Raw genomic sequence first — 72,089 nt, forward strand, 5'->3', positions numbered from 1 at the left:
ATATGTCAATCCCAATCTCCCAATTTATTCCTCTCCCCTTTCCCCCCTGGTAAGCATAAGAGTGTTTCCTACATATGTATAATACATTACTTTTGGGAATGCAAAATGATTCAATGCCTATAGAGGGGAATTTAGCAGCAGCTACCAAAATTACAAAGGTTTTGCTTGTTGATTCAGGATTCTTATTTCAGGGAATTTATCCTGTTGGTATGCCTACACAAGCAAGAAATGCCATATGTATAAGGCTATTCTTTGAAGCATTATTCATCATAACCAAATACTGAGAACAATTAGTATTCATCACTAGGTGTAGTACAACCACACGATCGAATATTATGCAGGTTAAAAAGTGAGGAAGATTTCTCTGTATTGATATTAAATGATTCCCATTACTTATTAAATAACAAAAATAATCATTTTAAGCCGTACAGATGCTACCTTTTGTGTAAGAAGTGGTGGAAATTAGAATACATATTTGTATTTGAGTGTATTTGCATAAAGGAACACTGAACACATTCATAAAACAGATGTATCTATCTAGAGGGTCTGCAGGGTGCAGTAGGAAAGGAATAGATAGGGACAGGCTGATAGTGAGACTTCTTAATGTTGCCTTTCTGTATAATTTTGCTCTATGGAACATATTAATGAATAACCTATTCAGAAGAACATAATTTAAATGAAAAATTGCACTATTAGAGTATAGTACATGATGGTAAGCTTCCAAATTTATTTAATGCAGCTAACATAGCCTTAATACCAGCACATCATAAAGGTAGTCTAAAAAATGCAGAACTTATTATATGGAAAATACATATATAATATTCATGTATAACATATATAAATATATATTTTATGCACATATATCAGTATATGCACACACATATATGTATATATACACATGTATGTGCGTGTGTGTATATATGTGCACATATGCATATGTAAATATATTGCATATATAATGTCTATGTATATATATAAATATTAGTATCATAGTGAAAGTAAACCATTGGAGTTATTTGCACTTCACTCAAGAAAGGGGCAAGAATGTGCATCGTCATCATTGCTATTTAATATTTTTAACATTATATTTAAAGTATTAGCCAATGTGGCAAAAAGGAAAAAGAAATTACAGGTATAAAAATTTAGAAGGAGAAAGCAAAAGTATCACTATCTGCGGTTGATATACTGTATAACTGAAAACCCCGTAAGACTTTACTGTAAACTATAAACAATAAGAGAATCATTTTTTAAAAATGCAGACCTATCTGACTTTTTAAAGCAGTTGCAAAAATTATAAACAAAATGTTAAAAATCAAAGCTATCAGTGCATCAAAGAATATATCACGACCAAAGGTTTGTTTCTAGAATGCAAAAACTAGTCAATGTGTCTAAATGCTTTACTTACTAGGACATTAAAATATCCCAACACTGGCCCCATGCCTGCAAAATTATAGATAAATCAGCTGATTTCCCAATAAAAGAAGATCTTTCAATAAATTTACAACCTAAGGGTCAAATCCCACGGTTTCCCAAGATAAATTGGTAATCTCAGAACCCAACAAACATCACAGTATGGTCCCTTCTTGCTGTTACTAGCCACGAACGAAAGTATAAATTAATGATATTTGAGGGAAGGGAGCAGGCAGAGAAAATTATTTCATGGGTGTTCAGCTTTTACGAGAAATGATGTTGTGCAAATATGCTGATCCTACCCTGTTCCCTCTAAGATTTCTTTCCACGTGGCAATAGCAACGCACAGAACACATGAGGCAGTGTGGATTCACAATAACTGGTTTATTTATGGCAGCTATGGTCACACCAGCTAGATAAATATCAGATAAATATCATACTCAAAGACACTCTTGAGTATGCAAGCTCAATATGTGGGCACAAAAATAGAAACAATTTTGAATCCTCCTTCTTATTTGTATCTTCATGTATTTCACTGACCAAGAAATCTTAAATCCACTAATTTATAACATTTCCTTCCTATCAATATAACATACAGAATACTTTAAAGCCTTTACAAACTCTCTAATTCAACAGAATCTCAAATTCTAAAACTAAATTCTAAATTGTTATTCTGAAGAGTATCAGTCCTACTTGTTGTATATGTCCTTCTATATCTCCTTACAAAGTGAAGCTCGCCTTTGCAGTCCACCACATCTTTCTCTCTCCAAGTTGAAACTAATACTTTTTATATATTAATTAGTCATAGAGTCCATGTCTCCACCGCTTGTATTAACTTCTTCGCTGACAAAAAAGTTGAGTGTAGGAGTTGCATAAGCTGGATTCATCAATATATAGCATTTCAATAGACTATATTAGACATTCTTGTATGCCTTACAAGCATCTTTTAGCATGCGTCACATTACTTGTACATTTTTAGTATCATTATGGATTTATCATTTTTTTAATGGACTCAACTGTTCCAATTGGCCGCAACTCTTGCTAGTTTTCTTTTTTTGATGCTCAATTTTCACTCTTTGCCCAGTGAGAGGCTTCTTCAGGCAAGCCTGTTTTTTAATACTCAGTATGTCACTCTGCCTGATAAGAGCCTTCCTCAGGTCTCTTTGTCCTTTGTACCCCCAGTCAGCATTCTCACTTTCTGTAAATGGCAAGATGTTCCAGGCTCATCTTGCTTTCTCCTGCCCCAAGATTTGGTGCCAGCTACCCTCCAAGGAGCCCTGGTTCCTTTTAGTGGAGAATAGTTTAAGGAGCCAAAATCTGGGCGCTAGGGTACAGCACAGCTTTTTCCACAACGCTACTACTGGTAACGGGTAAGGCGATTTTAGAGACCATTTAGGCTATTGCAGTGACAGAGCAAGAGACTTCCAGGGCAAAAGCACGTATTTCCAATTTATCTCTAGCTTTTCCAAATCTCTTTTCACCAATCATGATTGGCATACCATGCTATATATTGTCATACCCAGCTCAGTGCGTTCAGATTTTGTTGACGAATCTTTAGAAGCTTCCGTTTCCTTTTTCTTCTTTTTGGCTCTTCATCCGTGGATCCTGGAATTTCCTCCAAATTGTAAAGGTCCAAATCCTCCTCTCTACAAGAATAATCTATACGATTTTTACTTGAAAAGGAAAATAAATGCCAATCTTTCTCCAAGTAATGTTGTCAGACTTAGCAAATACAAATACACGCAATATTTAGCACATAACTTTTACTAAAACAAAACCTGTTGTTTATCTGAAATTCAAATTTAACTGAACATCCTGTATTTTACCTGGAAATCCTACCTCCAAGGGAAGAGTAGGGAATCTAAAAGCATAGATCATCTAACATCACAGATTCCCCTAACACTCTTTAATACATATGAATTGAAAGGACAATATGAAAACTACTGGCTTTCAAGGATCTTTTAAAAATGTTCTTCATTTTCATTTTCATGGGCCAAAATGCAGACTTGTATCACTTTATTTAAGTACTTAATTTTGAAAATAGGCCTTTTCCACATCACAACTGTTTTATTAATGCTATTCTATTCTAATTATTGTCCTCCAATGAAATTTTGAGTAGGGAATGTTAACGTTTCAGTGGCTTTTAGATATATAGAGATTTGATCCATTACCAGAGTGTTTCATTATCTTAAAATTCCTCAAAGCAACCTAAAATGCCAGAAAACACAATGACATTCACATCAAGAATCAATACAAGAAAGTTTTTACTATTACATCTTTTAAACTCCCCAAGCAGTAAGTTCATGTGGATTCATTTCTATAGGTTCTTATATATTTTCATAACATTGATGTCTGAAAATGCACAAATTGGATTACAGTATATTCTAGTTATTTTACATATTCACCTTACATTAAGTACTCCCTAAAAATCATTTAAACAACAATTGGAGCATTTTTATGTATTGCAAAAGGTTTTGTTCCTTATTAAAATAAACACAGAAGACTCCGAAAATTATTGCCATAGAAAAATTTTGTGCAAATGTCCTAATCTTTGCATGGATTTAAAAATACCATGCTTGTTCTCCCAATTTTGCCATCTGTGGTAATTGCACAACCACCAAAGGTTGAAATGTAGTCACAAAACATGGTTTAAAAATTTACCAAATAAAATTTCCCCCTCCCAATTTTTACCATTTTAATTAGGAGCATCAGATTACAATCCCAGAGTAGGGGGGAAAGAAAAAAAAAATATATATATATATACACATATACATATATATATATATGTATATGTATATATATATACACACACACACACACATATACATGTGCACTTAAAAATATATACAAATATATGTATATGTATATACATATACATGTATATGTATAGATACACAAAAATACACATTTTATGGTACAAAGACCAAAAGATCAAGTTGCAGAAATTTCTCATTTTTAAACATTACAAAAACCAAAGAAAATAAATGAACTGAGCATAAAATCAAGAACTTAGAATGCAAACAAAAATAACAACAAATCCTCAAGAAAGCAGAAGGAATGGGAGAAGAATGAAAGAAGTTGATAGTACATAAGTAATAGAACTGATAAATAAAATCAGGAGCAGATTCTTTGAATGGACCAAAAAGAGAAAAACAACAGCAAAAACTAACCTCCAGCAAACCCATTTAAGGAATGAATAGCCAAATCTAATAAATAGTACCCCCCAAAAAAAGATAGGGAATAATGTTAAGCACCCCAATGTTCATAGTAGCATTATTTACAATTGCCAAGGAATGGAAGCAACCTAAATGTCCATCGACAGATTAATAAAGAAGATGTGGATATATACACAATGGAATATTAGCCATAAAAAGAATGAAATTTTGTCATTTGTAGCAATATGGATAGATTTGGAGGGTATTATGATAAGTGAAACAAGTCAAAGACAAATACCATATGATATCAGTTATACCGTAGAATCTAAAAAATAAAACAAAATAGTGAATAAAACAAAAAAGAAGCAGACTTACAGATACAGAGAGCAAACTAGTGGTTACCAATGGGGAGAGGGAAGGGGGGAGGGGCAATATAGGGGTGGGGGGGAGAAAAGGGTTATTATGGGATTATATGAAATTATGTGTGTGAAACTTTTGAAAATTGTGAAGCACTGTAGAATTTAAACTCTTTCATTCAATTAAAAAAAAAACCCAAAAAAACAAAAAACAAGAGCATTTTCATCAAAATAATGACAATAGTTATATCTGAGTGAAAAGTTCACAAGGGAATTTTGTTTTTCCTTAGTGCCTTTCACACACTATAAAAATTTTTAAAACAAAACCATATTAGTTTTATAAACAGGAAAAATGTTTTTTAATTAAACGAATTGGAGCATTAAAAGTAAATCTATTTGTTATTTTTAATTTTTATATATACTACACACATATCAAAAACTTTAAATAATATGTACATACTTAGCTTAACATTATTATTAACATGTCATTGATGTTAAAATATACAAAATAAAAAAAAATTTGTTTATAGATAAAAATGATGGTTTTCTGAATAATGAAATTATGCATAAAACATATCTTCTTCTTTTTGCTTCTCTGCTGTTTCTAACCTTCAGTTTTTTACTTTAGAAATAAGAAAAAAGAGTTGAGTTTAATAATAGCAACATACGTGTGTGTGTGTATATATATATATATATGTATATATACACACAACACAACTAAAAATGGTTGAAAATATATGCAACTAAATATTGGAAGATACTTTCTCCAGGTGGTTGGATTAGCATTTTATGTGTACATGTGTGTGTCGCTGAATTTTCCAAATTTAAATGAATGTAATTTTTTAAAGCAGATTCTCAAAATATATAGTCAGTTTGATCTCATTTTAGAAATAAAAGTCACATGTTTCTGCATGCATGTACGTGTGCGTTTGGGTGTGTATGTCTGTCTTCCCAACAGCAGACGGGCAAAATTGAGTTCAGGATTGTTTCTAGGAGACGGCCTTTTGTGTGATTTTTATTCTCTTATTTGTACTTTTTTCCTGTATTTTCCACCTTTTGGAAAATCAAGTAAAGAACATTTTAAAGCAAATTGTAAACTTAATTTTCAAAATGATTCTATTTTGATCAGAAAATTATTGACTACAATGATGAGAACTCGTATATGTAGTTATAGTCAGAGCTGGAAGTAAATAGGTAAAATGTTAGCTGTTTCATGATATCTTATTCCTTTTTGCTTGTCTGTACATAATATCTAATCAAGAACATGCTCTTGTTCCCTTTCTAATCAGAAGAGGATGTCAGGAAATGAATTTGTTAGAATTCAGCGAGGTCCCTGATTGGGGGCAGAGCCTCTATTTCCCTTGTGTGACAGGATTTTTTACATTTAAAACACATCTTTCGCCATAAGAAATTCATCGAATGACACCAAGCACAGTCCCAGTCTCCCATTCTGCGCCTGATGGTACGTCTTGAAAAGTGAGAGAAGCCAGGTGAGAACTTCCTGGTATGGCTCTGCCTTACGTCCCACCTAGTTCTAGAATTTCTCACAGGAGGGGCTGCTGCAGCGTCAGCTCTTGCTCCTGCGAGAGGAACTGTAGGCGGGGATGAATTAGAGAACTGAGAGACATTAAGGGGTAGCAGTTGACGATCCTGGGCCCTGGCACCCAAGAACGGAGGGCAAGAAAAATTAGCTACCCCCTCGTCGTTCCCCCATCGAGAAATCACTTTCTCCTTCTTTGCCTCTCCCCCTACGGCAGCCATCTCAGAAAGAGCAGCGGTCTCTTGGTCTGATCCCTTCCCTGCCTTCCCCCTCAGCCAGCAATCTGCTGTGCCATGAGAATACGTAGGCATCCCTGACGTCTGTGCCTCCTTTTCCTTCTCCTCTCCCCGAGTTCCGACCTGCTGCCGAGACTGAGTGCTTAACACCCTAATAAGCTCACTCCTGAGTAAGTTCCGCTCTTCCTCTATTTCATGAAGCATTGTGAGACTTTGTTGAAGTTGGGACTGGGCTTTCTCCTTTTCCCTCTTTTGCATCCCCCTGAGTTTACTCACCGTCCCCCTCAAGGCTTTTGTGAGAAGCTTCTGCTCCTCGAGCTGATCCTGGAGCTTTTTTACCTTTTCTGCATCCTCCGACTTCTGCCTCTTAGCAAACCGCACTGCTAGGGCCAGGGAGCTCCAGGCACACGCCTCCTTGAGGCGTCCCGATATAGCTGAGTTAGTCACAATGTCCCTCAACTTCTTCTCCATATCCCCCCAAGACTTGCTCTTGCACAACGAGTAGAAGTAGGAACTGACTTCATTTTGAAGTATTTGCTGATTTAAGAAATCTACAACCTCCCTCTGATAGAAGCCACAGGCTGGGTCATTAAAATTTACAGCCATTCTAAGTAAAGCACTCTGTGACGTATCTTACCTCGGAAAGCACATGGTAACAGGATGTGACCTCTGACCTTGACCTTTCCACTCAACAGTCATCCTGTCTTTACGGGAAGTAGAGCTCCCCCTTGTGCTGTGAGGGTTACCAACCGTCAGTAGAGTCAGCTACTTAAGAGCTAGGTTAGCGTAAAGCTTGAGGAAGTCAGTGGAGTTCACCATTAAGAAGTGGATACGGAGGTTATAGGGCTGCCCTGGTGGCGCAATGGTTGAGAGTCTGCCTGCCATTGCAGGGAAGACGCGTTCGATCCCTGGTCTGGGAAGATCCCTCATTCCAAGGAGCAACTAAGCCCGTGCACCACAGCTACTACTGAGCATGTGCGTCTGGAGCTCGTGCTCCGCAACGAGAGGCGGCGAAGACCCACAACACAGCCGAAAAAAAAAAGTAACAATCTGTTTTATCCCAGGCTGGTCAGTCTCCCAGTGAATACAGACGCATACTAAGTATTTGGTAAGTATGTTGTGTTACATCATGCTGCAACCAGTTTTCAAAATATTTGAGAGCAGGCATAGCCTTTTACCATTGGTACCTATTACACACAGCAGAAACACAGTAACTATTTTTTTTTTTTTTTTTGGTTTTTGTTGCTGCGTTCGGGCTTTCTTTATGTTTTATTTATTTATTTTAACATGTTTATGGGAGTTTAATTGCTTTACAATGGTGTGTTAGTTTCTGCTTTATAACAAAGTGAATCAGTTATACATATACATATATCCCCATAGCTCTTCCCTCTTGCGTCTCCCTCCCTCCCACAGTAACTATTTTTTTTTTCACAGTAACTGTTTTTGATTGATGTATATCATAGTTTACGTAAACTTGCTCACACTGTACAAATCCCCGTTTTACCAATTAGGATTTCATTCATGTAGTATAAAATTTGAACTTTATAACTTATAATAATAAAAAAACCTTTTATTAACTATTTTTTTTTAGAGCCAGGCATTGTGTTGCGTGGTAAGGAGATACAAACATCAATAAGACATAATCCCCAAACTGCAGAGGCCGATTTTCTAGCGTCATTTTGAGCACTCGAGTTCAGATAAGCCCGTGGAAAATAAAATTCAGAACTCAGAAAAGAGCTGCTCAGCTGTCTTATTAAGGCTTCTAACATGCTCTTGTTCACCCAGCGTGAACAGCGTAATAGCATCAATGTAATGGATCTATATAATGTTCTTATGGGATATCCATATTATCCAGAACTTTTCAAAAACTATGTATGACTATGCATGTTGATGTACTATGATTAAATATATAAAGGTACATTGTTTCCATTGGAGGGGAACATAGACAGTTTGTAATTGAGAGAGAAAAGAATGCATTCTCCAAAATCATACCATGTAAACGAGGTATTATTGATCTGCTCTAGAAAAATACCACATGCCACATGGCAGCTAGGATTGGAACTATTACTTGGTCACCTGTGGTTGTTTACTGTCATTATCAAGGATCTATCCAGTCTTGAGAAGAAATTGAAACAGGTGAGCTGGAGATGTCTAATTGTGCCAGACCAGGAAATTATCAAGGTCTAGCGGGGTCATGTCAAAGAATACATAAGGCCAATTAAAGGGGCTCTGACTAGCTAAAGATGGAAAAATGTCTGAAAATGATTAAAACATATCAGGTTTTTTTAAGTGTGCTTAGAGCAATATTTAAAAAGTAAAAACTTCATTGGTCAGCAATGTATGTTACTACAATATCAACCCATTATTCTGAACATTAGTAAAGTTTTAAAAATCTATCGCTTAGCCTATCTTTCTTGTGTAAACTGTATTTTAGAGTAATCAAATAGTCAAAGGGGGAAATTCCCCTTATACGAGAATTCCAGCTAATAAATACAGAAGGAATAAGATTAGAAAATCACCAATTTGCAACCTCGAATGAAATAATAGATTCAGGCTATTACCCAACATATGCCAGAACCAGTAGGTGAAAGTTGGATGAGGGAAGTTTATACTGCGAAGACCAGATTGACACCATCTAAACACACTGATCAAACTCCACATCATTAAAAATGAGAAATGCAGATGTTATGTACCTCATAATATTATGTAATAAGAAGCACACAACAGCACCTGTGTTGTGCCACAGAAAATTGAAATTGATTTGAAATTGAATCTAATCATAACTAGGAGATTATAGGAAACAGAGAAGGATGAAGTTAAGCACTAAGATGAGGAAGCAGTCAAATGCTGAATATAAGTTATTTCATAGGTAAACTGCCCAGTTTTCCAACAAATCAATGGCATAAAAATAAAATTGGGAAGAGTGACTTGGACAAATAACAGACAAATGCATATGTGGACCTTGACCTCATTTGAATCCTAACCTGAATAAATATAAAATAAGAAGCAATTTTGAGATAATTGGGAAATTTAAATACATAGGATTCAATACACAGGATTGAATATGGATTCAGTATTAGATGATATTAAAGATTTTTTAAACATAGCAACAATGCTGTTGTTTATTCATCTACAATGCTATTGTTGCTATGTTTTAAAAATGTCTTCAGCTAGAGATGCATGAAATGACATGATGTCTGGAATTTGCTTTAAAATATTCCAGCCTTCTCCCCCAAATTTTGGGGGTATATGTTAAAAAGCATTGGCCAGCTATTGATAACTGTGGATACTATGTGATGAGTACATATATGTTCACTTAGGTTTCTTTACATTTTAAAAATTAGATCCCTACCTTACACTCATACCTGACATAGAGATGAATGTCAAAATCAAGACTCTGAAAGGTATCAAAGAAAACAGACAAATAAAATAATTGTAACATTGAGTAAGAACTCCTTAAACAAGACACAAAAAGCAAGAGCCATGAAGGAAAAGTTTCATAAATTTACTAGGTCGTATGTTTTAAAAATCTGTATAAAAAACAGCAAATCAAGCTAGAAATTACAAGGTGATATTTGCAACCAGCCAAACTTACAACAAATTAGTATACCAAATATATAATATATTCTTACAAGTTTGTAATAAAAAGATAAACATAAATAATAACACAGCAATAGGAAATAAAAGTGTCTTTATAAATGACCAATAGGCATTTGAGAAGATGCTCAATTTTAGTAGTATTCAGGGAACAGTACTATGGTATCATTTCAATGCAAGTAGATTGACAATATTAAAGAAGTATGACTATATCAAATATTGGTAAAGATCAGGGGAAAGGAAAATGTTCATATGTTGCTAGATGTAGTATAAACTGGTAAACAATTAAGAAAAGTAATTCAGATATAACCAGTAAAATTGTAAATGTGCATACCACTTCTAGATATATCAACTATTTACCTATAAGTATTCTCACCTGTGCAAAATGAAAGATGCACCTATAGGTTTATTTCAACATTTTTTGGTTATAGATAAAACTGGAAGCAATCTAAACACGTATCAATGGAATTCATGTATAATAATAAGATATATGCATACCATGAAATACTAAAGAACAATAATAGGTAACTAACGTGATGAAAATCCACATAGATCTCAAATAATGTAATTTGGAGGGAAATCAAAGACTTTTCAGAGCTTCAGATCATGATACCACATATATCAAATTAAAGAAAATACATACATAATTATGTATGTATATATGTGGTCAAAGAATACAAACCTAACGCACGAGAGTATTTTTAAATGGGTGTGAAGGATACATAATAATTCTTGATAATTTCTTCTTCTGTGTAGGAAGGAGGGAATTAGAACTGGAGGTGGCAAAGGGGATCTCAAGTCTATGTTCTGTCATTAAAATTATGTTTAAGTGAATATGAAAATATGTGATAATTATCAAATCTTGATGATAGGCACATGGATGTTTTGATATTTTTTGTAGAGCTTTGCTTTTTTTTCATTTATAAAAATAGGTAGAAGAAGAGAAAAGAAGACTGATTGACAGACCACCTATGGGAAATTGAATAATAAAATTAATAGGTTAAACTTTAAAAAACATATTAAACTTTGCATATTACCATTGAGAATACATATTCAGTTCAAATGCAAATATGGTATTTTTAACTGTACTTTTTAAATAGATAGCTCAAACTCCTCAGTGTAGCTGAAATTATAATAGTTGAGTGCTATGACTAAAGTACAAAAAAACTGGAAGTTGAATGTTAAAAAAAACAAACTTTGAAAAAATTGTAAATTGATCTTTAGAAAATATGGAGTCAAAAAGCAAATCAAAACTGAAAGTGTATGTTATTAGAAAATAGGGACAATTAATTTTGTGATACAACAAAACTCTATTCAGAAGGTTTTGGTATAATTAAAGGCCTTTGTTATAAAACAAGAAAATGTAAATAAATTAGCTAATCTTTAAGCTAAAGAAACTAGAAAAACAGCAAAATAAAGCTAAGGAAAATATTTTAAAAAATTTAGTCACCAAAGCAGAAATCCATGAATCAAAATAAAGAAAAATAGTAGAATTAATGAATAAATGGAAACTGAGGCTAAGGGTGTCAATAACAACATTTTATAAAATACTCATACTTTCTGCAACATGGATAAAACGCAAAAACATTAGGTGCAAGAAGCCAGTCACAAAGGGCCACATGTTGTATGATTCCATTTATAAGAATCGTTAATATCAGAAAGTAGATCAGTGATGGGCAGCCATTGGAGTGTTTGAGCAGGATCATGTTATGATTGATTTACATTTTAACTGGATCACTTGGGTAGCTGTTTAGCAGTTAATCTGTAGGAAGATGTGGTAGACGGCCTCTACAGTGGTTCCCAACAATTCCTGCCTCCTCCTGTGCATGCCTGTGATATTGTGATTTATAATAAAAAATATACTTTTGGTCTTCATCCAAAAAAAGAAAAAGAAAAAGAAAGTAGACCAGTGTTGCCTGGGGTTGAGACTGGAAACAGGAACTGACTACAAATAGCACAAAGGATCTTACTGGGATGAGGAGAAAGTTCTAAAACTGGATTTTAGTGATGGTTAAACAACTCAGTATATTTACGAAAAATTGTTGAACTGTACACTGAAAATGGGTAAATTTTATATGCAAATTATATCTCAGTAAAGTATTTTTTAAGTCTAACTTTTCAGTCTTGAAAGATTAACTTTCTTTAAGAATGAGCAATATCTCTACTGGAATCATATAGTTCCTATGTTTTATCAGTATTAATAAAGTTTAAATAGTTAATTCAGGACAGCTATATGAGGGAGAAGTATTCATTGTAGAGAAGAGAAAATGCAAATGCTCTTAGTCAAGTATATGCTTGGTATGTTCAGGAACTTTATAGATCAAAGGGCGCAAACTTTCAGTTGTAAGAAGAATAACTTTTGAGGGTAACGTACAGCATGGTGACTATAGTTAATAATACAGTATTGTATACTTGAAAATTGCTGAGACTGGATCTTAAGCATTCTCACCACACACACACAAAAAAAGACTTAAGTCTGTGAGGTGATGGATATGTTAAAATTATCTTGATCTTAGTGATCATTTGTATAAATATACACAATAAAAATACAAATATATAAATATAAATATATAAAATCATCATGTTGTATCCTTTAAAAATATACAATTATATTTGTCAATTATTTCTCAATAAAGTTGAGGGGAAAAAAATAACTGAAATACAATATGGTTGAAGTGGAATGAGAGTAAAAGTGTATTAGCAAATGTGGTAAGAAAGATGGCAGGGATCAGATCATGTAGGGACTTTTTAGGTCATTGTTAGGATTTTGTCTTATTATCAGGAGACGAAAAGACATTGTATGGCTTTTAACAAAGGAGTGACATCATTTGATTTAAATCTTAAATCAATCACACGTTGCTGTTTGGAGAATAGATGGTAGGTGGCAAGGGCAGAATTTAGGAGGCCAGTTACAAGAGGCTATGGCAATATTCCAGATGAGAGATCATGGTGGCCTAATCCCGTTCTTCTTCCTTTTTGGGGAACCCGTATTTTCTCCCTGTCAACCATTGTATCGAGTCCAAATTCCTCTGTCTTAGAATTTCAAATCAATTCAATATTTATAAAACAATTAACAGGCAAACTAATAAGCAGCAAGTGTTGTATTGTGAAGGGTTTGGTGTGCCTTTCCATAAACAGTTCATGGCTATGGCTGGCTTCACTGTCATCAGTAAATCCTAGAAATATTGGATTAAGTGTAGCAAACATCCTTTTATATAAATAGCTAAAGGTTGCAAGAAAGTAAGTGAGGTGGGAGCAGGGGCTGGCAATACAAAGAGAAAACGTGAAAAAAAAAAAATGATGCAAGCAGAGCTCAAGCTTTGGCTGCTCAGAGTGGGATATTGCAAGGAGGAAGGTCCATCTGGTTTTTTTTAAAGTGGCTTGGATTTCAAAAATTACTACTTGGAGGCAGGAGAGAAAACTTTGGAACTGAGGAACACAGGATTTAGAACTAAAATTTGTAGAATCTTCTGAAGAAAGCCAGAACAATTGAAGGGCTACCTTGTTTTGAGAGAGCAGAAGAGAAAAAATCCACCTGCAAATAATACATCTGAATGTAAAGTATGTGTATCCAGAGTATATAAAAACTCTCAAAATTCAGTAATAAAAAATAAACACCTCAATTAACAAATGGAAAAATATTTGAACACTTTACCAAATAAGATATTTGGAAGACAAATAAGCGTATGAAATGATGTTTAACATCATTATCATTAGGGAAATGCAAATCAAAACCAGAATGAGATTCTACTTCACACGTATTAAAATGGATAAAATTCAAAAGACTAACCATACAAATTATTGGAGAGACTTGGAGGGACAAGAACTCTCACACACTCTTTGTGGGAAAGCAGTTTGGTAGTTTCTTAAAAGTTAAACATACACCTATTAAATGATCCAGCCATTCTATTCCCAGATATCTATGTAAGAACTAGTTAGGAAGATATATGCCTATGCAAAGATTTGTCCACGAATATTTATAATAGCTTTATTTGTGATAGCCCAAACTGGAAACAACCCAAATATCCATCAACAGGTGAACAGATTAACTGTAGTCCATCCATACCACGGAATACTACTGAATAATAAAAGGGAATGAAGACACACTACAATATGATATATACAATAACATGGGTGGATCTCAAAATAATTATGCTCAATGAAAGAAGCCAGACAAAAAAGAGAGTTAATGCTGAATTATTCCATTTATATAAAATTCTAGAAAATGAAAACTAATCTATAGTAGCAGAAGGCAGATAAGTGGAAGTAAGAACAGGGAAGTACTGGAGGGAGGTATTACAAAAACATACAAAATATTTGGGGGTAAAGAAATGTTCATTATCTTGACTGCGGTGATGGTTTCTTGAATGTAAACATATGCCATATGTTTTGACTAAATGAATATTATTTAGGGATACATACATTGGTAACCAAACTATAAAGGAAAGCAAGGAAACTATTATTATAAAAGTCAGAAGAGTTTGTCAGGGGAAGAGATGGAGTTCTGATGAGAGTAGAACATGCAGAGGACTTCAGGGGTGCTGGAAATTTTCTATTTCTTGACCTGCGGTGGTTTCTTGGATGTTCATTTTATAATTATTCATTAAACTGTAAATGTATATTTCATGTACTTTTCTAGATTTATGTTTTATTTCACAATAAAAAAGGAATAAGCAATGATTAATAAAACTTGGGAGGTGTTATGATAAATTTAAATAACTATTGAGAATATAAAAAACTTGTGAAGGTTTAAAAACAGATTAGGATAAAAATAGCTAACAGTTATCTAAACCTTGGAATGCTTCAAGATTTTTCTTCTCTATTTATACTTATTACCTAGGGAATCTCATTAAGGCCCATGGCTTCCCATACCTCTAGTTTATTTCTCCCTTAATTTCCAGGCTCATATCCAAATGCCACTCACATTTTTACTTGAAAGTCAAAAAGACATCTAAAAATAGCATCCTAACATCATATTGGCAAAATTGTAGAAACATTCTTATTAAATGATGAAAAATACAAAATTACCTATTTTCAGTGCTATTATTTAACATCATCCTGGAGCTTCTAGTTAATGCAATAAAGTGAGAAAGAAATGAGAAGGGAGGCAAGAAGGGGGAAGAGTGGAGAGAGAGGAGAGAAGGCATAAAGGAATGGGAATGAGGGGAAAGACAATTATTGGAGATAAATTGATTACGTAAAAATGTAACTGAGCAGGACTCGACAGGGCCTTCCCTGAACAGACCCCTATACTGCATGTCCTCCGCCTGCCTCTTGTCTGCAGAAAAACTCTAGCCTCTTAGGCCTTCCCCAAGTTCCAAAGAGTAACTTTAATCAGAGAAGTGAGAAAACGCAGAAAGAAAGGAAAACAGTCAAGCAAGACAACATAATAATAGTTTGGCCATTAAACAAAGTCAAGGACCTTTAGCTCCTCCTCAAGGGCTAGAGATAATATTCTGAGCCTTGTCCTTTGAGCGGTTTTGCAGATATGGAAACCCCCACCAGGTGGAAGAAGTTAACTGTACGCCACCCACAAGCACGGAGACCCTAGACTGGCTGGAACCAGAAGGCTGATGATGCTGACTCCCGATGACCTCACCGCCAACCAATCAGAAGAATGTTCACGAGCTGATCACGCACCCCACATCTCCCCTCCCCCACCCTGTCTTTAAAAACCTTTCCCTGAGAGCCATCAGGGAGTTTGGGCCTTTTAAGCACTGGCTACCTGGATTCCTTGCTTGGTGCCCTGCAATAAACACTGCACTTTCCTTCACCACAACCCAGTGTCAGTAGATTATCTCAACAAACAAAAATCAAGTTCCCATTCATTAAAATTTACCAGTGGTATAACATAGAGAGCTATAATTCAAAATAGCAACAAAAAATTAGAGACTTACATATAAATCTAGAAAAAGCTGTCAACACACTTTAAAGATAAAATTATGTAGCATTATGTATATGTGTGTGTGTATATATATATATATATATATATATATATATATACACACACACACAAAATGGACTATTACTCAGCCATAAAAATGAATGAAATTCTGCCATTTGCAACATGGATGGACCTCAAAAGTATTACACTTAGTGACATAAGTCACATGGAGAAAGACAAATACTCTATGTTATTACTTATATGTGGAATCTAAAAAAATAAAACAAATGAATATATAACAAAACAGAGATTCACAGATATGGAGAATAAACTAGTGTTTACCAGTGGGGAGGGGGCTGAGGGAAGGGGCGAGATAGGGGTAGGGGATTAAGAGACACAAACTACTAGGCATCAAATAAGTAAGCAACAAAGATATATTGTACAGCACAGGGAAATATAGCCATCATTTTGCAATAACTTTAAATGGAATATAATCTATAGAAATAGAATCATTATTTTGCACACTTGAAACTAATATAATATTGTAAATCAACTATACTTCGATTTTTTAAAAAATGGATCTTTAACACAGAAGGCAATTTCATATAAAAGAATAGAAATATCTGAATAAAGCTCAACTCAAGGGACCTAGACTTCCAAGAACTTTTCAAAAATACTAGATAAATTTTTGCATTTATCAAATCTAAAAATTAACATTTATACAATACTATTAAATAAACTACAGACTTTCAGATTTCATTGCTTTTCCACTAATACCCTTTTCGTGTTCTAGGATCCAATCCTGGATACCATGCTGTGCTGAGTTATCATATTTCCTTAGGTTCCCCTGAGCTTTGAAAATTCTTCAGCCTTTCCTTGTCTTTCATGTCCTAATACTTTTGAAGTGTACTGGTCAGTTATTTTCTAGAATGCTCCTCAACTTGGGTTTCTCTGATGGTTTCTGATGATCAGATTGAAGTTATGCATTTTTTGGAAGATTACTACAGAGGTGGGGTTGCACCCTTCTCAGTGCATCATATCAGGGGTACATGATGTGTATATGTCTTCCTACCAGTGACATTAACCTTGATCACATGGTTAAGGGTAGTGTCTGCCAGCTTTCTCTACTATATAAGGTTACTATTATTCTCTATGTAAGTAATAAACATCTTGGAGAAGGTACTTTGAGACTATACAGATCTGCTGTTTCTCTGCTAAATTTTGCCCACTAATGTTAGCATCCTTCAGCAGATCTTTCCAGCAACAATTATTACCGGGATGTTTTAATGGTAATTTTTCTATTATCTTCTTTTCTTTTACATTTGCTAAAGTAGATCTTTTCTGTAAGGAAGGGTTATTTCTTATCCTATTATTTATTTAGCTCAGTATGAACTCATGGATATTTATTTTATTCTATGGGTTGTAATCCAATATTGTTATTTATTTTATTGTTCAACTTAATCCATTCGTGATGTAAGGCCTAAAATGAAAGCCTATTATTATGTGTTGCCTTGACATCTGGTGAGATCAGGAGGGCTTCAAATGGCCTAATCACAAGTTGCCCTCCTCATTCTGCTCCTGCAGGTAAGTCCCCTAGCCAAACAATTCTCCTTATCCAGGGGTCCAGGCACAGTGCCTGCTTATCCCTGAGTAGTGGGTTTCAGTTCTCTGCCAAATGACACAATTATTCAAACAAGCCAATTGCATCCTCTGTAGGAACCAGGGGGAATCCACCCTCCTTTTTTTTTTTTTGGCCACGCCGCACGGCATGCGGATCAAACCCCTGCATGCGCCCTACATTGAAAGCAAGGAGTCTTAACCACTGGACCACCAGGGAAGTCCCCACCCTCTTGATACTACAAGCTTGCCTCCTGCAGACCCTGCTTGGTCACTATGTTCCCAAGTGCAACACCCTGTGTCCTTATGTGGCATGTGATGCCCTAGTCCCCTGGGCTGTGAGTATATGTGACCAATAAACTTTTATCAGTCTCATCTGTCTAGTGTTGGGTGTCATGTGTTTGGCCATTCTCATAATCCTAGGATAGGAATCCTTCCCTCGCTAATAGGGTGAAGAGAAGGAGATTAAAACAGCACCTTAAGCCACTGGGAGTTATTCCATGTTCTTCCCGTACTCTTTTGAGTTGCAGAAGTGGTTGATTCTTTGGCTGGGCAGAGAAAATACAAGTCAAACCTGGAGCAACTTGTGGTACCAGTAAGAAAGTGTTCTTTTGCATTTTAAGGTTTTTTGTTGTTGTTTTTGTTTTGTTGTTGTTTTTGTTTCTCCCCACAGAGTGTTGCACAGTTTCCAAAGTTGTAGCTCTAGTAATTTTCCGTCTACCATAATCATTTTCATACACCTTAGTTTACTTATAATTCTGAAAATAATTTTATAACTGTAATACGAAGTTCTAGGTTCCAAGAACGTACCAGACTTTTTCATTGCATGGAGTCTACTAACAATTGTGTTTACAGCACAACGTTAGGAATTTTCTGTGTGTGTTCCATTAAACTGCCAGATCTTCTACATTTGTTGCTTCCCCATGGAGAGAGCTGTCATGCTCCTTGGTAAGTCATATGAAATTATATACAGTAATCCTCATTTAACTAGCTACAGACTCCTCAAGCAGCAGTCACTTCTGGGAAGCTGGAACTCATAGCAGGAAACAAAAGAGAGCCAGAACATTGCTACTTCAAAGTTGCATGTCTGAAACTTTCAAACCAGAGAAGGTACACAAAATACTTTGAGCAACTTTGCATTTGTTAATTGTATCCAAAAGGTCAGCAAATCATGGATAGTCTTTCCAGCCTAAAACAAACTTTTTATTTTATTTTATTTTACTTTATTTTATTTTATTTATTTTTGTTTGTCTATTTTTTTATCTGGGGCTTCAGATGACTGAGATGTATATCTCAAAATGAAATTCCACCTTATAAATGAATAATAACACATAATGAAAAGTGACAGTTATGTAACAAAACAATATAAAAGAACATTAACTTTGTGAGGATGATGGGGTCACAGGCATTATTTTTCTCTAACTAGTTTTAATAATGGGCTTATAAGTTATTAAAAAATGTGATTGAAAAACACAAACATAAAAACATAAAAAAGTGTACTTTCAATGAAAGTTCTTCCCTTAAAGCTGTCATCTTAGAAAAATACACACTTTCCAGCAATTATGCTATACCTCCAAGACCCTTTTAGAATTCTGTTCTGAAAAATATCTTCGGAGTAAGTTTATAAGCCACATAAGAAAAATGTGATCACTATTTTAATAGTCATCTTAGAAAAATACACACTTTCCAGCAATTATGCTATACCTCCAAGACCCTTTTAGAATTTCGTTCTGAAAAATATCTTCGGAGTAAGTTTATAAGCCACATAAGAAAAATGTGATCAACATTTTAATAGTCACAACCTATTTCTTTAAATGAAAATCTTGCTCCCTAGTTTAATCACCAACTTTATTCACAGCTTTGGCTCCAAATTTTGGCTGCTTCTAAAAAAAACTGAACTTCCAAACAAATTGCGTTACCACTCAGACTATTCAAATAACCTGGCTCAGACTTGTTAAGTAATTTCACCTAGCTTCTAAGATCATCCAAGTTTCCCTTATCATCTGGTATCTAAAAATTTGCATACCATTGTCCCCTTAATCGTCACTACTTAATCCAGGATTAGACCACTTTCCTTCCTAATGTAAAAAGGTAACAAAGAAGCTCACCTTCACTTTCCCAGAATATGAATTCATTAAAACTGAAATAGTAATTGATTTCCTTACCAGTTATCAATGTTTCCTCAACCTTCAGCACAGTGCTTGACTCATAGAATATGTTGATTAAATGTTTATCTAAAAGGCAATAATTGTGTGAAGAAATGATAATATCCCCCTAGATGCTGATTTCCACCATTATCAAGAGCTCAAAATGTCAAAATGTCAAAACACAGTCTGCTATTTTGTTACCCAGTGGCCTGACGGTCACTTACCCAAGCTAAATGAAAATTTTTAGTATGTTTTACAATGTAAAATTTCACTTGCATTATTTAATTTTATTTTCCTCACAGCCCTCTGAGGTAGTTACTTTGACTATTCTGTACAAAAGATAATGAAACTAAAACATGGGATGATCACACAAACCTCATTGTTAAGAAGGGGTAGAATCAGGCTTCAACCAAGCCTCACTGTGTGTGTACAAAAGAGATCTCTTCTGCTATTCCAACTACCCAAAACAATGAGCAATCACCTTCTAAGCAAACTGACCACCCTCTGTTAGCAAGAGAGATTTCAGTTCATGGCCCTGAATCCAAAATGTCAGTAAAGACCCTTACTCACTAGTTTTCTCTGGAAAACTTCAGAGTAGAGGGATCTCTTTATTTTAGGTCCTCCTTTCCCCTTCTACTTTCATCCCTGAAAGGCACTGTGAGGACACAATTCATATCAGTAGTATTCACATTCAAATTGTGATTGCCCTTGTTCTGGTTTATATTAGGGATAAGGAAGAAAGAAGATACACTGAGTATCTCCTAGTGGGACCAAAAGTGGGGTCTGGCTGCTCGCTGCTCAAAAGCCTATAAAGAGGCAAGGTTGGTGGAAAGGAAAGTTTGCTTTATTTTGGAAGCTGGCAACCTGGGGGGATGGGGAGGGCGGACGCCCGTCCAAAGGCCGACTCCCCCCACTGCCCCCCCGGCCGACAATCGGGGCAAGAGCTTTTATAGGTGGAGGGAGGGGCCTACATGCAGAAGCAGCACAGTCAGCTCTGACCGTCACCTTGAATTTGGTCATGCGATGGTCTGATCAGCATCTCTTGATTGTTTTAAGTACAGTTAATCTTCAGTTCCAGGGTCAGTTTGTTCCCATTTCCTTGAGGCCAGTTCTCGGAATTATGGCAGCTTATGTCACGGCTATAGCCTGGTCATCATGTAGTTAACTTCTTCCACCTGGTGTGGGTTTCAGTATCTACAAGGCAGCTCAAACGATACGGTTCAGAATATTATCTATAGCTCTTGCAGAGGAACTAAAAGTCCTTGACTTTGTTTAATGCCTAAACTATCATTATTTAGTCTTGTTGGACTGTTTTCCTTTGTTTTTGCATTTTCTCACTTCTCTGATTAAACTTATTCTTTGGCTAAAGTTTTCCCACAGACAAAAGGCAGGCTGAGGACATGGGGGGCAAGGACCATAGGATCCTGCTGTGTTTCACTAGGATGACTGACCATCTGGTTTGCCTGGGACTGAGGGGTTTCCCAGGACATGGGACTTTCAGTGCTAAAACTGGGACAATCCCAGGCCATCCGGATGGTTGATAACCATGGTCCATATACAAACCCAGGAATCTGAACCAGATTGCAAATTCCTCAAAGGCTGCAGCCATGACTTATAGGCCTGCTTTAGCACCCAGTACATACTGTTTGATCAACAGATTGAAGAGTTTAAAAGGTTTTGGAAAGAAGAAACTATCCAGCAATTGTCTAAAGAAAAGTCTTGCAGTCTAAGTGATCACCTGGGAGGATGGGTCTGAAAACAAACAAGCCATAGAAGATGCTGCTCAGATTCTATCTTCTTATAGCTCTTGGAGTCATTAAGAACCACAATGATCTATCCCACATTGACCACGCATGCACTGAATATTTATTATATACTAAATCTCTGATAACCAAAGAAGAAGTCTCTAGCCTCAAGGAACTTGCGGTCTATGATGGAAAGCATATAAGTAAATAATTTCCAATGCATTGTAATGAATGCAGCAATAAAAATATGCACAAGTAACAGTGGCAGCACAGGGAAATATTCCTCCATGAGGTTGGAGGAAATCTCAGAGAGAGTGAAAAGCTATTGGATCATGGTAGAGGAAGTGGGAGTTATCCAGGCAGAATAGTGCAGAAACGGCATTCCAGAGAAGGATCAGGATGTGCAAAGATATAGGAACGTGCCATTAATAGAGTATGTGCAGGAAATTAGAAGCTTTCTGATATTTATGGAGCATACATGAGTGGGGACAGTTTCAGAGAGAGAAAAAGCTGGGGATATTCGTGGGATCCGATCACAAAGTATCTGCTAAGATTATTGTGCTCTTTCCTATTGGTATTAGAGAGTCATTGAAGGTTTTCAAGTAGGGGAGAGACATGCTCAGATTTACTTTTAAGAAAAGCCATGGTGGAGGATGGAAAGGGCCAGGTTAAGACAAGTGAGGGGAATCAGGATAGAGCTGCATTAATGAATGAGACAGCACAATGTTCTACATTTTTCACATTATACTATCAGCTGTTTTTATTTCACATGAATTTGAGAAATAACTGAGTGCCAGTCCCACTTTCTCTCTTCCCACTTTGGTCCCAATTTTTCATAAGTGCACATCAGAATAAAATGCAACTCTCTACTCCTCCACACGAAGGCATCTAGTGTGCTGTCCTTGTTCTTTGGCATTTATGGCATTATACTAGCTCAATTTCCATCATCCCCGGAGCTCAGCAGGCAGAAACCAAGCAAACCAAGGCCCCATTTGGTTAGTCAGGATTGCAATAAGGTGACTGTAATACAGAAGTAATATTTTACTTCACTGGCTCCACTGGATCCTTTACATTGTCTCCATTTTGAAAAGCTTTACATTTAGAGATTCTTCCCTTTTTCTTTTTCCAGGTCTCATCCCGCAGGGGCAGATTCACCATAGGGTGTTGCTAGCGGCTTGCAGATAGAAACAAAGCACAGCTGGAGTCTCCAAATGCAGCGGTTCCCTGAAGATTTGCTGAGGCTTAACATCACTTTGGGAAACAAATAATGGGGGGTATGAGAAAAGATGAAGCTCTCTGAATTTAATCCCAGGTGTCTTCAGTCCTATGGCTGCTACAGAACTCACCTTGAATTTTGCAGGTTCCAAAGGGCTTTGTTACCTAACAGGAGTTGGCAGCTTCTTTTCACCCCAGCCTGCGCCCCACCATCACGCCACTACCAAGTCAAAATGGCACCAAGATTGATTTTCTTGGGCACAGATACCATTGCTGGATCCATGAGAGTTAACAAACAAGAAACTTCCATCTTTTGTTTTATAAACTAGAAATCTTTAGCCTTGCTCTTTTTGTGTGTGTAACTTGAACTACCTCAGGGATTTATGATTTATCATCTTATACATCAGTCTTGGTTCACATCCATATCTACCCCCTTTCTAATTTCACCCTGATCCTACACACACACACACACACACACACACACCTCTTCCCACCCCCCTCCCCTTCTAAGAATATCCTCTCTGCTCTGGTCATCCTGGTCATCCAACAAGGCTACAAATGGGTCCAACCTTGTCTATGAGCAAACCTTGGCCAATCCTGATCACTTCAATTTCAAATACTCCTACAGGGTATTCCATTCAATATACACTGAGCCTACTAGCATCCTACAATGTGCCAATAGTTGCACTAAACATCTGAAAACATTTGGTGTGTGTGTGTGTACCCCTTGTTCTATGTTTCTTTTCCCCTCTTTCTATGTGATCTGGGTTTAATTGAGCATTTTTATGATTCTGTTTCATCTCCACTAATTGTGTATTACTCATACCTCTTTTTCTAATGTTTTTAGTAGTGAAGATAAGGACTACTATATGCATTTTAAAGTAAGTCCCAGGAATTCCCTGGTGGTCCAGTAGTTAGGACTCCACACTTTCACTGCCAAGGGCCTGGGTTCTATCCCTTGTCAGGGAACTAAGATCCGGCAAGGCAATAAATAAATAAATAAATAAAAGTAAGTCCTCTTTCTCCCTTCAGAGACCTGTTTTTTCCAGATTTTTAGTTACTCGTTTGGCCTGAAAACTTAGTTCTCTGGAAGGTTCAAGAAAGTTCGTTCATTTTCAGTTTGTCTAGCTTTTTCTCTGTTTTTAAAGTGACAGCAATGCTCATTCAAGTTCTCTACATCTCTGGGGTGAAAACAGAAGCTCCAAAACATTTTACAAAATAAATATGTTTCTGGTTGGCAGAAAGACAAAAGTACATTTTATCCTTAAATGTACATTTATAAATAACATAATCAAAAATATTGACAAATATGAACTCTGTAGTTTTAAAAATATTTTCTAAATTAAACTGGAAAAATGTATACATCTTCATGCTCCACTGCTAAAATTGATGTCTAATTTATGAAGATATTTAATAAAAGCTTATATAATTTTGGTTGCATTTTAAATTTGCTTCATATTTTGAAAAAAATGCCAAGTTACCAAGTTATTGTTAATTATACCCTCCATTATATTTTACACTATAAATATTACACACAATATGTATGATAAATAAATAAAGTACTCCTGATAAACTGCCTGAATGCCAGTTTCTGGATACAGTAGAGAGTTCACCAAGTTAATTGTCAATTTATGAGCACTGTCTAGAGAGCTAACCAGCCACCCCACCCCGACTCTTTGCTCACCTTTTTAAAAATTCTAAACTTCCTTCACAGAATGCGCTTCCTTGTTCCTCCTATAAAGACTAGTGCAAATGTTAACTTCCCCATAAAGCTTTTTCCACCATTTCATCTCAAATAAATTGTTCCTTCCTTTGTACTCTTAAAACACTTTTTCTCGATTCTTATAATAGATTCATCTATGAATCCTCAAAGACCCTGGAAAGAACTCAATTTCAATGAGCAGTTAATGAATGTCATTCATATATATTCATTTCTAAAGAATGTTATGTGGGATATAAAGTAGTTCTTCTGCAAATCTCAGTTGCAGGTGAGATGCTGCTTAAGGAATTTAAAACCCTGTTTATATCCACAAATAATAAACTCGGTAAATAAATTTTAAAACTTCAGCACTACAGTACACTTTGCATTCATTACACATGATGATATATGTATGATGATATGATGATATACAGCCTTAGTAATTGGCATAGAAACTTGTCTGTTATTGTTGGTTGTAAAATTTGATTATAAAATTGTATGTATTACACTGTTAAATGCATAATTTATAGTATTTATTATAATATTTACTAATACATATGTATAATTCTGGCAGAATAGACACCAAAATATAGCAGTCATTTTGTCCAGGTAGCAGATTTAGAGATACTTTTTACATATTCATTATACTTTTCTATATTATATGAATATTTTATAATGAATGTCTATTATTTTTATGATGAGAGAAACATCAAAAAATTATTTCAATATTAGGAAAAATACATGGGAAAATAATGTCAGGGGAACGAAAATCTTGAGTGAACTGATGAAAACTCTTAAACAGTAAATAAACAACAAAAGCATTAAGTATGTGAAATGAGGTGATGAATGTGTTAATTATCTAGATTTTGGTAATCATTCCACAACGCGTATCAAATCATCACATTGTACACTTCAAATATATGCAATTATATTTGTCAATTAATCCTCAATAAAGTTAAAAACAACAACAAAAGCAGCACACTAAACAAAGAGCTCACCAATGATATTCTACAAATCTTAAATTCTTAATAATGGTATTTGTACAATTAATTTCCATTTACCATCCCTTGCCTGCTAGAAACTTTTAAACCACACCCTTCCTCTGCTGTTCCAAGATGACACTCATAAATATCTCTTTTATTTCAGGTAATATACATGCTAAGAGGAATGCTTTCTGTCTGGTTCTCAAACCAAATGTCCCATGACTCTCTTTCCTTCTTTTTTCTTAATTCACAACATTCTTCTGTTGAAAAAGTAATACATGCAAATGGTAAAATTTTTCAACAAGGCAAAGGGTATACAATATAAGAGAGATCTCCCTACCACCCTGGACACCCAGATCCGCCTTTCCTTAGAGGCACACACTATTTACAGTGTCTTTTGTATGCTTTCATATAGAAGTGATATCCATTTTTCTTTTACACAAATAAGAGCATACTTTTCACACTCTTCTGTATTCTCCTTTTGTACAGTTAATCATATACAGGCATACCTCAGAGATATTGCAGGTTCAGTTCCAGCCCACTGCAATAAAGTGAATATTGCAATAAAGAGAGTCACACAATTTTTTGGTTTCCCAGTGCATATGGAAGTTATGTTTACACTATACTGCTGTCTATTAAGTGTGCAATAGCATGTCTTAAAAGACAATGTATATACCTTAATTAAAAAATGCTTTATTGCTAAAAATGCTAATCATCATCTGTCTCCAGCAAGTCATAATCTTTTTGCAATAGTAACATCAAAGATCACTGATCACAGATCACCATAACAAATATAATAATAATTTTTAAAAACTTTAAAATATTGTGAAAATTACCAAAATATGACACAGGGACACAAAGTGAGAAAATACTGTTGGAAAAATGGCGCCAAAAGACTGGCTCCACGCAGAGTTACCACAAACCTTCAATTTGTCAAAAACAGTATCTTCAAAGTGCAATAAAGCAAAGCGCAATAAAACAAGGTATGCATGTATTGAATATCTGAGAAACTTTTTTTTTTTTTTTTAATTTATTTTTGGCTATGTTGGGTATTCGTTGCTGTGCGTGGGCTTTCTCTAGTTGTGGCGAAAGGGGGCCACTCCTCGTTGCGGTGCGTGGCTTCTCTGTTGTGGAGCACGGGCTCTAGGCATGTGGGCTTCAGTAGTTGTGGCACACGGGCTCAGTAGTTGTGGCTTGTGGGCTGTAGAGCACAGGCTCAGTAGTTGCAGCGCACGGGCTTACTTGCCCTGCGGCATGTGGGATCTTCCCTGACCAGGGCTCGAACCCGTGTCCCCTGCATTGGCAGGCGGACTCTTAGCCACTGCACCACCAGGGAAACCTGAGAAACTTTTTATTAGGTACATATAAATCAGGTACATTCTTTGAATAGCTTAACATTGCACAGGATTTATTCAAACATTTACCTGAATGAAAGGCATGAAGAGTGTTTCTACTCTTGCTATTATGAACCAATCTGCAATAAATATCCTTGTGTGTGGATGTATGTATATTTAGCATGAAATATCTACAGAATAAAATCTGAGTTAGTGGATCAAAAGATATGTGCACTTTTAATTTTGATAAATGTTCTTAATTGTCCTCCAAACTAATTTCTTCAATATTTCCTTCAACCAGCAATATAAGAGAGAGCCTATTGTCTCACAGCTTCCTCTACTCTGTGTAGGTCACTATTCTTCTATGTATGATTAGATATTTGGATCTTTAGCAATCTGATAGAAATAATATTGTATACTTATTTTCATTTAGATTTTTTAATGTATGGGTGAGGTTAAACATCTTTCCATATTTACAAGTCATTCATATATTTTTTCCTGTGATTTTCCTGTTTGTGCACTTTGCATATCCATCCTTTGGTTTATCTTTTTCTTATTTAAAAAGATCTGGAAAACCTAGCTCCTTTGTTATATGTGTTGTAAATATATTTTCCAGTTTTCGTTTATCTTTTGACTTTTCTAGGGTGTTTTTTGCTGAGAAAATTTGTAAATTTTTCATGTCATTAAATTTATCATTCTTTTTCCTTAAAGCTTCTGGGTCCTGTGTGTTGCTTTAGGAAGGCTTCACCAGTTCATCGATATGAACATTTTCCCCATGTTTTCTTCTAAGAAACATTTTCCAAATCTATTCTTTATGTTTAAAGCTGTGAGCTATCTGGATTTATTTTTAAGTAAAAAGTGAGTTAAGGATCCAGGCTTATCTTTTTTCTCTCAAAATAGATAACCAGTTGTCTCAACATTATTTATTGAGCAATTTATCTTTTCCACTTTAAAACAAGTACTCTTATCATATACTAAATTCCCATATTTACTTTGGTCTACTTTTGGAATGTTTTCTGTTTTATTGATCTGACTGTATATGTGCCAAACACTTTTATTTACCATGCCTGCATAGTACATTTTAATATCTGGTCAGGTGAGGCCTGTCTTGTAGCTTTTCTTTTTCAGAAATTATTTTGCCCACTCTGTTCTTAATTTATACCTAAAAATAGTAATGCCTGTTGTCACAAATGCAAGATTTCATTCTTTTTTATGGCGGAGTAATACTCCATTATATATATTGATATGTGTATAATACTCCATTACATATAAATATATCTTCTTTTTTTTTAATTTTACACTTTATTTATTTATTTATTTGTTTTTGGCTGTGTTGGGTCTTCGTTTCTGTGCGTGGGCTTTTCTCTAGTTGCAGCGAGTGGGGGCCACTCTTCATCGTGGTGTGCGGGCCTCTCACTGTCGCGACCTCTCTTGTTGCGGAGCACAGGCTCCAGATGCGCAGGCTCAGCAACTGTGGCTCATGGACCTAGTTGCTCCGCGGCATGTGGGATCTTCCCAGACCAGGGCTCAAACCTGTGTCCCCTGCATTGGCAGGCAGATTCTCAACCACTGCGCCACCAGGGAAGCCCATAAATATATCTTCTTTATCCATCCATGTCAATGGACACTTAGGTCGCTTCCATATCTTGACAATTGTAAATAATGCTGCAATGAACACTGTGGTGCATATATCTTTTCAAATTAATGTTTTCATTTTCTTCAAATAAATACCCAGGAGTGGGATTGCTGGATCATATGGTAGTTCTATTTTTAATTTTTCTAGGAACCTCCATACTGCTTCCCACAGTGGCTGCACCAATTTACATTCCCACCAACAGGGTACTAGGGTTCCCTTTTTTCCATGTCCTCACCAACACTTGTTATTTCTTGTCTTTTTGATGATAACCATTCTGACAGGTGTGAAGTGGTATCTCGTGGTTTTGATTTGCATTTTCCTAATGATTAGTGATGTTGAGCATCTCTTCATGTGCTTGTTGGCCATCTGTATATCTTCTTTGGAAAAATGCTTATTCAGGTCCTCTGCCCATTTTGTAATCAGATTTTTTTTTTGATATTTAGTTGTCTTGCCATTTGATAACATGGATGGACCTGGAGGGTATTATGCTTACTGAAATAAGTATGCCAGAGAAAGACAAATACTGTATGTTTTCACTTCTATGTGGAATCTAAAAAATAAAGCAAATGAACAAATATAACAAATCAGAAACAGACTCATAGATACAGAGACCTAACTAGTGGTTGCCAGAGAAGAGAGGGGTAGGGGAATGGGTGAAAAAGCTGAAGGGGTTAAATAATACAAACTACCAGTTATAAAATAAATAAGTCACTGGGATGTAATATACAGCACGGGGAATAGTCAATACATTATAATAATTTTTATGGTACATAATCCATAAAAATATTGAATGGCTATGTTGTACACCTAAAACTAATATAATATTGTAAATCAACTATACTTCAATTAAAAAAAATTAATGCCTACTTCCTTGATCCTTGAGTGGTCAATGTTTTATTCACCTCCACTTCACCTTGTTGGGGAAGGAGGGAGTCCTGTTCTAGTGTTATAGGGATGGTTGAGCACATGACAAACACTTGACAAGTGAGACTGACAACAGTTTAGTCATATATATTCACAACCTGGGGAAGGAGAACACCATGCCATGCAGGGCCACACAGGTGTTGCATTCAGGTAGAGAATGGATGAGCAGGGGCTGTGGAAGGCAGGCTTTCTAGTAAACAAAAGGATGAGGTGACCCCTGATTCCTATGGGAGCATGTGATTGGTTTGTAGAAGTAATTCTGCTGGTTGGAAGGGAACTGAAACCTGCATAAGCAGGTACTACGCCTGGTCCCTGTGAGGAGGAGTCTTGTTTGACTAGGGGACCTCATTCAGATGAGCACAATGGGAAAGGGGAACTTGCAGTTAGGCTATCTGAGACCCCTCTGGTTTTCCCAAGATGTCAAGGCACCCATAATATTAGGACTTATTCTACAGTTTACCCTTGACATCACTTTAAACCTTGATGATGACTAAGACTTCTAGGGAGTAAGAGAAGTACCTCCCTAGAAAGCAAAGTAGTTACTTTGACCAGAGGGAAAAGGATTTGGTGAGATTGTTGTAAAAAACATAAACTTTAGAAGTGTCCCTTTTTATGGCCAATAAAGTATATCGAGGGGATTGTGTGGCATTGTGGTAGAGAGTACATGTCCCCAGAGGGGACACGTTTAGATTAATCAATGCCTGTGGCACAGGTAACAACCAGCATGGGGTCCACTTGGCATTTTTAAACTAAAATAGGAGTTCTTCGAGAAGCCCATTATACCTCCCAATTAAGCCAGCTGCCGGGGCCTATAGGAGAGGTGGAAGTTCCATTGAATACCTTCTTCAAGAGCTCAACATTGTGTATTTTGAGAAGTGGAGCTAGTGCTTTGGTCACTACCGGTAATGCCTGGAATTCCAAAGGGCATGAGGAGTGTCCTGGTGCGGCTTTGTGTTGTGGCTTTAGTATATGTAGAGACATCTGTTACCTTGATTTACATTTTGGGTATCTGTGAGGCCAAGAGCTTCTCAGAGTTCTTTACCCCACAGGGGACAAATTTTAGGCAATGGTCCAGGAGTCTGTAAACTTGTGCAGATATGGACATTTCTTGCCCAGGGAAGCCAGTTCTACAACGACTGCCTGACAGGTGATCAATTGTGCTGACCCTTGGGTCTTACCTTTTTTCATTATGAGGCACGACTCATTCTTTCCAGGTTTAAGAACAGGCCAAAGTGAGATGTTTAATGGAGAAGCAGCTGAGTTAATCACCCCTTCAACCACTAGGTCTTATAAATAAGTTTAAATCCTTAAAGACCCTGGTTCAATTTACATTTATTGGGCCATATTAACTATTTTTACCTGGGAGGAGTGTTGTCCATGGGTTTTTATTTTGTTAAGCCAATTTCTGTTAACTATTTATTTAATTTTAATTTATTACTCATTCGGTTAGAGTGTCCATCCTACTTGGATATTTTAAGCCCGTCAGTGCTATAGCTATGGAAAATTTAGGCAATGGAAATGATGGTTAAGGTGAGGCATACCTATTTGTCCTCTATTTTATATACTGTAACTCCCCTAAGATTATAGGAGAACCATGTTTAAATTTAGTGCATTTCTAGGCATAACTCTAATTTGAGCCCCAGTATTGATGATGTTCATGAAGTTTTGCCAATTGGTGTGACTTAACAGATGTTCAAGTTAATTCAGAACCTATGTGGCAGAGATGCAAACGCCAAACTGCATACTTTTAACTTTTTGCTGTATACACTATTTTAGTAAATTTCAAATTTCCAATTGGGTCAAATTCTGGATTTTTCTTTCATTTTTTTGTTTCCTCCAGCAGTATCCAGGTTTTTAAATTTTATTCCACTTTTTTTCATTATCACTTTGTCACTGGATATACTACAGGAATGAGGGGTTCTCTTTACCCTGCTCATGTTCATAACTTTCTTCCTACAGAGAGCCTCACCTTGTTGCAGGAAGGGGGACTCTTTCCAGGGCCCGAGAGTGGGCTCTTGTCTAACGGTAGGAAATGAATTGTCCGAGGAGACACATGTGCTGACAAAACAAGAGACTTTATTGGGAAGGGGCACCCAGGTGGAGAGCAGGAGGGTAAGGGAACCCAGGAGAACTGCTCTGCCATGTGGCTCACAGTCTCGGGTTTTATGGTGATGGGGTTAGTTTCCGGGTTGTCTCTGGCCAATCATTCTGACTCAGGGTCCTTCCTGGTGGTGCACGCATAGCTCAGCCAAGATGAATTCCAGCAACGAGGATTCTGGGAGGTTGGTAGGACATATGGACTGGTGTCTCCTCTCTCCTTTTGACCTTTCCCAAATTCTTCTGGTTGGTGGTGGCTTGTTAGTTCCATGTTCCTTACCAGGATCTCCTGTCGTAAAACAACTCAAGCAAATGGTTACCTAGCCAGGGTGTGCGGTTCCGGTCAGTGGTTCCCCTAAAAAAATCAGTGTATTCAAGGTTGGGAGCCTCCCCCATGGCAATGGTTGTGTTGTTTAAGGACTCAAGGCTTACGTTGGGTTAGAATTAACCCTTGTGCTGTGCCATAGGGGTACCATGGGTGTTTTTCCTTATAACTCCCATTCAGGACTTTTGTTGCAGGATGGGCATAGGCAGCAGAGTGGTGCAGCAGAAGAATGCTGGGCTCAGAACCCTGAGGTCAATGGCTCAAGACAATCTTCCACTGAGATCCTGCTTTCTCTTGCTGCACAGGTTTGCTGGCTTGTTCCCTTTCTCCCTTTCTTTCTTTCTTTCTTTCTTTCTTTCTTTCTCTCTCTCTCTCTCTCTCTCTTTCTTTCTTTCTTCCTTCCTTTCCTTCCCTCCTTCTTTTCTTTCTTTTTTTCTTTCTTTCTTTCTTTCTTCCTTTCTTCCTTTCTTCCTTTCTTCCTTTTTTCTTTTCACTCTGGATGTAGTTTCTTAGAATATTTTGGATTTCTAGCCATGTAAAGTTGAAGCTTTTAGTTTCTGTCTTTCTGTCCATGGTGTGGAGTTTCTGGGTAGTTACAGGGAATGGTGCAGGAGATTGGGCCCCCACCTTACAAACAGTCGTAGGTTCCTCCAGTCAATTTCCCCAGATCAGTGTACACATGCAGTAAGGTCATTTTGTCTATGGACCAGTTAGTTGGTGGCCATCAAACATCGTGAGGACAAGATTAGCCCTTTGGCATCCTGGTAAGCACAGGCGAGGCACATTGGCTAGGGGTTTTGCATTGGGAGAGCAGTTGAGTTACCTCTGGTATTTTGGGAAGGGCTAAGACCAAATGCTCCTTCTGTTTTTCTTTTCTTGTTAGTGTCCTGGCCACAGGCTGCCCTCAGTAATGGATTTGCACCTCAACAGCTTTAGGAGTCTGGAGAGTGTACAACAGCAGCAAAGGAGCAGCACAGGAAACAAGCAAGGTCGCTATCCTTACGTAAACAACAATGACTATTTGGCAACTGGGATGCCATGCTTAATTCTCCCTGTGGTGGTGGTCTCCTTCTTTAACTGAAACTTCACAAAGAGCTTTCCCTGGGTCAATCACAGGAGTATACAATCACAAAAAATGTCCTTATGGCTGCCCCAAGCAGCCAGTGATGGTCACCAGCCCAAACCTTGGTAAGCAGGACTCAGCACCAACAGGTTAGGACACTGTATTGTTACTGCCGTTACAGATGGGAGCCTCAGAGACCACTGCCAAACACAGGCTGAACCCAATGGCATGTCACCCTGGGGTATAACCAATTAACAGCATATCTTATCTCAGAGACGAGCGTACTTTAGGGTGGGTGGGAAGATATGGCAACACATGAGAGAGACAACAAAGTGCCCAGCAAGCCAAAGAACAAGCCCACCGGCAATTGGCAGTTCTGTCCCAGGCAGCTGCAGCTGTATCACAGGATTCATTAGCCAAGAGCAGTTAAAGCTGACCAGGTCCAGGTGTCATTGGTCATTGTTGAGCCACCTTGTTCATGATGCCAATTGTTTTATTCACTTCTTCACCCCATTGGTGAGAGAAGGATTCCCTCCCTAGGTTTATGGGGATGGCTGAACACATAACACTGAAATTCAACAGATGAGATTGACAGCAGTTTATCAGTCATATATATTCGAAACATACCACTAAGGACCACACTAGGGTTGCACTCGGGAATAGAATGAACGAGTAGGAGCTGTAAGAGGCAGGTTTTGTAGTAGCAAGAGAATGAGATGACCCTTGGTTCCTGTTAAAGGATGTGAGTGACTTGTTTGACTAATTCCTCTGGCTACCAGGGAACTGAAGCCTGCTATTCAGGGATAAGCAGGCACTGTGCCTGGTCCCCTTGATAAGGAGGGTTGTTTGGCTAGAGGACCTTATGATGGGAACACAGTGGGAAAGAGAACTTGCAGTTAGTCCATTCGAGGCCCTCCCAGTTTTCCCCAGAGGAGAAAACACACATTATATGGAAACAATTTTAAGTCTTATACCATAGTCAAAGAGACACCTGGATATTTGAGATATTTTTTGGAATTTTTAATGCTAATCATAATGGAATTTTTTATTTTTCAGCCCTCTCCAGTAGAGCTAGGACTAGTTATTCCTAGGATAGTTTCTGACTAAAGCATCTACTGTCAGCTCCTGTTATACAAGTCTCACCTCCAGTGAAGGTTTCCGAATTTCTATACAGAACGGATGCAGTAAACATGGGAGAGCATATATCTCTTCCATATCCTGTTTTCATTTCCTTCGGATATATACCCAGAAGTGGAATTGCTGGATCATATGGTAGATTTATTTTTAATTTTTTGAGGAACGTTCATATTGTTTTCCATAGTGGCTTCACCAATTTACATTCCCACCAACAGTGCACAGTGTTCCTTACTCCACATCCTCACCAACACTTATCTCGTTTTTGATGACAGCCATTCTGACAGGTGTGAGGTGATATTTCACTGTGGTTTTGATTTGCATTTCCCTGAAAATTAGTGATGCTGAGCATCTTTTCATGTATTTATTGGCCATCTGTAAGCCATCTTTGGAAAAATGTCTATTCAGATCTTCTGCATATTTCTTAATTGGATTGTTTGATTTTTTTGCTAATAAGTTGTATGAGTTCTCTATATAGAGTTGACCCTTAAACAACATGGATTTGAACTACATGGGTCCACTATACACAAACCTTTTTCAGTAAATACATACTACAGTACGATACAATCTGCAGTTGGGTGAATCTGAGGATGCAGAACCACAGATATGGAGGGTTGATTGTAAAGTTATACATGGGTTTTCTACTGTGCTGGGGGTCAGTACCTAACCACCATATTGTTCAAGGGTCGACTGTATATTTGGATATTAAGCCCTTATCAGATATATGATTCAAAAATATCTCCCATTCAGTAGGTTGTCTTTTCATTTTGTTGATGGTCTCCGTTGCTGTGCAGCTTTTTAGTTTGATGTAGTCCTACTTGTTTGTTTTTACTTTTTGTTGCCTTTGCTTTTGGTGTCAGGTCCAAAAAATCATCTCCTAGACCAATAGTTTATCACATATGTTTTCTTCTAGGAGTTCTGTAGTTTCAGGTCTCACATTCAAGTCTTTAATCCATTTTGAGTTAATTTTTGTATATGGTGTAAGATAATGGTCCAGTTTTACTCTTTTGCATGTGGCTGTCCAGTTTTCCCAACATCATTTATTGAAGACGCTGTCTTTCCTTGTTGTATATTCTTGGCTCCTTTGTCATAGATAAATTGTCCATATATGTGGAGGCTTATTTCTGGGCTCTCTATTCTGTTTCATTGATCTATATGTCTGCTTTTATGTCAATACCATACTGTCTTCATTACTATAGCTTTGTATTATAGACTGAAATCAGAGAGCAGGATGCTTCCAGCTTTGCTCTCCTTTCTCAAGATTGTTTTGGCTACTGGGGGTCTTTTGTAGTCCCATACAATTTTTAGGATTGTTTGTTCTATTTCTGTGGAAAATGTCATTGGAATTTTGGTAAGGATTGCATTGAATCTGTAGATTGTTTGGGTAGTATGGACATTTTAAAAATATTAATTATTCTAATCCATGAGCATGACATGTCTTTCCATTTATTTGTGTCTTCTTCAATTTCTTTCATGAATGTTTTATAGTTTTCATTGTACAGGTCTTTCACCTCTTTCATCATTCTTTTTCCTAGGTATTTTATTCTTTTTGATTCAATTGTAAAAGGGATTATTTTCTTAATTTCACTTTCTGATAGCTTGTTGTTTATAGAAACAGAGCAGCTTTTTGTGTATTGATTTTGTATCCTGCAACTTTACTGAATTTGTTTATTAGTTCTAATAGTTTTTTTTTGGTGGAGTCTTTAGGGTTTTCTATATATAATATCATGTCATCTTCAAATAGTGACAATTTTACTTCTTCCTTTCCGTTTGGAGGCCTTTTATTTTATTTTTTTTCTTGCCTAATTGCTCTGGCTGGGACTTCCAATCCTATGTGGAATAAAAGTGTTAAGAGTGGGCATTCTTGTCTTATTCCTGACCTTAGAGGAAAAGTTTTCAGTTTTTCACTGTTGAGTATGATATTAGCTATAGGCTTGTTATATATGGCCTTTATTATGTTGAGATACATTCCCTCTGTACCCACTTTGTTGAGAGTTTTATCACAAATGGATGTTGAATTTTGGCAAATGCTTTTTCTGCATCTGTTGAGCTGATCTGATGAGATGATTTAAAAAAAATTTTTTTATTGAAGTATAGTTGATTTACAATGTTTCAGATCATATGATTTTTACTTTTCATTTTGTCAATGCAGTTATGCAGTGTATCACATTGACTGATTTGCAGATGTTGAACCATCCATGTGTCACTGGAGTAAATCCCACTTGATCATGGTATATGATCTTTTTATCGTATTGTTGAATTCAGTTTGCTAATATTTTGTAGAGGATTTTTGCATCTATGTTCATTAGGGATATTGGCCTGTAATTTTCTTTTCTTATGGCTTCCTTGTCTGGTTTTGGTATCAGGGTAATTCTGGACTTGTTAAATGAATTTTAAAGTGTTCCCTCCTCTTCTGGTTTTTTGGAGAGTTTGACAGAGATTGGTATTAATTCTTTTTTGAACCTTTGGTAGAATGAAGTGAAGACATCTGGTTCTGGACTTTTGTTCGTTGGGATGTTTTTGATTACTGATTCAATCTCCTTACTAGTAATTGTTCTATTCAGATTTTCTACTTCTTCCTGGTTCAGTCTTGGCAGGTTGTATGTTTCTAGGAATTATTCCATTTCTTCTAGGGTATCAAATTTGTTGGCATGTAATTTTTCATAGTCTCTTATTATAATCTGTACTTCTGCAGTGTCAGTTGTAACATCTCTTTTATTTCTAATTTTATTTATTTGAATCCATTCTCTTTTTTCCTTGGTGAGTCTAGCTAAAAATTTGTCAATTTTGTATATCTTTTTCTAAGAATGAGATCTTAGTTTCATTGATCATTTCTATTGTTTTCCTGTCTCTATTTCATTTATTTCTGCTTTGATCTTTGTTACTTACTTCTTTCTACTAACTTTGGGCTTTGTTCTTCAATTGGTTATTCAGTAGCATGTTGCTTAAACTTCACATATTTGTGAGTTTTCCAGTTTTCTTGTAGTTGATTTCTAGCTGCAGGTCATTATGGTTAGAAAAGATGATTTCAGTTTTCTTAAATATATTAAGACTTGCTTTGTGGCCTACCATATGATCAATACTGGAGAATATTCCACATACACTTGAAAGAATGTGTATTCTGTAGTTTTTGGATGGAATGTTCTGTATATATTTGTTAAGTTTGTTTAATCCACCGTGTCATTTAAGGCCAACGCTTTCTTATTGATTTTCTGTCTGGATGATCTATCCATTGTTGTAAATGGGGTATTAAAATCCCCTACTATTATTGTATTGCTGTCTATTTCTCCCTTTAGGTCTGTCTAGTGGTGATGAACTCCTTTACCTTTTGCTTATCTGAAAAACTTTTTATCTCTACTTCAATTCTGAATGATAACTGCCAGGTAAGGTATTCTTAGTTGGAAGTTTTTTTCTTTCAGCACTTTGAATGTATCATGCCACTTTCTTCTGGCCTGCAAAGTTTCTGCTGAAAAATCTGCTGATAGTCTTATGGGGGCTCCCATGTATATAATAGATTGTTTTTCTCTTACTGCTTTCTATTCCTGCTTGTCTTTAACTTTTGATATTTTAATTTTAATGTGCCTTGATGTGGGTTTCTTTGGAAGTTTCTGGTCTTCCTGGATCTGAATATCTGTTTTCTTTCCAAGTTAAGGAAGTCTTTAGCCATTATTTCTTCAAATACATCTCTCTTTTCTTCTGAGACCCCCATAATGTAAATGTAAGTCTGCTTGATGTTGTCTCACAAATCCCTTAAGCTATCTTTACTTTTTTTTTCATTCTTTGCTCTTCTTGCTGCTCTGATTGGGTTAATTCCACTGTCTGGTCTTTGAGTTCATTGATCCTTTCCTTGCTTCATCTAGTCTACTATTGAATATTTGGTGGGAAGGAGACACAAGAGGGAGGAGATATGGGGATATATGTATATGTATAGCTGATTCACTTTGTTATAAAGCAGAAACTAACACATCATTGTAAAGCAATTATACTCCAATAAAGATGTTAAAAAGAAAAAATTGTGGAAAATATTACCACTTAAAAAAAAATTTTTTTTTTTTGTTCCACCCTGTCTCAGATTTGGGCTGTCCCTCTCAAACCTTTGTGATTGTCCAAGCAACGTATTTTATTTTTAATAGCTCCCAGTAGTTAAGAGTGTGCCAAGACTTTTCAGTGTCCCAAAGAAGAGAATCTCAGTAACACCTAGATTCAGGCTGATTGGAAGCCAGACCCTTAGGCAACAGGTTTTAAAGTATGTAAATATATATAGTCCTGTGGAACAGCAAGTGTAAGACCTGCTGTCCACTAGAGCCAGGCCATCTGGAGATGTCGTTGGGCAGCAATTGCAAAACTCGAGGCTCTAGATGAGTGTCTAAACACTTTTCTGGGCTATACGAGTGAGCAGTAATGAGGTAACAGAGAATGCAAAGATGGCCTCCACCAGCCTATGTTCCCTGAGAGCGCCTCCATAGGCCTCTATATGTGTGCAGAATCTGAAGCCTGCCCCTCAGGCAAGGCTCCAGGACAAGCAAATAGGCCTCTTTCACAGAAAGACTGTGGGTGTGTTTCAGTCTGCTGTCTGTGCAGTGCCCTGGGGTGGAGGTGGGGCTGTAGTCTGCCAAAAACTGTCTCTGATGGTTGCAGTCCCATGGGACCCAGGAATATAGGACCCCCTGGCCTCCAGGTTCAGTTGATGAGGGACGCCCTCTGGGCAACAGCCACAAAAACTGGGGCACCAGAAATGAGTTAAAGCTGTCCTTCAGGAGATACTGTCACTCTGGAGTGTGGCAAAGGGAGACCCCAAAGATGGTGTAAACCAGGAAAAAAAAAGATGGTGCCCACTGGCTGGAACCAGGCAAAAGGAAAGCGCAAAGATGCCACCCACCAGCCTCCAACCCCAGAAGAGGGGATGTTTTCATATTTAATGAATGGGGCACCATTAGCCTGTTTCTGAAAGTGTCTGGTAGCCCAAATAGTTAAATTTAGCTTGTGCACTTCTACAAAAGAAAGATCTGACATGCCAACAAATAGCTGTGAAATATATCTATCATTCCAACCTTTAGAAGCTTTTAGAAAAAATTTAGCATAAGTTCAAGAAATCATTTGGTAAATTGTCACTTAAATGAATATTGTATTTGCTTGCATATCTTGTTCCTAAAATAGTTTCTCCTTTCCACTTAGAGAAAGAAGAAGGAGGAGGAGGTAGAGGAGGAGGAGAGGTGAAGAAGAAAATGTGTAAGCCCTATTATTTTTCTCCCCACCTATTTTTTCTGTTTTTAAATATCATCTGATACTGCAGTAGAGATTTCTCTAAGCAGAATTAATTTTGTCTTTGACGATCTGGAATATTAAAGGTTTACCAATGTTTGCAATTGTGTGGAGGAGTGAACAGAATGGAGAGGGGGAGTTGGATAACACTAGCTGTATCTCACCTCTCTTACTTAAAAAAAACACTATATTTCTATCTTCCTTGTTATAAGAATAGAAAAGTCATCCCTTCTTCCTGCCCTTGCAATACTCTGTATTGAAAAATTATTAGTGTGTCTTTACCAGTACAAGATTCACACCTTGGTTTACCCAGAACATTTACAGGTATCTGCAGTGGGTTATGTTATAGAGAAAAATAAAGATGTTACAAAAGGAATGCAAAGAAGGAGGATATTCATCTTTTGATGCTCAAAATCTGGTTATGCACACATTTTAAAGCACTAGCTAGTATATTTTATCCCTGCCTTGACCAAGGGTCAGTAGCATACATCTAGGTGTTCCTAAGGATAAGCATAGCACTAGCAGAGACCAATCACAAGTTAACCCTATCTTACACAGATTATTTATGATTTCAATGATCTTTTTGTTATTTCATTTTTAAAAACAATTATAGTTGAATAAGAGACTGTAGTCTATATAGTTGATTTTCTAAAATATTTTCAGACTTGCTTTAAGACCTAGAAATTCTTTCACTTTCACATAAATGTTTCTTATATGCCTGAGAAGGATATGGATTCTATAATTGCTAGAACTGGGTAATATACAAATATACATCTTTTAAACCAATTTGTCAATTAAGTTTATCAAACCTTTCAAAACCTTATTAATTATTTTGTCCACTTCACCTATCAATTACTGAAATAGATTTGTTAGAGAGATTTTATCATGCTGGATTCGTTCATCTATACATGTAATTCTGTCAATTTTCCCCTTGATTATTTGAAGATAGGCCATTAATGTTCACCCAGGTTTTAGAATTTCGTATCATCCTGATGAATTTAAATGTTTTTCACCATGCTGTTACTATTTTCCCCTAATTATATTTTATGTGATATTGCTATCAGTACATTTTTAAGTTGTTTTTTTCCTGGTGTATTTTTCCTAATCCTTTATTTTCAACATTTCTGTGTTTTTACATTTAAGTTTATTTTTATAAAATTATATAGCTGTATTCTTAAAAAGTCAATATTAGAATATCTAACTTTTATTTTTTTTTCATTTATTATTTTTTTAAATTTATTTATTTATTTTTGGCTGCATTGGGTGTTCATTGCTGAGCGCAGGTTTTCTCTAGTTGCGGTGAGCGGGGACTACTCTTCATTGTGGTGCATGGGCTTCTCATTGTCGTGGCTTCTCTTGTTGCAGAGCACTGGCTCTAAGTGTGCAGGCTTCAGTAGTTGTGGCGCACAGGCTTAGTTGCTCCGCAGCATGTGGGATCTTCCCCAGCCAGGGCTCGAACCCGTGTCCCCTGCATTGGCAGGTGGATTCTTAACCACTGCGCCACCAGGGAAGCACAGAATATCTAACTTTTAATTGGTGATTTAGGTAACTTTACATTTATTGTGATTACTTATTTATTTGAATAATGCCTCCTATCTTATTTTCTGCTTTCTATTTATCCCTATTTTTTTCTCTACTTCCTTTTACCTTTTCTTTACTGTGCTCTTTTTGACTGGTAAATGTTTTTCCATTGTTGCTTTGAAAGTTACATACCTACTGCTTATTCTTTTTTAAAAAAATGCAAGTTTTAAAAAAAGGAAAAAGTTAATCAAACATTTTTAAAAATCTTATTGTGCAGACAAAAAAGCCTTGTAATCCAAGCAATTGACTTGTACATTACTTCTTTTCCTCCTTTAGTATATTAAGCCCAGGCTAGGACAGAGGTGCATAGAGTGGTTATGCGTATATGAAGACAAAGGGAAGATTTGCATTTTTCTGGCCGTAAGGGATTATGACAAGGATCGCTGATGGGATTTACTAAATAAGTGACAGCCAAATTGTGGGTTCCGCTTAGTGTATTAAAATAGTAAGGGTAACCCTGGGGGCATAGGGTTCTTCCTCCTCATTCCCCACTTAAGACTCTGGAAAGTAATACCCTCTCAGGCTGTCCCTACGTTAACCTGGGGTACCTCTGTATTAGTTTAGCTGTGCAAACAGAACTCCTAGGGTTTGGCTTTACTGAGTTACCTTATTCTTGACTGGATTAGATGTTAGATTAAGAGTCAGTGGCAGTGCCTATGGACGCTCCAAGGCAGCAAAAGGTGATCCAGAAGCCCAGGCTAGGCCTGGACAGTTGGGTGAGTTGGCTCAATGGAGGATGTGGAGAGAATGAGGAATAAACAACTAGTGGGAACTGAAGTGACTTTGACTTAGTCAAGAATGGCACTAGCTCTGAAAAAGCCAAGAGAGAGATGGGGATCGTGAGTTACACTAGCCACATCTTTGGCTCTACATAACAGCACAGCAACGTGCAACCATGTGGGCAAAGGATATTACCGCAGAGACCAGAGGAGGTCAGGGACCTAACATGCAAGGGTCCCTGCATTCCCTCTGCCATGAGGTCACCGAAGCCATATCCCTCTCCCCCGTACAACTACGCTTCGACCTAGGAGAGAAGTAAGGAGGAGGGGGAAGCTGTCTTAGAGACTAAGCTATTTTACCAAGAGAAACTGAACACTCCCTAAAGAGACTGTTTAATTTATTAGATCAGACTAAGATTTAAACTGGATTGGACATTAAATTAATTTTTACCCTCACCAAACAGAGAGTGGGAAACTCAATAGGAAGCCTAAATTAGTTATAGACAAAATAAATAAATTACATTTTCTCTGCACAATGAAGTTTTAGTGTGAAGTAAAATTTTTAATATTGCTTTTGAAACCTGAAAAGGATGGAAACCCTAGACGTAAACCATGCCTCTTAGTGATTTTCAGATGGTTATTTTTGCTTTTAAGCAGAAGGAAACTGCTGAACAAGGGGAAAATGATAGGGGATTTCAATTCCAGTTACAACGACCCCTGATTCCTGTATAAATCTGAGTGAATCACTAATTCTTAGCAAATGGTGTAGAGAATACACAATTTAACAAAAATTTCCAGAGATGCATTGGGACCCAGCTTCTTATACAATCTTCTCTTCCTATTTGGAGTGATAATAAAGGGAAGGAAACACAAATCAGACCAATGATATGGTACATCAATATCATTACATATGGAGTAAAAGAAAGAAGCAGTCAAAGAAATATTTTGATTATAAAAAAGAGTACAGCTTGGGTGCAAACATATTAACACTGAGATGGAAGTTTTAGTAATAAATTGCATGAAGGTTACAAATCATTTTATTTACTTAACTCAGAATGTTTCAAGAAATAATCTTAAGAATATAATGTATGGGGCTTCCCTGGTGGTGCAGTGGTTGAGAATCTGCCTGCTAATGCAGGGGACACGGGTTCGAGCCCTGGTCTGGGAAGATCCCACATGCCGCAGAGCGGCTAGGCCCGTGAGCCACAATTACTGAGCCTGCACGTCTGGAGCCTGTGCTCCACAACAAGAGAGGCTGCAATAGTGAGAGGCCCGCGCACCGCGGTGAAGAGTGGCCCCCGCTTGCCACAACTGGAGAAAGCCCTCGCACAGAAACGAAGACCCAACACAGCCATAAATAAAATAAATAAATAAATAAATTAATTAATTAAAAAAAAAAAGAATATAATGTAGATTAAAAAGTTAAAAAAACCCTGATTTGCAAAAATGTTACTGTTATTAGTAATCTACTTGTACTTTACAGTTTACAATGCTCTTTCACATTCATTTAGAAGTCATGCAATTGATTAAAATATAAAAATAAATAAAAATTATTAACTAAAACATTTCAAGTGAATTTATTGTAAAATATATTGAAAACATAGATCCAATATTTAAATATGCTACATAAATCATTATATTTCTAGACTTAATTGATTTAAGTGAAATTATGAATTATTTACTTCTATATACAATATTATCTTTTAAATATATTGGTTCTTCTTTGAAAAATGAGGCTCAGAGATATTTTTCTCACACGTTAATCTCATTTTATTTATAACAAAAACTAAATATGTTGTATTCTCTGTAAGTTAATTTGAGCTTTTGGGTCTTTGACACGTACAGGTATATAGCCTTGAGCAAGGCAGTTCCTAAAGCAAGGATAAGTTTACTCATTGCAAATTGAGAAGATTGGATTAGATGCTAAGACTGTTTCCAACTCTGACATACAATATTCTATGAAATATTTACGTTGTGTTTGTACCACAAGTAATCCAGAACTTTTCATCACCTGACCATACTCTTCCTTCTTTATCAGTTATCACTATCTGAGGGACCTTATCTACATGCTCAGTGAGTATACTTTCAACCAAATGGAAAATAAAGTGACAAAGGCTGGAAATACTCTTTGGATTCTAATTCTTCGCTTTTCATCCATGTCCTAAGCATGATTTCATCCAAGAGTCACTGAACACCAAAGACCATTTACCTTTCAAACAGAAACCAAAATGACTACACTGTAGAAATTGCAGAGAACATGATTAGGGCAGCAGATTCAGGATGGAGTACCTGGTGTGCTAGTTCTGGTTTTCCGCTAGATCATTGAGAGAAATGGGGTGCTTCACCCATACTCTGGTTCCTCCATTTGTTTAATAAAATCTCTGGACCTGCACCTTCAGATGGCTCGTCTGTGCCCATTCCTGTGTCAGCTTTTTCTTTTTTCTTGTGATTTCATGCCTTCTTGCATCCTTCTGAGTCTTTCTTTTCAGGGCTGAACAGAGACTCACCACCTCCTTTAGGAAACGTTTCCTGTTCAAGCATCCTACCCGCAATCTTTGCCTTTCTGTTCTCTGGGATCTCAGGTCAGCCTCATTGCTGCCTCCTGCTATGTTGCTGATGGGACATGGTCATGGAGATTGTGGCCTACAATGAGGGGATGAGAAGTGGCAGGGTGGAGGGGAGGAAACAAGGAGAGACTTGAGAATGATGGCAAGTTGTGGGAGATGGTACTAATGGGAGTGAACTGGTGCATGAGAATGGCGCGGAGGCAGCACAGAGCTGCAAAAGGTGGCAATGACCTCTCCCGAAGTACACGATTAAACCAAAAGGAGAAACCAAAGCCAAGGCAGAGAAATGTATGTCCCGTCTCTGGCTGTTGGCATCCTAAGGCGTTGCGGTATATGAAGAATAGGAGTCATGGGAGTGAGTTCTCTCTCCACCATTTGTCACTTCTGTAATTTGGACAGATAACTTCATCTTTCTGAATCTCCCTTCCTTGTCTGTAAAAGAGGACAATAACGCCTGTCCTAATTCCCTTATAAGCTGCCGAGCGGTATCTAAATGCTCCTTACTATGACAAATGATCAGTGTGGCCAGGAGAAAACCATGCTGGCTTTCCACTGGGGAAAGAAATCCATCTCTGTGCCAGGGGAAATTCTTCATCCCCTTTCCTCACCTCCCCAAGTCACCCCAACTCCCCCGACACTCTCCCTGGTAAGTGTTGGAAGCAAACCCTGTGAAAATGCAGCCAAAGGAATAAAAAGGAGTAGAAATGGCTCCTAAGCAACAGACTGGTTGCTCTCTTCTGAAGTGTGATAAACAGAAACAGTAGAATTATCTGGCCACCTCAGATGTCACAACCTCATTAAAGATAGGACCACAGTGGTCAACAGGAGCTACTAGAATGACATTCTGTGAAATACAGTGGGTGGGGGTAAAGAAAAGTTAAAGCTTCTTTTTTTTTTTTAGATCAAATGATTAAATTTTATTGAAAACCATTAAAGAACACCTAAATCAATGCATCTAGGTATTTTATATGTGGATTAGAAGATTTATGATTACAAAGATACCACTCCCTCAAAAATGGATCTACAAATTAGTGATTATTCTAATTTTTCAACAAATCACTTTTGGGGGAGGAATTTTAAAAGCTGGTTGTATAATTAATGTGAGAAATCAACTCTTCTAAAGGAGTCTGAGTATTTAACAAGAAGCAAAGCAAGTAGAGTCCTTGTCTTATCAGATATCAATTATTATTATTACACTGTATTAACTTAGTATTGTATTGATGCAAGAATTGACTAAAGGAACAGAAAAGTCTGGAAGCAAGCCCACAGATATACAAAAAACATAATTTGTAACTAATCTAACATCGTATGTGATGGATTCAATGATGTACTGTTATAATATAGTAGTATTTAGATTTAATATTAACAAATATAGGATAGGAGTAAAAGAGCTTTTCCTCTGTTTTTCCATCAAGATCAATATTTATGGGAAGCTACATAAAACTGGGCCTGAACTAAACACAAATGATGAATTATGGGAAAAATTAGACTAAGAAAAGTTAAAGCTTCCTTTTTTTTTTCTTTTTTTAAAATATTTATTTATTTTTGGCTGTGTTGGGTCTTCGTTTCTGTGCGAGAGCTTTCTCTAGTTGCGGCGAGCGGGGGCCACTCTTCATCGCGGTGCGCAGGCCTCTCACCATCGCGGCCTCTCTTGTTGCGGAGCACAGGCTCCAGACGCGCAGGCTCAGTAGTTGTGGCTCATGGGCCCAGTTGCTCCGCGGCATGTGGGATCTTCCCAGACCAGGGCTCGAACCCGTGTCCCCTGCACCGGTAGGCAGATTCTCAACCACTGCGCCACCAGGGAAGCCCCCAAAGCTTCTTGATTAGATTGCTAAACCTGCGAAGGCATGTTCTTCCTTGAGTCACAGCTGCTGCTGTTACTCACAACAAGAATGATATTTATCATTTTTTGAGTGCTTACTGTATCAGGAATTGTACATGCATTATGGTATTCAATTCTCAGAACTTCAATAAATAGACGCTAATATTATCTTTCTTTTACACATGAGGAGAGTGATCATAAATACGTAATATTTTTGAGGATGTAAAATTAAACATTGGAAGGGCGTGGGTATACACCCAGATATGTGTGACTCCAAAGCCTGACCTCTTTATTACTGAACTAACAGACTTATGAGGAAAATTTGTTAAGGAACCTTTAGACTTTGGGGAATTTATAGTGAGCCATGTTTGTACCTCTGAAAGTACAGCATTTGATTTTAAAACTAAGCAGATTTTACAAAAGTTATTGAATATCATAAGAAACCAGTGCTAATCTAAGACAACTGTATTCTTTATGGAACTTTCCATCTTTTTGAACTTGAGAAATTAAGTAGTTATCAACTTTAATCTAAAATGGCTGTAAGTAAATACTCTGACAGAGGGTATAAAAATATCAGTGGCTGAATAAAACTATTATTACTGATAAAAAATTTAATAGAATTTTTTATTGGGGAAAAGCTGAGTAATATATTCAGGTTTGATTTTTTTTAATGTACAATAGTAGAAGTTAAAAATGAAAAAGAATTTTTGGTTTTGCATTTAAAAATTACACATTATTTTAGGTTGAGAGGGATGATAAAGACCACCTGGTCCAAAGCACAAATTTACAGATTAGGAAATACATCACCCAGAGGTTACATGGCTTGCCCAAGGTCACACAGTGTCAGAGCCAGGACTAAAATCTTGGTCCCTGATTCCTTGGCTATTCCTCCTTAAAGTCTATATTCCATACCAAATGTTTATTGTAAGAAACTTTGGAAGCCTAACAATTAGATGCTTTTAAAAATCACTTGTGTATTAGGTCTGAAGGCCAATAATTTTAACTCATTGGTTTTAAAATAGAAATATTTAAAGTAGCTTGACATAATAAGGAAAAGCTATTGAATTTATCCCACATATTTAACTGGAAAGCCAGTGCATTTTTAAAGGAAAAATATAATTCTGGAAAACCTCTCTTTAGCCTCTCATCCACTCAAAGGTGAGTCAAAATTTGATACACTGATTAAGAAGCACATTTCTACCCCAATACTTGAGGCTGAAGAAATAGAGACTAGCTTTAGATAAACAAGCAATTGATGAAGCTAAATAAAACCATAAGTTCTTTTTTTCCCCAACGTTATTGAGCTATAAGTGACATAGGACATTGTGTAAGTTTAAGGTGTACGATGTGGTGATTTGACATACGTACACGTTTTGAAATGATTACCACAATAACGTTAGTTAACACATCTATCATAGCACATGGTTACTTTGTGTGTGTGTGTGTATGTGTGTGGTAAGAACTTTCAAGACCTACTCTCTTAGTAACTTTCAAGTATACAATACAGTATTGTCAATTATAGTCACATGTTGTACAATAGATCACCAGACTTACTCATCTTATAACTGAAAGTTTGTATACTTTGACCAACTTCTCCCTGTTTCTCCCACCCCTCAGCCCCTGGACACCACTCTTCTACTTTCTGTTTCTATGAGTTTGGTTTTTTAGATTCTACATATAAGTGAGATCATGCAGTATTTGTCTTTCTCTCTCTGATTTATTTTACTTAGCATAAGGTTCATCCATGTTATCACAAATGGCAGGATGTCCTTTCTTGCAGCTGGATAATATTCCATTGTATATATATATCACATCTTCTTTATCCATTCATCCACTGACAGACACTTAGGTTGTTTCCATATCTTGGCTATTGTGTATAATGCTGCAATGTACATGAAAGGGCGGTATCTCTTGAAGATCCTGATTTCATTTCCTTTGGATATATACTCAGAAGTGGGGTGCTGAATCATATAGTAGTTCTATTTTTAATTTTTTGAGGAAATTCCAAACTGTTTTCCATAGTGGCTGAACCAATTAATATTCCCACCAACAGCATACAAGTGTTCCCTTTTCTCCACATCCTCACCAATACTTGTCGTCTTTTGTCTTTTTGATATTAGCTATCCGAACAGGTGTGAGGTGATATCTCGTTGCGGTTTTGATTTGCATTTCCCTGATAATTCATGATGTTGAACACCTTTTCATGTACCAGTAGGCCATTTGTATATCTTCTTTGTAAAAATATCCATTTGAATCCTTGTGCCCATTTTTTAATCAAATTGCTTTTTGCTATTGAGTTGTATGAATTCTTTATATATTTTGGATATTAACGCCTTATCAGATAGTGGTTTGCAAATACTTTTTGCCATTTTGCAGGTTGCCTTTTCATTTTGTTGATCATTTCTTTTGCTGTGCAGAAGCTTTTTAGTTGACATAGTCCCATATGTTTATTTTTGCTTTTGTTGCTTGTGCTTTTGATGTCATAGCCAAAAATCATTGACTAATTTCTCTTCCTATGTTTTCTTCCTGGAGCTTTATGGTTAGAGTTCTTACATTTAAGTCTTTAATCCATTTTGAGTTAATTTTAGTGAGTGGTATAAGACCAGGGTTCAATTTCATTCATTTACATGTGAATATCCAGTTTTCCCAGCACTATTTTTTTTTTTTTTAATCTTTTTTGGCTGCATTGGGTCTTCGTTGCTGCGCACGGACTTCCTCTAGTTGCAGTGAGCAGGGGCTACTCTTCGTTGCTGTGCACAGGCTTCTCATTGCAATGGCTTCTCATGTTGCAGAGCACGGGCTCTAGGCACGTGAGCTTCAGTAGTTGTGGCATGTGGGCTCGGTAGTTGTGACTCACGGGCTCCAGAGCGCAGACTCAGTAGTTGTGGCACACAGGCTTAGTTGCTCCACGGCATGTGGGATCTTCCCAGACCAGGGATCAAACCTTTCTCCCCTGCATTGGCAGGTGGACTCCTAATCACTGCACCACCAGCGAAGTACCCCAACATTATTTATTGAAGAGACTCTCTTTTCTCCATTGAGTATTCTTAGCTCCCTTGTTAAATATTAGTTGACTGTACATGCATGGGTTTATTTCTGTACTGTCAATTCTGTTCCATTTGTCTGTGTGTCTGTCTTTATGCCAGTACCATACTGTTTTTGATTATTGTAGTTTTGTAATATAGCTTGAGATCAGAAGTGTGATACCTCTAGTTTTGTTCTTCTTTCTCAAGACCTGCCTTGGCTATTTGGGGTCTTTTGTGATTCCATACGAATTTTAGGATTTTTTTTTCTATTACTACAAAAAATGCCATTTAATCTATACATGGCTTTGAGTAGTATGGACATTTTAACAATTTTAATTCTTCCAACCCATGAACACAAGGTATCTTTCCAAACCATGGGTTCTGACTGCTCATGTTCAAGTCTTTATATGCCAGTCATAGGCTGTTATGATAGGGGGAATGAAAAGAAGGTCAAGACTCTCCAAATTATGGTTAAAATAAAATATCAGCCAACTCTAAATTATTTGGGATTATTTGTTGAGTCAGACTAGAGAAGAGACCTAGGCAATGTTCACCATGCAGGAGTGGTAACTTATTAGGCAATGGCTGATCATCAGCCCACCTTTCCTATCTTCCTCCTTCAGGCAGAGAAAGTTGGCAAATGAAACTGGGGGGATGAGAAAGAGAAAAAACTGCTTTAAAAGCCCAGGAAATGATAAAGAAACAACATTATATTTAATAAACACTAATACAGAGTAGGAAGTAAAGTGCTGTGAAAAAAGAATAAAAAACAAACTGTGAGGAAATTTTAAAGTAATTAGTTCCTTCCAACTAGGAGAGTCAAAGAAAATGCGTAGAATAAATGGCATATAAACTAGACTCATAAAGACGGGTGGGAATAAGTATTTGGAGATTGGAGAGGGAATGGAAGGCATGTGAAGTGGGAGTAATGTGGTATGTAAAGACATGGGAAAGCGCAGGGCATATTTCAAGTGATCTGTCCATTCTGTCTACAGTTTGAGGTGATGAATGAATGAGAGAGAGAGGTAGGTGATAAAGACTATAGTAATAGTTTAAGGCTAGATTGTAGTGAGTTTTGGAGGTAAGACAAGGATTGAAGTTGGTCCTGAAGGAAGTGGAGAGCTAGTAAGAGCATTTGAGCAGGAAAACAACATGACTTCACCAGCAGTAGCCTATAGAATAAAAATAGATTAGAGGGGCTTCCTTGGTGGCGCAGTGGTTGAAAATCTGCCTGCCAATGCAGGGGACACGGGTTCGAGCCCTGGTCTGGGAAGATCCCACATGCCACGGAGCAACTAGGCCCATGAGCCACAACTACTGAGCCTGCGCGTCTGGAGCCTGTGCTCCACAACAAGAGAGGCTGCAATAGTGAGAGGCCCGCGCACCGCGATGAAGAGTGGCCCCCGCTTGCCACAACTAGAGAAAGCCCTCGCACAGAAACGAAGACCCAACACAGCCAAAAATAAAAATTAATTAATTAATTAAAAGTAACATTTAAAAAAAAATAGATTAGAGGGAGAGATCATAGAAATAGAACAACTAGGAGTATGAAGTCACAGTTGCCTGGTGGAGGTGGAGAAAGGAACATGAAATATGCCATTCTGTCCCGAAGGGAAGTCTTTCACCCAGCCTACCAACTATTCTCTTCTTAGGTGATTTTCCTTTTTTTTTTTTACTTGATGGTAATTTCCCTGATGGTACTCTCATGCTGGTACATTCAGTAAGGAGATGGGACCGATGCCTTATCCCTGCAAAATATTCTGTCTCATATCTAGAGGATTTCACAGACCTCTTCTTCTTTCACATTCTCCACACTTATGCTTTTCTGAGATTCACAACTACTGCAGCAGTTCAATGTGTGACAAGGAGCTAAAGGTTAGAAGGTAAAAGGATACTGAGAAGTGGCTTGGTAAATCTTTGTACGCTAAGATGAGTTGATGCAGTGAAATTGATTAATCTCAAGTAAAAAGAAAATTTATATCCAACTTTCCAGCCTGCACCTATCATGTGGTAGTAGAATAGGATTTTTACAGAGGATTATTACAGAATATCAAAGGGCCCTTCACTCCCCTAAACCACCTATGTGCCTCTGAAGGAAACTTAAAGGAGAAAGGAGCTGCTCTGAAAACACTTGCACAAAGCCCATTACTGTGTAGGAAATCATTACTATTGTGTTGTTTGTAGGAAAATTGCCAAGTAATTTTTGAGTAAATTCTTTCTCTCCTCCTTTCATGCATACATTCAGATCAGCAATATAGTTTGATTTCCTGCAAGGAAGGGATAGAAAACCATTTGCTCAGTGAGATAAGTTCAAAGAAAACATTGCACACATGTATTAGAATGGCAAAAAGGAACAAACAAACAAACAAACAAATACCCTGACAATACCAACTCCTGGCAAGGATGCAAAGCAAAAAGAACTCTCATTTGCTTATTGGTAATGGGAATGCAAAATGGTACAGCCACTTTGGAAGATAGTTTGGCAGTTTCTTACAAAGCTGAACATAGTCTTACCATACAATCCAGGAATCATGCTCCCAGATATTCACTCAATTGATTTGAAAACTTATGCCCACACAAAATCTGTGCACAAATGTTTATAGCAGCTTTATTAATAATCCCCAAAAACTAGATGCCACCAAGATGTTGTTCAATAGGTGAATGTATAAACAAATTGGGGTATATCCATACAATGGAATACATTCAGGGAAAAAAAAGAAGAATGAGATCTCAAGCCATACAAAGACATAGATGAATCTTACGTACATATTCTTAAGTGATAGAAGGCAGTCTAAAAAGGGTATATACTATATAATTCCATTTATATGACATTTTGGAAAAGGCAGAACTATAGAGACAGCAAACATATCAGTGATTGCCAATGGGGGAAGGTGTTACACAGGTGAAACAGGGGATTTTTTAGGGCACTGAAATTATTCCATATGATACCATAATAGTGGATACATGACATTATGTGTCTGTCAAAACCCATAAAACTTGACAGTACAAAGAGTGAACCTTAACATATGCAAACATTTTAAAGTTTATTAGGAAGTTAGGGGATCCCAGGATGAAATACAAAATGTAACACAAAAATCCAACTAAATTAAAAATGCATTAAATAACCTCACTGAAGGGTTGGGGGAAGAAGATGCTGACTTAAATAACTTTGGAAATGAGTGGACTCTTTAAAGTTAAAAGGAACTGTACATAAGCACTGTACTCTACTTGATAAAAGCATTTCTCATAGGGGTATGGGTTAACAGTTTGGAAACCAATATACCTGTATATTGGGAACGAACAATTAAGTAAATGAATGGCAGATGGTTTCTTGTTGAAATGTGAGGTTACAGATAAGCAAGGGCAGGGGGCTAGAATGATTCCATTGGATTATAAGAGTTGGTGATATTAGTATGACCTTGTATTTGCCTTAATATGGGTAAAGATAGGTACATGTAGAAATATTTATAGATATGTGTATTTACATGGGTTAGTATATGCACATAACTTTTCTTGCTCTGTCAGCTGAGAGGGCCTAAAATAAATGATACCACAGTAACAATGTTGATGCCTAGCACCCAGATCTTTGTTTCTAATACCATTCCCCAATAAAAGGCACGGAGCATTCCTGGAGAAATGACTGATTCTAGGACAAGTGCAGGAGATATACATCTTTTAGTGCCAGAGCATCTTCTAGTGTCAGAAAATAAAGCAGATTTCCAACAAAACAAAACAAAACAAAAACACAATAATGGAGCTATGTCAAAGTGACAGAGAAGCTAACTGAAAGAGCTCCCAATAGCCAAAGCTGAAAAAATTTGTGCAACAATATAAAGTAGTATTGGATTACAACACTAATTATAAAAATAAATATCTGAATTTATACTAATATAAATAAATGATTGAATAAAGAAATAAATGGGGGAGAATAGACAAATCTCCCTCTGGAAGATTTATCTAGATATTCTGCTCTCAAGGAGTGGAGTACAGTGGAGGCTGTGTGTGCATAGTGATTTCCTTCCAAACTGTAGAGTATTGAGAGGGGGTGAAACAGTAACTTTACAGTGGAGAAGCCTGACAAACACTACCTCAGGCAGGTGATCAAGGTTAACATCATCAGTGATAAGACATGTGAAGAGCATGGACCCTTGATGTGATGTGATGAAAATGGTTTACCTCTATGATCTTCCTCCTTAAAATCCATTACCTCAGTCTAAAAAGGAGAAAAACATCAGAAAAACACCAGCTAAGGGACATTCTATGAAACACCTGATTGGTACTTTTTTTTAAAACATCTTTATTGGAGTATAATTGCTTTACAATGGTGTGTTAGTTTCTGCTTTATAACAAAGTGAATCAGCTATACATATACGTATGTCCCCATATCTCTTCCCTCTGGCGTCTCCCTCCCTCCCACCCTCCCTATCCCACCCCTCTAGGTGGTCACAAAGCACCGAGCTGATCTCCTTGTGCTATGCGGCTGCTTCCCACTAGCTATCTATTTTACATTTGGTAGTGTATATATGTCCATGCCACTCTCTCACTTTGTCCCAGCTTTTCAAAAGTGTCACGGTGTAACTGAGCAGGACCCTATGGGGCCTTCCCGGGACAGACCTCTCCCCCATATCCTCTGCTGTAGCTCCTCTCTGAAGTACTTAAATAACAGTATCTCATGCATATTTCCTGAGTTTTTCAGACGCTAGAAACCACCACCAAATGGAAGAAATTAACTACGTGATGATCATGGGCACGTGACCCCCAGACCTGCTGGTGCCTAAGGATTGATAATGTTAACGCCTGTGACACCGCCCTGTTACCTCACCATCAACCAGTCAGAATTGTGCACAAGCTGATCACTTGACCTGCAATGCCCCGCCCTTACCTGGCCCTTAAAAACGCTTTGCTGAAACCCTTCGGGGAGCTTGGAGTTTTTTTGGGGTGTGAGCCACCGACTCTCCTTGCATGGTCCTGTAATAAGCCTTTCTCTGCTGCAAACTCCGATGTTTTGGTTTGTTTGGCCTCACTGTGCATTGGGCACACGAATTCGCGTTTGGGAACAAAGGTCTTCAAAAACAAAGACGCTTTGAGAAACTGTCACAGCCAAGAGAACTAAGGAGGCATGTCAACTAAATGCAACATGGTATCCTGACGGAATCTGGAACAGAAAAAGAACAGTAGGTAAAAACTAAGGAAATCTCTCTAAAGTATGAACTTTAGTTAATAATAATGTATCAGTATTGGTTCGTTAATTGTGGCATTGTATACCCTATTAATGTAAGATGTTAAAATAGGTGAAACTGTGTGGGAGGTACTCGAAAACTTTGTACTAGCTCTAATCTGCAGATCTAGAACTATTCTAATATAAGTAGTTTAAATAAAAAGAGACATTGCCACAGTTGGAGGTTATTAAGATCAATCTAAATCATTAATAAGGTGTTCAACTAAGGCTCAGAATTTGTTGACTTTCCCCTTCTTTCTAGATACCCTTCATCTAAGTTATTTTCTTAGTCCCTAAGGCTACTTAGGGATGGTGTGCTCGAACTAGGAATAAAAAATGCTCAGTTGCCTTTTGCTGCAAGAAACTACCCTCAAGGGCTGATTGTAACTTCTATATGGTGCTGGCATTTAGCCTGATCTGGGAAATCACGGCAAACTCCAGATGGAGAAGGAGGGAGGCAAAGGAGCCTGATGTTTTGGTTTTCTCTGAGCATTAGTCATTCTGAAGCCAATGTCAAACCTTAGCTAGTTGATGAGCATTGTACTCTGTCATTTCAGCATGTTCGCTAGTGACAGCATGGTAAACTTGGATGAATTCTCAAACCTTGGGAAAATGCTTTCTGGCTCATTTTAAAGGATGATGCGAAAGCTTTCGGTACATATTGGGTTCACCTGCTCTCTGAAGTGTCAGCTAAAAAGGAACACCCAAAAGGCCCAGCTTTTGTAAGGACATTAATTTCACTCCTCAACAGGTGCCAGAGAGCACAGAATGGCTCTCACCTTGTCAGAGAAGTTTATGCCTTGGGTAAAGAATAGGTTGAACACCTTTAAAGAAAAGTTCACTAATTCTATGTATTGATTAAATCAGCAGAAGGAGCAACATTACAGGACTATTTGAACCAATATCAAAGTCAGTGGCAGGGAGAGATGCAGTGTTGGGAGAAGCAGCAATCAGTAAAGAATATTTAGGCATCTCCCTCCCATGATTCATGAAACAAGTCTCTGCGCAGAAGAAGTCTAAAGAACTATATAGCATTTAGCAAATGAGAACACTAGACTTTTATTTATTTATTTATTTTTAGAAGCAAAGGTCATGTGAGGACCTCAATTTTTTTTTTTTTTTTTTTTTTGGCTGCATTGGGTCTTTGTTGCTGTGTGCGGGCTTTTTCTAGTTGAGGCGAGCGGGGGCTACTCTTCGTTGTGGTGCGTGGGCTTCTCATTGCGATGGCTGCTCTTGTTGCAGAGCACGGGCTCTAGGCGCACGGGCTTCAGTAGATGTGGTGCACAGGCTTCAGTAGTTGTGGCTCACGGGCTTATTTGCTCTGCCGAATGTGGGATCTTCCCGGACCAGGGCTCGAACCAGTGTCTCCTGCGTTGGCAGGTGGATTCTTAACCACTGCGCCACCAGGGAAGCCCAAAACTAGCCTTTTAGTGGGGAAAACTATCCTGCTAAATGGAACTTTGATAAAGAAGAATCAGAACTTTAAAATATCTCAACTTCAGAGCTTGATAAAATATATTGTATACTCTGCTGGTAATTTATTGAATGTATTCTTCCCTTTATCATAAGGCTCTTTCAATCCCCAGCACCACTCCTTAACCTCCTGCCATTACCCATTTAATACTTATGTGTCACAAGAACTGTCCTTTCCGTTTTCTTTATGGATTGTTGATTCTGCTGCTTCCTTACCTCTTTCATATTCCCCTCTTCTCTGTACTGTCCAGTGTCTATATTTAGAAATAAGCTAGTACCATCTACAAAGTAGTAGGAAACACGACTCCAAAATCCACATGCGTTGATCCTCAGAACTTGAGAAAGAAGAGTTGGTTGATGTAAGTTGGGTACATTTTTTTCCTAGTGGATTTAATAAAGCTGTCAGGTTTTTGTTTTATATCTCTAGAAATTCTAAAGTTTTCTGCTGACTATGAATACATTTAAACACCATAGTTTAATAGTATTAACATTTTGTCAGAAAATTAGCATACTTCCTTAAATATACAGTTTCAAATCATACAGAATGCCACTCTTTATTCTCCTTTGTGATCCTTCTGTTTTGTTTTCATGTTATCTTTTGCAAGGAGTATATCTCTTATGTTATCATGAAAGTCAAGGCAAAAAGTGATTCAAAACACATGCATTCAATTGCAGGAAATATAATGTGAATTAACTCTGTCCTGCCAACACCATGGAAGAGGTATCAAAGTCTATTATGCCAATGCATTGACTTTCTCCTCTAAAACTTCTACAGTTCAATTCCAAGACCTAGAGATTTAGAGACACACCAAGACTGTGCTTATATGGCAGAAGTAGAGCAGCATGTGTGAGTCAGTGTTTTGGATAACTAGTCTTTTTTTTTTTTTAATTGAAGTATAGTTGATTTACAAGGTTGTGTTAATTTCTGCTGTACAGCAAAGTAATTCAGTTATACACACACACACACACACATATATATATATATATATATATATATATACATTCTTTTTTAATATTCTTTTCCATTACGGTTTATCATAAGATACTGAATATAGTTCTCTGTGCTATACTGTAAGACCTTGTTGTTGACCCATTCCATATATAAAAGCTTACATCTGCTAACCCCAACCTCCCACTCCATCCCTCCCCAAATCCCTCCCCCTTGGCAACTACAAGTCTGTTCTCTATGTCTGTGAGTCTGTTTCTATTTCGTAGATAGGTTCATTTGTGCCATATTTTAGATTCCACATATAAGTGATAAATGGTATTTGTCTTTCTCTTTCTGACTTACTTCACTTAGTATGATAATCTCTAGTTGCATCTGTATTGCTGCAAATGACATTATTTCATTCTTTTTTATGGCTGACTAGTATTCCATTGTATACATGTACCATGTCATCTTCATCCATTCATCTGTTGATGGACATTTAGGTTGTTTCCAGTTTTTGGCTATTGTGAACAGTGCGGCTATGAACATAGGGGTGCATGTATCTTTTTGGATTAGTTTTGTCTGGATATACACCCAGGAGTGGGATTGCTGGATCATATGGTAATTCTATTTTTAGTTTTTTAATGAACCTCCATACTGTTTTCCATAGTGGCTGGACCAATTTACGTTTCCACCAACAGTGTAGGAGGGTTCCCTTTTCTCCACACCCTCTCCAGCATTTGTTATTTGTAGATTTTTTTTTTATGATGGCCATTCTGACCAGTGTGAGGTGGTACCTCACTGTAGTTTTGATTTGCATTTCTCTAATAATTAGTGATGATGAGCATCTTTTCATGTGCCTGTTGGCCATTTGTATTTCTTCTTTAGAGAAATGTCTATTTAGTCCTTCTGCCCATTTTTCGATTGGGTTGTTTTTGTTGTCGTTGAGTTGTATGAGCTCTTTGTATATTCTAGAAATTAAGCCCATGTTGGTTGCATCATTTGCAACTATTTTCTCCCATTCTGTAGGTTGTCTTTTCGTTTTATTTTGGATAACTAGTCCTTTATATAGACAAGTATTGTTAACATAATTAAAACCATAACATTTACAAACAATCTGTTGATGTGATTGACTCAGTTAAATAATGGAGATTATGAAGTCATGTCTTTTAGGTAGTAGTGGTTAGTGAGAAAGGATTCTCAGGATCTTCTGTTGGGTATCATTCAATTCCCTGATTCTGGAAAGACACTAGACTCATTTCCTTTCTTTTTTTGCCTCTTCTACTTGCCTTCTTTCCTTCTATCCTATATATAAATATATACCATATCCAATATCCATATTTATAGGATAAATATCTATATTTCTTTTTAGTATACCAAATATATGTATTTATACAAGTACAAATATTTACATATAAATATACCATACTACTCCCTTGGGGTATGGAGATAGATATAGATGATATAGTTGTATCAATAGATATAGATCTCCCAAGGGAGGGGTTATAGTTGGGGCTGGGTGAAGGGAGGAAGGGAGCTAGAGAGGAGAGAAGTGATAAGCTTTTCTTGATCAAAGCCTTAATCCATTTTATGGATTTACATATATTGCCAGGATTGTAGATCACAGGTATTTTGGGGTTTTTTGTTTTTGTTTTTGTTTTTTTGTATTTTTCATAGCCTTTTATGGGGTAAGATGTGTTAGGCACTACCAGTTGTGCAAAAAATGTTTTTATAAGGAAACAACTTGGTTTATTTCTCCCTTATGATACTTTATACATTCTGGTTGATTGCACACTAACCTGGGTAAATGTTGTACCTCTCCTCCTATATTTTAAGTTCCTAGATGGTAGCAACAGTATTTGTTTCCTATTTTATCCTTCATGGTATGTAACATAGTACCTGGCACGAAGCAAGTACTCTGTGGATGCACCTTGAATAAATGAACTCTAGGGGTTGGATAGCTATAAGATAACTTTTTAACTTTGAACAAAACTATAGTCCTTGAAGTATATTACCTGGGTTCTGTATACATTTCAAAATGATTCAAAAAGGTAAAAACTTACCCTCGTTAACCATAAAGGTTTATGTTGGCAACCACTTGGTTCCTACGGTTACATCTCCAAGACATTATAAAACAGGCACTTCAATGGTTTGGGAACAAATTGGCTGTTACAGAATTCATGAATGCTAATAACTCATTTACTTATAATGCTTACAATTAATTGGTTTAAAATCATCTACTACAGTCTTAAAATGAATAGGATATTTGAAGGTCACCATTGCTCTTGACTCTCATTTAAAACTCTAATCAAACAAAAATACATTGTGGATATCAATTAAAACATTTGAAATAATTCTCTAGATAAACTTGGTTTAGGATAGTAAATGATGTATTCACATGCTATCTTTTAAGTGTTGTGATCTACACCCTGTGATTAACTTATTATAAAACAATAATTTCCAAGATTTTGGATGATGGGGGATATGCCCATCATTTATGAAATGGAGTGAAGTAGAATGAACTATGTACACACAAGGGTAGTTTCTTGTTAGATATTTAGCAACGAATCTTCACCTTTTTTTTTCCTTCACTGGAAATGCCAATTGATATCATGTGCTAAACCATGTTTAATACTAAAGATATGAAATTCAATTAGGAAGGCCTTTTATCAATGGCAGATATAGCATCCAACAATACATCTCAACAAAAATGAAGCAACATATTTACACGTAATGCTAACAGAAGAAATAGCATCTCGTCATTTTTGACTAGAGGTGTATTAACAGACATGTTGACACTATTAAAATGGGTCATTTGTAATTATGACAATTATAACTCTTTAGAAAAAGTTGTTACTGTTGGTTCATGGCAGAATTTTTCAAGCTCTATTCCATGGAATACTATTTCAGGAAATGTTGATAGAAGTGCTATATAAAAAGGGCTCCATGACCAAATAAGTTTGGAGAGTTGTGGATGGTGGTTCTTTAGCTATGTCTTCCTAATCTAAACAGATTTTTCTAATGTCCTGGATGAATGCAGGAAAGCATATCTACCCATTTAATGATACTTTTTCTATGAAAACATTATCAAGACATCAAAAAACATTTTGTTGGGACTTCCCTGCTACTCCAGTGGTTAAGAATTCGTCTTCCAATGCAGGGGACATGGGTTCCATCCCTGGTCAGGGAACTAAGATCCCATATGCCGCGGGGCAACTAAGCCTGTAAGCCACAACTACTGAGCCCGCATGCCACAACTAGAGAGAAGCCCACACGCCGCGATGAAGAACCACGTGCTGCAACTAAGACCCAACACAGCCAAATAAATAAAATAAATAAATACTTTAAAACATTTTGTTTAAATACAATGCATAAATCAACAATATATAAAGAACTACAGATGCCAAGTGTGACAGATTGTATTTTCCAGAGATAACTGCAACAATACCTCCCGTCCCACGTGTTTTTCTTACAAAGTAATGTTGACACTTCTCCGCTGGAAAAGTGAGATCTATGTTGCCTCTCCTTTAATCTGGGTGAGCTTGTAACTACAGCAGAAGAGTTGCAGTGTGACTTCTGAGGCTAGGTCATGAAAAGTGACACAGTGTCTGCCTGGTTCTTTTGAATACTTGCTTGCAGCCCTGAGCTGCCATGTAAGCAGTCTGAGTGTCTTGAGGGCTCCATGCAGCACCAAGAGGAAGGCCAAAGGGAGAGGCAACATGGAGAGGCCCTGAGGCTACATGAAGGGAAAAGAATGCCCAGTCAGCCCCTTCCTGCTTCAGCACCTCCGCAATTCCAACTCTAATCACCACGTGACGGTAGTCACATGTAGACTCTGAACCTGAACCACCCAGCTGAGCCCTTCCTGAAATTACTGGCTCACAGAAACCCATGAGAGAGAATGAAATGATTTTTGTTATTTTAAACCACTAAATTTTAGGGTGATTTGTTACACAGCAGTAGTAACTTGAACATTGGGTACCATATTCGATATAATCTTTAGCAGTAATATTAATGCTATCGTCAACTAAATACACCACTCATAGCCTCTTTGACCTTCAGCTTTTGTCATTGTGAAATGAGGATAATCTTTTGAATTTAAAAAAGGAATAAAGAAACATAAAATATTTCACAGGTTCCAAATCTCATGTTCTGTGGTAGACAAGCTACGTGCTCACTGTCCAAAGTATTTCCAGGAACATAATTTAGGGTTAATTAGTCACTAGGAACATATGGTTTAACTGTTCTTGAATTATTTAAAAAAAAGAATATTAGAAATTTTGGTACCTGTTTCTTTACAATTTACTGCCCACAAAAACCATACTGATTTAGTGATTCAAAAGGAGTTGAGTATTCATAGATAGAGACTTATATCTAGACTTGAAAAGACTCCATGTATACTTTTTTCTTTAAATTTTATTTATTTATTTTTTATACAGCAGGTTCTTATTAGTTATCTATTTTATACATATTAGTGTATACATGTCAATCCCAGTCTCACAATTCATCCCACCACCACCCCCCCTCACTTTCCCCCCTTGGTGTCCATACGTTTGTTCTCTACACCTATGTCTCTATTTCTGCCTTGCAAACTGGTTTATCTGTACCATTTTTCTAGATTCCACATATATGCATTAATATATGATATTTGTTTTTCTCTTTCTGACTTGCTTCACTCTGTATGACAGTCTCTAGGTCCATCCACGTCTCTACAAATGACCCAATTTCATTCCTTTTTATGGCTGAGTATTATTCCACTGTATATATGTACCACATCTTCTTTATCCATTCATCTGTCAATGGGCATTTAGGTTGCTTCCATGACCTGGCTATTGTAAATAGTGCTGCAATGAACATTGGGGTGCATGTGTCTTTTTGAATTATGGTTTTCTCTGGGTATACGCCCAGTAGTGGGATTGCTGGGTCATATGGTAATTCTATTTTTAGTTTTTTAAGGAACCTCCATATTGTTCTCCATAGTGGCTGTATCAATTTACATTCCCACCAACAGTGCAAGAGGGTTCCCTTTTCTCCACACCCTCTCCAGCATTTGTTGTTTGTAGATTTTCTGATGATGCCCATTCTAACTGGTGTGAGGTGATACCTTATTGTAGTTTGTTTTTTTTTTTTTCCTTATTGTAGTTTTGATTTGCATTTCTCTAATAATTAGTGATGTTGAGCAGCTTTACATGTGCCTCTTGATCATTTGTATGTCTTCTTTGGAAAGATGTCTATTTAGGTCTTCTGCCCATTTTTTGATTGGGTTGTTTGTTTTTTTAATATTGAGCTGTATGAGCTGTTTATATATTTTGGAGATTAATCCTTTGTCCATTGGTTTGTTTGCAAATATTTTCTCTTATCCTGAGGGTTGTCTTTTTGTTTTATTTATAGTTTCTTTTGCTGTGCAAAAGGTTTTAAGTCCCATTAGGTCCCATTTGTTTATTTTCATTTTTATTTCCATTACTCTAGGAGGTAGGTCAAAACAGATCTTGCTGTGATTTATGTCAAAGAGTGTTCTGCCTATGTTTTCCTCTAAGAGTTTTATAGTGTCCAGTCTTACATTTAGGTCTCTAATCCATTTTGAGTTTATTTTTGTGTATGGTGTTAAGGAGTGTTCTAATTTCATTCTTTTACATGTAGCTGTCCAGTTTTCCCAGCACCACTTATTGAAGAGACTATCTTTTCTCCATTGTATACCTTTGCCTCCTTTGTCATAGATTAGTCAACTGTAGGTGCGTGGGTTTATCTCTGGGCTTTCCTGTTCCATTGATCTATATTTCTGTTTTTGTGCCAGTACCATATTGTCTTAATTACTTAGCTTTGTAGTATAGTCTGAAGTCAGGGAGTCTGAATCCTCCAGCTCCGTTTTTTTCCCTCAAGATCGCTTTGGCTATTCAGGGTCTTTTGTGTCTCCACACAAATTTTAAGATTTTTTGTTCTGGTTCTGTAAAAAATGCCATTGGTAATTTGATAGGGATTGCATCAAATCTGTAGATTGCTTTGGGTAGTATAGTCATTTTCACAATATTGATTCTTCCAATCCAAGAACATGGTGTATGTCTCCATCTATTTGTGTCATCTTTGATTTCTTTCAGTGTCTTATGTGTATACTTAACAGTAATCAGAGGTCAACTTGAGGACAATGATTGAAAAACTTCTTACAGGATGATATTCCCTTTCATGGGGTAAAACTGAGGAGACACTGCAGGTAGATTTCATGAAGGTAGGAATCCAGTGTGATTCATTAGTCATAAAGAGCCACTTAATTGGTTTGGTTTGCGATGTTCTTCCCGAGAAGGGGAGGGGACATCTCATAGTCATAAATTAGCAAATTTGAAAAAGGCCATTTAAAAGGAATGCTGATGATATGCATTTGAAATAGGGAACAATATATGTCTGGAGAAACATTTTAAGCTCTAAAAAGGAGTCTAAAATTTGTCTACGAGTGTGAAAGTTTAAGGTTAACTTGCCCAAGATTACACAGTCAATAATTGCTAAAGTCTGGATTCAGATGCAGTCAATGTAGCTCCAGAGCCAGTGCTGTTCAGTACCATGCTAGAATGCTTCCCTTGAACATTTGCTTAAATGTAGTACTAACCAAAGATAATACTCAGTCAAAGTTCTGGCTTTTCAAGATCACTGACTCTGACCTTGGATAAGTTGCTTAATTGTTCTGACCGTTTGTCTCTGCAACTGTGTGATGAGGTAATAATACAGTTCCTATGCTTATAATGCAGTTTTGAGGATTATAGGAAATATGTGTAAAGTACCTAGTATTATACTCAACACATACTGCTGCTGCTGATGGTGACAGTGATACTTCCTTCCTCCAGGACCTCCTGCTTAAAGCATAACATGGTCACACACACAGACACACAGGGACAGATATATGACTCAGTAGGCATTGGATGATATATTTGAGCAGGTCAAGACTGAGATAAGAGTGTTATACTGGTAAGGCAGGCTTGAGGCAGAGGTGATTCCCTTGGGCTATCTATCTGCCCTGTAGCATTAGAAAGAGGCAGATAGGGTAAGGGATGGGCCTAAAACAGGTCATTGATCCCAGGTCTCACAGTGCCACTGAGAGTTCTGTCTTTCTGAGGTTTATGCCAGAGCAAGGGATAAAATGGCAGTAGGATTGTTGGCTGTATCTTTGAACATATAAATCTGAAGTTATGATTTCATGAGTAAGCATTTTCTTGGGAAAGCCCATTTGTATTTGAAAATGTGCTGAAAATCCATAGAAACATATTAGAAATGGTTTGAAAGACTATAATTATAAACAGTAAGAGAAAATAATTATGATAATGACATTCCCAAAGCCTTTAGATAATCTTTTGCTTAGATATGATTTTGGAGAATTTATAGTATTCTGTGGAAAAAAATAGATATTTTTTAAAAAGCACTTTAGTTAAATAACTAGGCCATTATAGCAATCTTGCATCTTAGTACTTTATGATGACCAGGTTAATATGCTGATAAAACATCTGTGTGAAAAAATCCAGATGTAATATACACATGTGTTTAGCAACACCCAGATAATCTGCTAAATTTGGCATTTGTTTTTTTGGTTTAAATGCCACAATGGGCTTTATCCCCATGTCCTTCACACAAACTTATTTCTAGAAATTGTTTTCATCTAGATGAGTTAAGAATTGGGAAAACTAAATATATCCACATCCCCCGACAACTAATTCCACCCTTTAAAAAAGGTGTTTTAATTATTTCAAAGAAAAATTACTGCATATATTTTTTTCCTTTTATTTCTCTTGAATGAACTTCTTTAAAAAATTTTTTTTGTTTTTTGTTTTTTTAATTTTAATTTTTATTTTTAAAATGTATTTATTTTTATTGAAGCATAGTTGATTTACAATATCATGTTAGTTTCAGGTGTACAACACAGCAATTCAGTTTTATATATATATTCTTCAGATTCTCTTCCCTTATAGGTTATTACAAAATATTGAATATAATTACCTGTGCTATACAGTAGGTCCTTGTTGGTTATCTATTTTATATATAGTAGTGTGTATATGTTAATCCCAACCTCCTAATTTTTCCCTACCCCCACCCCCCTTTCCCCTTTGGTAGCCATAAGTTTGTTTTCTATGTCTGTGAGTCCTGTTTTGGAAATAAGTTCATTTGTATCTTTTTTGTTTGTTCGTTTGTTTTAGATTCCACATATAAGTGATATTACACAATATTTATCTTTGGCTTACTTCACTTAGTATGATAATCTCTAGGTCCATCCATGTTGCCACAAATGGCATTATTTCATTCATTCTTATGGCTGAGTAATATTCCATTGTGTATATATACCACATCTTCCTTATCCATTCACCTGTTGATGGACCTTTAGGTTGTTTCCATGTCTTGGCTATTGTAAATAGTGCTGCAATGAACATTGGGGTACATGTGTCTTTTCGAATTATGATTTTCTCCAGATATATGCCCAGGAGTGGGATTGCAGGATCATTTGGTAGCTCTGTTTTAATTTTTTAAGGAACCTCCATACTGTTCTCCATAGTGGATTGTACAAATTTATTGAATGAATTTCTTAAAAGACCTTTTGTTGACTATAAATAGAAGTAAATGAAAATCTCATTTAGTAGTTATATTTGGTAAAATATACAATTTGACAGTTCCAGCTGTACCAGTCAATTTGTCAATGAAATTTACTGAATTCACTTTGTAGCACCAAAGACAGAAATAAACTCTGAGATGCAAAGGAAGCTGAAGACATAGAATTATGTATTGAGCTGTGGTTCTTACACTTTAGCATTTATAAGGATAACTTGGGGAGCTTGTTTAAAATGGAAATTCTTGGGTCCTCCCTCCCAGGAATTTAGCCTTATTAGGTGTTGGGTAAAGCCCAGCAATCTGCATTTCCAGTAATCTTCCCAAGATGATTCTGATGCAGGTGATCCTTGATCAAACTACTTTTAACTCTAGAGATAGACAATATTCATGAATAGTGGTTTTCAACATCTGCAGTACACTGGAATCCTCTGGGGAGATTAAAAAACACAAATGTTTAGCCACCACTTCTTGACTGTCAATGCCAAATTATATGGAAAAACACTGATCTAGGATGTGCCAAGGCTCCTATCTCCCCCATTCAGTCTCTTGTTCACCTCTTACTGAATTTACTCTCAGTGCTAGATTAGATAAGGTCTTTGTCCAAAAGTTTAAACTCAATTCCATTTCATGCAAAGCATATGAACTTAACCTCTTTAATAGTTTTTCTCTTAAAAATGTAAACCATGGTCCAACTGTATCAGAATTATCTGGGTAGCTTCTTGAAAAGGCTCCACCCCCTAGAGATTTTGATTCAGTAGATTTTGGATGGAGCCCAATCTACCATGGTAAAAAGGTACCCTTAGATGATAAAGATCCAAGTGGATCATTATCTATACTGAGAAATACTGATTTTCAACAGCCCAGAAAATGCCTCTGTCACCTCTACTGTAACATCTCCAGTAAGGATAAGACTCGTGAATTCTTCAGGTAGCAGATTTCTCTTTTGAAAAGTTCTGGTTTTAAAATTCTTCCTTAAAATCTAGCTCCTCCTAGAGATTTCAACCTGTTGAGCTCTTTTTTGTCCTCCCCAGAGGCATTCCTCCAATCCCCAGACCTTCCCCACCCCCCACCTCCAATACATTTTTTTTCTTCTGCAAACGAAACATTCCTTGTCTTCATGTGAAGCAAACTAGAGATTGGTATTATTTGTCAATATGTGTTTTATCCACCATCTACACCACAGTCATGTGCAGGGACTTATTAAGATTCAGACTTCTGGGCTTTAGTCTATTGAACTGAACTCTCTGGTGGAGAGATGTAGGGACTTACTATTTTATTAAGTCCCCTAAGTAATTCTGATGACAGTGGGTCATGGACCACGCTTTGAGAGAATGCTGTAAATGTTATATGTATGGTATTTAGAGTGAGATGGAAATGAGTTAAAATCCCAGGTCTATCACTTATTACCTGTATATCAGGCCCTAAACACATCTCATGTGTCAGGGACCTCAAATTTGTCCTCACCTCCATTCTGCTCTGTTGTAATATTCTTTTCTGTGCATACTCAATTAGGGCATTCTCCTCTGACCTTAGGCAGAGAAAGCCTCCTGAGTAGGTATTACTATTCCCATTATTTCCTTTCTGTAGATATCCATTTGTCCAGTTGTTTACCTCCTCTTCCTTCTAGTCCCCTGTCTTGAAATGGTTGCCCGTTCTCCTCCTGAGTCATGTTTGCTGAATAGCTTGGTTTCACTGTTCTAAACCCAAGTATTGATGGCTTTGTTTTGGGGTCACCCAGTTTGCAATGTTTTTAGAACAACCACAACTGCAATGCATGGAACTCACTGGAAAAATATCTTTGCAAACCTTAGAACCCTCCCTCCCTGCACCCATTGCCCCTTAGTGTTCCAGAATTGCCAACTCCTCATATCCCATCCCATAGACACAGAAGACATTATAGTTCTTGCAGGTAGAGGACATGAGATCAGGGAAGGCTTCATAGAGAAGGCTGTATGGAGCTGTGCCTTGAAGGATGGTCAGGATCCACTGTCATTGATTGGGGAGAAGGGCAGATCAGAAAGAAGCAACAATATGAACAAAAGCATGAACACTGTAGAGCAATGGTTCTTAAAATATGATCTCCAGACCAGTAGCATCAGTATCAGCTGAAAACTTATTTAAAATGCAGTCTCAGGTCCCACCACCAGATTAATTAATCAGAAACCCTGGGGTTCCCAGGAGTCTGTGTTTAACAGGCCTCCAAGTGGTTCTGATACCCAGTGACATTTGAGAACCACTGCTATAGGGATTAAGAGTATGAGATCTAGGACTTGGTATAGCTGTATTCAAATCACAGCTGCTGTCACTTGGTAGATCTACTTATGAAATCTACCCCTCTTGCTTGCTCCCTGCTCTTACCCCACTCACACGCCTTCTCCCCTGCTACCCATGGATAGTGGTCTAGGGGCAGCCTTTTATTCTCTTTTCTCCTACCAGCCCTTTGTCTTAAAATGACTGCCAATATGCCTTGTCAAACATAGTTCCTTTGTGATTGGAATTCACTGCTCTGACCAATCAGAGGGCTGGTATTGGTTCCATTGTTATAGATTTACTTAATTTATAGCCTGTGGATGCATGTGTTCAATTTTATATCTTGAGTAGAAGCTTGGCTATTTCGTTTTCTTTTGCTATGCCCTACTACTCTTTGGTACAGTGGTACTTATACATTACTGTGCATCAGGATCACTCAGGAAACTGATTTGAAATTACCCAGATTCCTGGCCCTGACCCACATTCCCCACCCAAGATTCTGAATCAATGGGTTTGAGGTAGGGCCCAGGATCATGTATTTTTATTTATTTATTTATTTATGGCTGTGTTGGGTCCTCGTTTCTGTGCGAGGGCTTTCTCTAGTTGTGGCAAGCGGGGGCCACTCTTCATCGCGGTGCGCGGGCCTCTCACTATCGCGGGCTCTCTTGCTGCGGAGCACAGGCTCCAGACGCGCAGGCTCAGTGATTGTGGCTCACAGGCCCAGCTGCTCCGCGGCATGTGGGATCTTCCCAGACCAGGGCTCGAACCCGTGTCCCCTGCATTGGCAGGCAGACTCTCAACCACTGCGCCACCAGGGAAGCCCCGATCATGTATTTTTGACAAGAACACCAGGCCATATTGATGCAGAGGTCTATAGATCACAATTTGAGAAACACAGATCTAGGAACTTGCAATGAAGGCAGCAAAACAAATGCCTTTTTCAGAGTGTATAAGATGAATGCCAACCACGTGGCTGGTATTGTTGAAGAACCATCAACATGTACACAAGTACTTTTACTTCAAGAGAGAGACTCATTCATGCATAGTGCTTTTCAACTCTTATTGTGCATCAGAATGCTCTGAGGAAATTTTTTAAATATGCAAAAGTTCTATTTAAAAAATGTAGAAATTCTGATTCAATTGGTCAGAGGTGGGACCTTGTCCATTTTGGAAAGCTCTTCAGGTGATTTTAAGGTATAGTTTGAATTGAAAGCCCTATATTTGGTTAGGGCACAGGTAGGGGCATTGAGAGAGGGAATAATCTGAAGAATCTGTGGCCAAAGGGTAGTGATTGGAGAAAGTATAAGCAAGCTGAGATAGTCTCAGAAAGAAAAGGTTGAATATTTGTGAAGGGAAACAGCATCATTGAGTGAACTTTAACCATTATTATTTTTTTACATATAAAATACAATTGTTCATTAAAAATTTATTCAACAAAATTTGTTGAGTGCCTGTTATGAGCCAAGCAGTGTGCCAGGCTCTGGAGATAAGACTTCAAGACAACATACAGGGTCCTTGCCTTCATGAGGCAGTTTGACATATGTTTTTTTAAGTCAAAAAATAATTACACAAATAACTAATTACAAATACTATGCATGCTATGAAAAATACATCAAGAGTATTTAGCCTAGTCTGGAAGGTCAAGGGAAGCCTTTCATAAGAAGGATTGTTAAAGTTTACACTTGATATATGACCAGGGTAAAGGTTTGGATGTGTTTGGGGCTCTGAGGCAAGAAAGAATGCTATTGTTATAGCATTTGGGTTCCCAAAGTGTGGTCCCCAAACCAGCAGCAGCAGCATCATCTGGAAACTTATTAGAGATGCAAATTATCAGGCCCCACCCTAGACCTACTTAATGAGAAACTTTGGGGGTAAAGCCCAGCCATCTGTGTCTTAACAAGCCCTCCAGAAGATTCTGATCTAAAGTGTGAGAACTACTGGCCTACTCTGAGAGCTTGAAAGATGGCCAAAGTGGTAGAGCATAGTGAGCAAAGGGAGAAATAGCAAAAGAGGAAGCTGGCAAGGTAAATAGGAATGAGATTTTGCAGGACTCTGTAAGCCCTATTTAAAGATTTTGAATTGTTAACAACAATAATAACAAATCACTTTTACTGAATGTGTATTATGTATAAGATTCACAATAACCTTAAGAGGTAGATTACTGTTATTGTTTCCTTTTTGCAGGTGAGTAAACTCAGTTTTAGAGAAGTTACTTTTCCAGGTTTTACAGCTAGTAAGTGGTGGAGCTTGGATTAAAATCCAGCCAGTTTTTCTCTAGAGCCCAATTCTTTAACCATTCAGCTGTACTGATTAAGTCAATGGAAAGCTACTGAAGAGTCTTAAATAGGGGAGAGAGATGATCATAATGAACTATCAAAATATCATTCAAGTTGCTGTGTGGAGAATGATTTGGAGAGGGTCAAGTCAAACAGTAGGAAGACCTGTTAAGAATCTATTGTAGAAATTCCAGTGAAAGATGATGATAGCTGGGACCAGGGTGCAAATGGAAAGAAGTAGATGAACTCAAAGTATATTTTAGAGATAGAATTGGTAGATAGAAAAATATCTCCCTCTTTATCTTCTTATGAATTCTAAGATTACTCTGGCTGCTGTGTGAAGAATGGATTGAAGGGGGGTAAGAGTGGAAGCAGGGAGACCAGTTATAATCCAGGAATGGGGAGTTAGCGGTGTGAGACAGAGAAAACTGGTAGGAAATGAGGCCAGAGTGGTAGTTTGGGGCTAAATTACTTGGGATCTTGAAGGCCATGATACAAAATGTGGTTTGTATCCTAAATTCATGTAGAAGCCATTGGAAGGTTTTACACAGGTAATGAATACAATTGAATTAATCTTTTTTTAAAAGATCACCTTGGAAGCTGTAAGGAGAATTGATTAGGGATATGAAGGATGAAAGGAAGAAGACCACTGAGGAGACTAATGTGGTCTAGGCAAGATATGAAGGAAGAATGGTAATAGTGTGGATGGAGAGATGGGAGTATATGTAAGATAATAGGTGGTAGAATTGATAGGACTTTGTGATAGGAGGATTCTAAAATGAGATACTAGATGCCATTGACTGAAGTAAGGATAGTGGGGAAAATGAAAAGCAAAGCCAGTTTGAGGTAGCAAGTGTGTGTGGGGGGGTTAGATAATCAATCCTCATAATTCTCACAACAAATGTTGTGAGGATTTTAGAGATGAATGAAGTAACTTGCTCAATCTCACATATGTGATAAGTAGCAGAAATGGATTGAAACCTCTGTCTGTCTGATTCCACAAGCTATGCTCTTTTAGTTTATACCACATGGCATTTTCATGGTAGTGAGTCTTACGTATCATGTGTAAGGCAAGAAGTAATATGGTATGGCAGACAGGAAGTAAAGAGGGCTCTTTAACTGGACCTTTCTTGGCCTGATGGACAATGTGGAGGTAGCGGGAAAGAATCTAGGTTTAGGAAAAGGAGACCACAGTGAAGAACTGAATGAGAATGTTCAGAAAAATAAGGGATGGGAAATCATGGAGTGGAGACTTTAGGTGCAGAGCCTAAAAGTTCACTCACAAGCAAAATTATTGTTTGGATTTGACATGCTATAGGGGTGATTTACTACATACAGGCTTGAGAATAGGGGGGTTACATAATCTGAATATCACTTAGGGAATATATTTATTTACGTGGGGAAGCAGACTTGGTGGTGATGGAGCTCAGGGCAGGACGCCCCAAGAGGTGCCACTCTGGCATGAAGATTATTTTAAGCTGAAAACAACCAAGCCCCCAAAAACTCAGGAAGAACCTTTGAGCTTCCCCCTAACTGCCTAAAAGAATTTAAGATAGGAGGCCTGTCCAGGAAGAAGTTATCACCATAGATAACTATAGTAAAGTATTAAGTATGGTAGAAAGAGAGGAACCTAGCAAAGCCCATTTGATCAAAGTCCTCTCTGTGTCTCATTGCCTTTGGATGACCCAGAAAACATTTGTTTACCAAACGTTAACTCTTTATCTTCCTGTGAATTACCTTATTTCTCCTTGAAGTCTCAGACCCCTACCTCCTTCTCCTTAGTCCAGAATATATATATCTCACCTTGCCTTGATGTCTTTGCAATTCTTCATATTTATGTGAATTCCCCGTGCACATGTAATAAATTTGATTTTCCCCTATTAGTCTGCCTTATGTCATTTTAATTGCCAGCCAAAAGAACTAAGAGGGGAAAGAAGGGAAATTTCCCCTCCCCCAACAGTGGCATTAAGGAGGCAAGTAGTCATCCAGCTGGTTGCAATTTGATTTTGGGCATAGAGAAGAAGAGACACATCTGAGACCTCTAAATTTTAGGAGCTCCTTGGAATTTTGAGGGCTATTTCTTGAGATCTTTGCAGATTTTCAAATTCATGAATACCACTCTAGCATATAATATGGGGATATGCTATGGGGATAAAATGTAGTGAAGTATGACTGAAAATTTTAAGGGAACGCTTTGGGTCTTTAACAATCCTATAAATACAGTCTAAAATAATTCATAAAGCTCTTAAAGTCTACCAATATTTTAAGCCACCATGCTCTTAGATCGCTT

The sequence above is a fragment of the Balaenoptera ricei genome, chromosome X (genome assembly GCF_028023285.1).
Source record: "Balaenoptera ricei isolate mBalRic1 chromosome X, mBalRic1.hap2, whole genome shotgun sequence".
Classification (NCBI taxonomy): domain Eukaryota; kingdom Metazoa; phylum Chordata; class Mammalia; order Artiodactyla; family Balaenopteridae; genus Balaenoptera; species Balaenoptera ricei.